Genomic DNA, 72,089 nt, shown 5'->3' on the forward strand with positions numbered 1-72,089 from the left:
AAACATCGTAATAGTACCTGCTTCTTTACCTTCCTTTGGCAATTCATTCCAGAATCTGACTCACCTCTAAATGTACTGTAAATGTTGCCCATGAGATCCTTCTTAAATATCTCCCTTAAACCTATGCCCTCTAGTTTTAGAATCCTCTACGCTGGGAAAATGACTTTGAGTATTAACTTTATCCATGTCCCTCATGATCTTGTGCATCTCAATAAGGTCACCCCTCAGCTTCCTATGCTTCAAAGAAAATATCCCTGCCTATCCAGCCTCTCCCTATTCAAGCCTGTAACCCCAGGTATCATCCTGGTGAATCTCTCCTGCACTCTTTCCAATTTAATGACATCCATACTGTTGCTGGGTGACCAGAACACCACAAAATATTCCAAGTGTGGTCTCACCAACAACCGTACAGTACATCACAATATCCCAACATTGTTGCCCTCAATAACTTTTCTAATCAAGTCAAGCTTGCCAAATGCCTTCTTCACCACCCTGTCCACCTAACTTGCCACTTTAGAGAATCATTCATCTGGCTGTCAGCACTGGTAATGGTTAGAAACTATATCCTGCTGCTCCTTCTGATGGTGAATCACTGGATGGATTTGATTTGATTGATTTGATTTGATTTGATTCAACTTTATTGTCATTGCACAAATACGAGTACAGGTACAACGAAATGCAGTTTAGCATTTAATCAGAGTGCAAGGTAGTAAAAATACTGGTTAAAACAATATGTGCAATGTGGATGAATGAAACTAGTAAATAGGCAATAAATATATACAGATAAAAGAGTATAAAGATAGCTAGCGTCGGGCCTGTGAGTTCAGCAGGGTGATGGTATTTTGGAAAAAGCTGTTCCTCAGCCTGCTTGTGCGAGACCTGAGGCTCCTGTACCGCCTCCCTGATGGGAGGATGGCAAATAGTCCATGGTTAGGGTGAGAGGGGTCCTTAATGATTTTCCCGGCCCGTCTCAGACACCGTTTGCGGTGGAGGGCATCCATGGCAGGGAGCGGGGCACCGATGATGTGCTGAGCGGTTTTCACCACACGTTGTAGTGCCTTCCTGTCAGCTGTTGTGCAGCTGCTGTACCATACCATGAAGCAGGTGGTCAGGATGCTTTCAATGGTACAGCGGTAGAAGTTGGACAGGATCTGGGGGGACAGGTGGGCTTTCTTAAGCCTCCTCAGAAAGTAGAGGCGCTGCTGTGCCTTTTTGATCAGTTTGGTGGTATTAAGGGACCAGGACAGATCCTCTGAGATGTGTACCCCGAGGAATTTGTAGTTGGAGACGCGCTCCACCTCAGTCCCGTTTATGTGGATGGGGGTATGTCTGCCACCTCTGGTCTTCCTGAAGTCTACGATGATTTCCTTCGTCTTCTTTGAGTTGAGGACGAGGTTATTATTGGTACACCAGGCTGCCAGGTTCTGGATCTCCTCCCTGTAGGCTGATTCGTTAATGTCCCTGATCAGTCCTACCACCGTGGTGTCATCGGCGAATTTTATGATGGCGTTGGAGCCATACATAGGGACGCAGTCATGGGTGAAGAGGGAGTGGAGGAGAGGGCTGAGCACACAGCCCTGTGGCACTTCAGTGTCAGAGTGGAGGTGAGGTTGTTGATCCTAACAGACTGGGGTCTGTTGGTGAGGAAATCCAGTGTCCAATTGCAGAGGGAGGCGGTGATGCCAAGTCCGCTGAGTTTGGTGATCAAACTGGTGGGGATGACAGTATTAAATGCGGAGCTGAAGTCGATGAACAACAACCTGATGTAGGAGTTGTTATTGTCCAGGTGGGTCAGGGCAGAGTGTAGGGCCGCAGATATTGCGTCCTCTGTAGACCTGTTGGGCCGGTAGGCAAACTGATGGGGGTCCAGTGTGGGAGGGAGGCTGGATTTGAGGTGAGCCAAGATCAGTCGCTCAAAGCACTTCGCGATGACGGGGGTGAGTGCCAATGGAGAAGTTCAGACCATTCAAATTTAAAATTATGAGAGGCATAGAGAGGGTAGACAGTCAGAATATTTTTCTGGAAAATACAAATACTAGAATGCATGTAAGATGATATGCGGCAGCGTTTAAAGGAGATATGCGGGGCGTTTTATTATCGCTCGGAGAGTGGTGAGTCCCTGGATTATGCTGCCATGGGTATTGGTTGATGCAGATACCTTAGTGGCATTTAAAATACTTTTGGACAAGCATATGGATATGTAGGGAATGGGGAATATGGGTTATGTGTAGTGATGGTCTTGGCATTATGTTTGGAACAGATATTGTGGGCCAAAAGACCTGTTCTTGTGCTGTACTGTTCTATGTTATATGTTAAAAAATCCCCAAATTGAAATCTCCAGCTTTCTGTGTTGATAAACTGCAACCATGGGACAATGTGAATGGGCTTTGTATGCGTGTATTACTGAAGAAAAAAAACATTTTTCAGACATCAGAAACAAAATACCATGAACCTGTAATAAAGACTGAAGTTGAAGGCAGATCTGTCAACATTTGAAAGAGAAAATTGCTCAGCATTTGTGAGGGTTATTTTGCTGGTGGTCAAAAACCCTTTGTGGGACTGAACAGAGCATGAAGTGGTGAACAAGAAGGGAGGATAAAGCTCCAGGAATACCCCTTCACAGGGCAGCAGCTGAGGGTTTAATAAACTGTAAACAGATGTCAAAATGCTGAAAAGAACTGCCATTGGGCTTTTGCCACATGTACTGGAGGAGGAATACACATCGCTTTACTTCAAAGCATTCCACTTGAAAGTGCACATCGCCCTTGGGTTGTGTTTTCTGAAAAGCTTTAGAAATTTGGCCTGAACAGCAAATGCAAACATGTAATTCTATTGTACGGCTGCTGAGCCTTTTCTTTCACACACTAAAGGGTTGCCCTTCAGTTCAGTAGCAAACTTTTCAGTCACTTGAACACACTTATATAATGAAAGAGCCTTTTTGGATCAAGTATCTGACAACCATTTTGTGTAATTAATCTGGCCACTAGAAGTAGACACACAATGTATCGATGTGAAAGATATCTCTATTTAGTGAGATCTGGAATTCATATCATAATCTAATGGAGTATCTACAGTTTCAGCTTCGTAATAACCCGTAATAACAGGGATCACACAGATGCTGGAATCTTGAGTAACAAACGTACTACTGGATGAACTCAATGAGTAAGGCAGCATCTGTGGAGGGAAATGGACATAAGATGTTTCAAATCATCTTCAGAAAGGTCCCAACCCGAATCATTATCTATCGCATGCCCTCCAAAGATGCTGCCTGATCCGTTGCGTTTTTCTAACAGTTTATTTTTTTGCTCATACCTGAATAACACAAAGGTTTACTTTGTACTGGAAGATACATTAATGGCAACTCACATTAATGCTCATAAAAGTCTCCACTCTATGTTCTGTTAAAGTTGGAAATTGTTTACATAACAAAGGAAACATTGGATGTGTAGTAGCTAGAAATTAATAGACATGCATTTTTTTAACACCTTCACATTCCTATCAAAATATCCCAAAGTATTTTACAGCCAATAAATTACCTTTACGTTTGTGTCAGCTCGAACATTGGAAGCTCCCAGAAACATCAATGCGCAAATAGAAGATGGCAGCTGAGGAATATTGTCCAGGACATCAGACATACATTCCTGGTCCTTATTTACATTATTGCCAGGGAACATTTTATGTCAAAAGACAATAGACAATAGGTGCAGGAGTAGGCCATTCGGCCCTTCGAGCCAGCACCGCCATTCAATGTGATCATGGCTGCTCATCCCCAATCAGTACCCCGTTCCTGCCCTCTTCCCATATCCCCTAACTCCACTATTTTTAAGAGCCCTATCTAGCTCTCTCTTGAAAGCATCCAGAGAACCGGCCTCCACCGCCCTCTGAGGCAGAGAATTCCACAGACTTACCACCCTCTGTGAGAAAAAGTGTTTCCTCATCTCCATTCTAAATGGCTTACTCCTTATTCTTATACTGTGGCCCCTGCTTCTGGACTCCCCCAACATCGGGAACATGTTTCCTGCCTCTAGCATGTCCAAACCCTTAACAATCTTATATGTTTCAGTGAGATCCTCTCTCATCCTTCTAAACTCCAGAGTGTACAAGCCCAGCTGCTCCATTCTCTCAGCATATGACAGTCCCGCTATCCCGGGAATTAACCTTGTAAACCTACGCTGCACTCCCTCAATAGCAAGAATGTCCTTCCGCAAATTAGGGGACCAAAACTGCACACAATACTCCAGGTGTGGTCTCACTAGGACTCTGTACAACTGCAGAAGGGCCTCTTTGCTCCTATATTCGATTCCTCTTGTTATAAATCCCCTTTGGAGATTTGACAGATCCTTGGTTTAATACAGCTACTGAAAGACAAACCTACAATATTACCGAACCCAGCTTACCCAGTTACTTAACCTTTCCCAAGCAGTACTGCATGGTTGTCAGCCAAAATGAGATGCAACAGTATCTATTTGTGAGGGTTGTGTGTGGAGATGATGTAGTGGAGTGACAAAAGTTGTGGATGCAAAATATTGAAACAGTTCTGTGCTTTCAGGGAAGAAAAGGCATTCAAAGTTTTCACAAAATTGCACCCTTTTTTTCCAGAAAATATTGCTTCAAGGGTTTATGCAAAAATCTAAAGCATCCAATTCCATGTTTTAACCAAAAGATGTCCCAGCATTACATCTTAACTGCTCAGCAAATTATCTGGAAGGAGATTTTTTTTCAGTTGTTAAATGTGCACAGTGGCTTTAACTAGAACTGAGCAGATTGTGGGCATTAGTAGGTTTAAAAAGTCAAGAGTGTTTTATTGTCATGTCCCAGATAGAACAATTAAATTCTGACTTGCAGCAGCACAACAGAGTATGTAAAACATAGTACACTGTAAACATTATCATAAATGGAAAAAAGTCACGTCAAGTCAAGTCGTCAAGTTTATTCGTCACATACACATACGAGATGTGCAGTGAAATGAAAAATGGCAATGCTTGCGGATTGGGGAAAAAAAACCCAAAACAGAATGGAACAGAATCACATATTCACATATTACATATTTGTGGGAGGAAAAAAAAGAAAAAACAGCAATTTTAAAAAGACACCACACAACAGTAAATTGGTACAGTAAAGTTAGTCCCTGATGAGATAATAGTTTACAGTCCTAATGGCCTCTGGGAAGAAACTCCTTCTCATCCTCTCCGTTTTCACAGCATGGCAATGGAGGCATTTGCCTGACCGTAGCAGCTGGAACAGTGTTGCTAGGGTGGAAGGGGTCCCCCATGATCTTGTTGGCACTGGAGTTGCACCTTCTGATGTATAGTTCCTGCTGGGGGGGCGAGTGTAGTTCCCATAGTGCGTTCGGCTGAACGTACTACTCTCTGCAGAGCCTTCTTGTCCTGGGCAGAGCAGTTCTCAAACCAAATTGTGATGTTTCCAGACATGATGCTTTCCACAGCCACTGAGTAGAAGCACTCGAGGATCCTCAGAGACACTCTGAATTTCCTCTATTGCCTGAGGTGGTAAAGGCGCTGCCTTGCCTTACTCACCAGTGCGGCAGCGTGTGATGTCCATGTCAGATTATCTGAGATGTGGACTCCCAGGTATTTAAAGCAGCTCACCCTATCCACAGTATCCCCATTTATCTTCAATGGTGTGTACATCCTCGGATGTTGTGCCCTACTAAAGTCCACGATCAGCTCCTTAGATTTTTTGACATTCAAGAGGAGGCTGTTGTCCTGACACCAGAGTGCCAGATCAGGCCAGATCAGAGTGCCAGATCAGTAGACCTTCTAATCGTTAACGGAGATCAGGCCCACCACCACAGTGTCATCAGCAAACTTGATTATTGAGTTGTAGCTGAATCTAGCCGCACAGTCATGTGTGTACAGGGAGTACAGTAGGGGCTGAGAACGCAACCCTGGGGGGATCCTGTTCTCATGGTGAGGGACTTCAATGTATTTCCTCCCATCTTGACTACCTGGGACCTGGTGGTGAGAAAGTCTAGGAACCAGGCACACAGGGGGGGTGTTGAGCCCCAATTCCAGCAGCTTCTCAGCAAGTCTGGTTGGGACTATCGTGTTGAAGGCTGAACTGAAGCCTATGAGCAGCATCCTCACATAGCCCCCCTTCTGGCTGTCAAGGTGAGAGAGAGCGATGTGCACAACCTGGGAGACCGCATCATCCATGGATCTGTTCGGACGGTATGCAAATTGTAGCGGGTCCATGTTGCGAGGGAGGAAGGCGCAGATGTGTTTCTTGACTAGCCACTCAAAGCATTTCATGACTACTGAAGTTCAGTGTGTGTATATATATACACACACATATATATACATACATATACACATTGTTCCACAAACAGAATTAATTTGTAAATTATAATATATTCTCACTGAGCTCCTTCTTCCCAACCTCCTCCCAGCCACATCACCACAATCACGTCCTCACTGTGATAAAACAATAATTCTCGTGCACAGTGCTGAGTTTATGCTGAACATAAACCTTGTCAGATAAATCGTATCATTGTTTAATATGAGAAAAATATGTATTTTACAAATCATGCTTGAAAAAGTTTAAGACTGTGACAAAAATGAACATGTATTTTTTAAATGATGCAAACCCAACTGTATGGTACTTCCACGTATAAATAGTTCAGGACCCTGCAATGTACAGGGCTCTTGCCAAACACATGTTTCCTGAAATAAAGTTATTTGGTATTTGAAAATAATAAATATAAAATAATATACACTTATACCTTTGCTCAGGACTCCCTAGTTTAGTGACTATAACTTCAGCAGAGGAGCAGGGGAAAACCTAAATGGGTTTTCTGTTGATATTATACCTATCATTTTGTCATTTATGTCATTGTTTATGTCATTTATGTCAATGCTGTCATTTAAATTAATTTTACAAAATTGCCATCTGCATCAGTGGGACTTGATGCAGTTACATGTTCATCAATTGAAAAATAGACTTGGGAAACAGTAAACAGCTCCATTGCATCATGATAACCTTCAGTTGACTCCTTGGGCAGAAGTTTAACGTGAAATTGGGTTTGGGTTTGAATTTCCAGTAGTTGGTGGTGGGGGATGAATGGTGTGCTAAAATTCATAAAAGCATATGGAATCTAGTTCAATGCCACAAATTTCAGCATGAATCTTGGTGTGTGCAACAATCTAGGTTGAGAAATGCGGTCATTTTCCTAATCTCTGAAATTAGAGCAATTCTGACAGAATATTTCAATTTAAACATCAAGCATATATGTTTTCCAGGCTTTACTGAAACTTGCCTGTAAGACAATGATGACGTGCGTGAAGGTTTTACTCCTAGATTGCCTGGTTCTAACTTTATGTTCTGCCTCCTTATTCATGAAACCTCCACCAGCAAGAATTAATTTACCCTCAGCTACCTTACTGAACCTTCATTACTTTAAGTATACTGATTAGATCACAATCAAGGATTATGTGAGTGAGGGCGACATGGTTGCACAGTGGTAAAGTGCCTTACAGCTCCAGAGACCTGGGTTCGGTCCTGACAATGGGTGATGTCTGTATGGAGTTTGTACGTTCTCCCCGTGACCTACGTGGGTTTTCTCCGAGATCTTCGGTTTCCTCTCCACACTCCAAAGATGTACAAATTTGTAGGTTAATTGACTTGGTATGAATGTAAAATTGTCCTACGTGTATGTAAGATAGTGTTAATGTGCGGGGATCACTGGTTGACGCGGACTCGGTGGGCTGAAGGGCCTGTTTCCGCGCTGCATCTCTAAACTAAAAGCTGATTTCAACACCACAATTATAGACTATTCTCACTGAGAAATTGGTCTGATTTTTTTAAATTTTGGATCAAACTTGGTTGAATCACAACGAATCACATGGGCTATATAGAAATCCACCTGTTATGGTTTTGCCCTGATATAAATAGTCCTTTGTCTATTCCTGTGTGCAGTTATTGAAATTACCGGCAAGTTCCCATGAATTTTGGGATGCACGACACTAACATTATTTTCTTGCTCCCTTACAGTTATAAAATCATGCAGCATGGAAATGGGCCATTTGGCCCATCAAATTTGTGACAACCATCTTGCACTCAATTTGTACTTTTACCAATTAATTTTCTTCACATTCCCATCAAATCCCCCAAATTGTACTAGACACCTTGGAGCAACTTACATGGGACAATTAACCTACCAATCCACAGGTCTTTGTGATGTGGGAGGTATCAGGAGCACCTAGTGGAAACCCATATGGTCACAGGGCAAATGTACAAACTCCACACAGTAAATATCATGGATCAGTTCAGACCTGCCTGGGTCATTTAAACTGAGAAGCAGCAGCACTACCTTCTGCACCATTGTGCCACCAACTGTCTACTCAGACTTTCTAGGAAGGAGATATATCCTCACCCACTCTCTACTCCTCTATCTCCCTGTCTATGAATAATTTGCTGCCACTACGTTATCTAATACCTTCTCCATTGGTGCATAGGAGTAAGAAAGTAAATGTCATGGAGGTTAACAGAGTTTAGTCAGGAGGAGGTGAAACAATTTTCTCCCCAGAGAATCACCAATTCTTCAATTGATGAGATTTTTGTGCACATGGCAGTCATTATCACAAGAAAAAAACTTCTTACCACTGACTCATCCTCACCTTCTTCTTCATCTTCTTCAGTTCACATTGCTGCAATCCAGCTGCAAGAAAAACAAGAGAGAGATGGATGAACACATCCCCTTGAAACTGAGATGGCAGTAAAAGGTGAGGAAGTTTTTGCCTTTAGCTACTTCATGCTCTTACAGTTCTTTATATCTGCTGTCATGATTCAGTTTCCCACAATGCAGGCAGTCCCCAGATTACAAAGGGGAACTGCTTGTAACCCAAACTGTTTGTAAATCGGAAATTAACAAAAACATGAGGATCACAGAAACAGCTGTAACAGAGATTTAGCAGGCGCAGGGAGAGCAGCTGCCAGCGAGGCTCACTGATTGAGTGAGTGAGTGAGTGAGTGAGTCTGCTCAGGGCTCCCTACTGTCCTCACCCAACTCTGTCCCCAATTAATGCAGCTGGGGGAAGGAAGAATGTAAGTGCAAAAGCACCACTGCCACCTGGCAGAAGATACTTGCGGCACTGCAGCAGTCTGCAAATACATCCCCATGTATCCTGCTGGAGTTCCAAGTACTCATTCATAAATTGGGCATTCGTAACCTAAGGAGGATCTGTAGGGATGCAAACTCCCAAAATAGAGTGAAGTCCAGTACCTGCTTCTCTGAGATGGCCAGCTCTGAGATATCTGGAAACCATCTTCTGACCTTCTGACTCTCATGGATGGTATGCATACGTTTTCCCCATTATGAGTTTGACTAAATGGAGTTAAGAAAATCTGGACAGAATGTACCTCAGGACCTTGTACAACCCTCCATTTAATCCATTCAGTTTATTTTTCTGCTTCACTCACTCTCATAATTTAATCTAATTTCTAAAAAGAATATGTTTGAGGCTTCTAATTTATGCTATGCGGAAGTAGAGTCATAGAGACACAGCATGGAAACAGGCCCTTCGGATCAACTCGTCTATGCCCTATCTGAACTCGTCCCATTTTTTGTGAAGGAAGGAACTGCAGATGCTGGTTTACACCAAAGATAAAACACAAAATGCTGGAGTAACTCAGCGGGACTGGCAGCATCCCGGGATAGAAGAAATGGGTGGCGTATGTCCCATATCCTCTCAACCTTTCCTATCCATGTACCTGTCCCTGTGTTTTTTAAATGCTGTTAAACTATCTGCCCTGATTACCTCCTCTGGCAGCTTGTTCAATATGCCTACCACTCTCTGAGTGAGCAAACAAGTACAAATTAATTTTAATGAATGATCATGTTCAGTGAGTATCTGAAAAATAGCTCACAGGCAATGAGCAACTGAGGTTGAAGTGGAAAAAGGAAATGTACAGTCTCTGTATCCAAATAAAATGATTCACACATATTAGTTTTAGTTCTACCAACCCTCTGAGCTGCAATGCATTGCGATGGTTGACTAGTACAACCCATAGAGGGTAATCAACATACTAATGTCCAAACAGGTAAGGGACAGTAACTGCATCATTGCAGTTGTAATGTGATTCACAGCTCCGTGAATGAGGCAGGTGCCACTGCTACTTCCCATCCTTTGGCCTGTGAGATATTTTTACGATATCCTCCCCATGAGCAATAAATAGTCTCTCTCTCCTATGTTACATTTAGAATAGTTAAACGTTAACCTTTTACTTAGTCTCTTCTTCCCTGTCTCTTGCCTTGGGTGTCTCTGTCTTGCAATCCACTTGGAAGTATTCATTAACATCTCAGGCTTCAAGGACAACTACTAATTACTCAACTGAATCTTAATGAATGCTTGCTACTTTCTTATCACTCTCCCAACCCGTTCTTAAATTTTGAGGCCATTTTTGGTCAATTAAACCAATCTGAAAATGACTACAATGCCTCCTCCACCCTATCCCTCATTGCCAAAGCAGCCACACCTACCAAACCCCACACCCCAAATCCACCCTCTCTCCCTTTACCTCCTGCCTGAGTGACTATGTTCTCATGTTTAGGCTCACATCTTGTGTAATTTTTTCTTTCTACTGAGGCCGTTAATATAAGTAAATATAGTAGGCTTATATAATTGTTCAATAGGCAACCTTTATGCCTAGTAACAAGACTTACCAGATTATATAATAAGGTAACATATAATGAAAGAATAGGTCAACTGGGCATGTATTCACTGGAATTTAGATGAATGAGAGGGGATCTTATAGAAACATATACATTTCTTAAAGGATTGGACTGGCGAGGTGCAGGAAAAATGTTCCAGATGTTGGGGGAGTCCAGAACCAAGGGTCACAGTGTAAGAGTGAGGGGTTGGCCATTTAGGACTGAGATGCGGAAAAACCTTTTCGCCCATAAAGTTGTGAATCTGTGGAATTCTCTGCCACAGAAGGCAGTGGAGGCCAATTCAATGGATGTTTTCAAGAGAGCGTTAGATTTAGCTCTTAGGGCTAAAGGAATCAAGGGATATGGGGAAAAAGCAGGAACATGCTACTGATTTTAGATGATCAGCCATGATCATATTGAATGGTGGTGCTGGGTCGAATGGCTGAATGGCCTACTCCAGCACCTAATTTTCTATGTTTCTATTTACTTGGCAGTGACAAATAAAATGGAGCCGGCATAAATGGGGATCCCAAACCGAAACGTCGTCTGTCAATTCCCTCGACAGATGCTGCCTGACCCACTGAGTACCTCCAGCACTTTGTTTATAACTAAAGATTCCAGCATATGCAATATCTTGCATCTGTTATTTAGACAGCAAATTGAACCATATTGCCAATTTACCTTTAAAGAGCAAAGCATTTAGAAGTTGGATCACAATGTGATTGTTATGCACAACTCAGAATTCAGCTTAAAGTAAATGGTTACATCTTCGAGTGACACTATTCATCATATAAATTCTTTGAAATTATAAAGTAAAAGTTGTTATACATTCAGATATTCTTTTTTTTATTGACCAACATTACTGGTTTTTGAGGAGGAAACTAAAACATTGATGCATGCAAAGCTGTAGATTGTAGATTTACATGGACTTTAGCTAGGCTTTTGACAAAGTCTCATGGTAGGCTGGTCCAGAACGGTGAGGCACAAATCATTGGAGGTGTGTTGGCAAAATGGATCCAAAATTGGCTTTGTGATAAGAAGTAGAGGATAGTGGTGGATGGCTGTTTTGCTGATGAGAAGTCTGTAACCAGTGATGTAGGGATCAGTGCTGGGACCTTTGTCATTCTATATATTAATGACTAGGATGATAATGTTGGGGATAAGATTAGTGAGTTTGCAGTCAAGATGAAAATTGATAGACGTAGACAGCGATGAAGCATGTCTAACGGTACAGCGGGATATAGATCAGATGAAAATTTGAATGGAGTGGTGGCAGATAGATTTTGATCCAGACAAGTCAGAGGTAATATATTTTGGAAAGTCCAATTCTGGTAAAACATATAAAGTAAATGGCAAGGACTTCAGAAATATTGATGTATGCTTGTCTTCATGGCCCAAGGCAATGAGTATAAAAGTTGGGACATCATGTTGCAGTTGTACAAAGCAAACAGTTGTACACTTCAGAATGTTGTGTGCCATTCTGGTCACTACACCTTTGGAAGGATGTATTAGCAATAGAGAAATTCTACAGGGAGTGCAGAAGAGATTCACCAGGGTTCACCATTGTTTGGAATGATGAGCTGTAATTAGATGTAGAGATTGGATAGGCTGCATTTATATTCACTGACAAATAGGAGACTGAGTGGTTATCTTATAAAGGTTTATGAAATTACGAGGGGCATAATCAGAATATTTTTCCCAAGACTGTGTAGAAGAACATGGCACCTTGTGTCCTGGAGACTCTGCAACAGAGAAGTGGGAAATTCTGCGGGACACCATGCACCGCACAGCCTTGTCTAGTTTTGGGAAGAAGACCTTGAAGAAGCATGACTGGTTTGAGGACAAGTCGACCGAGATGACTACCGTCATCGAAGCCAAGCGCGCCGCCCTAGCCGAGTACAAGCGGTTAGCTAATGAGAAGAACCTGCAGACCCTCAGGGCTGCCAGGAGCAATGTTCAGTAGACTGCCAGGCATTGCGCCAATGAATACTGGACGCAGCTTACAGAGGACATCCAGACGGCCGCCATAACAGGGAACACCAGGGGAATGTAAGATGGCATTAAGAAGGCATTAGGACCAGTCCAGAGCAAGACAGCCCCCCTCAAATCCTCCACTGGGGAGGTATTCACAGACGAATGCCAGCAGATGGAGAGATGGGTGGAACACTACTCCAACTTCTACTTGAGAGAGAACACTGTGTCCCCCTCAGCCCTTGATGTCATTGAGTGCCTGCCGACTATGGATGAGTTAGACGGGGAGCCGACGGTAGAAGAGCTCAGCAAGGCCATTGACAGCCTGGCTTCAGGCAAGGCCCCAGGCAGCGACGGGATTCCCCCTGACCTGATCAAGCATTGCAAGACTACTTACTGCTTCCTTTGTATGAAGTCCTCTGCCAGTGCTGGCAAGAAGGAGCTATACCGCAGGACATGAGGGATGCCACGATCATTACCCTCTACAAGAACAAGGGCGAGAGAAGCGACTGCAACAACTACAGAGGCATCTCCCTACTCAACATCGTCAGCAAGGTCTTTGCTTGGGTCATCTTGATCGCCTGCAGAAGCTGGCAGAACATGTCTACCCAGAGTCACAGTGCGGTTTCCGAGCTGGAAGGTCAACAGTGGACATGGTCTTCTCCATTCGCCAGCTCCAGGAGAAGTGCAGAGAACGGCGGATGCCCCTGTATGTTGCTTTCATTGACCTCACCAAGGCTTTCGACCTCATCAGCAGAGGTGGTCTATTTAAGGCTCTGCCAAAGATTGGCTGCCCACCAAAACTGCAGAGCATGATAGAATCCTTCCACATCAACACAAAGGGGACAGTGCGGTTCAATGGCAGCTTCTCGTAGCCCTTCGACATCCGCAGTGGCGTCAAACAAGGCTGCGTTCTCGCTCCCACACTCTTTGGGATTTTCTTCGCTCTGCTCCTGAAACATTCCTTCAGCACTGCAACAGAGGGGATCTACCTGCCTACTAGATCAGATGGCTCTTCAACCTCACCCGCCTCAGCGCAAAGTCAAAAGTACATGAAGCTCTCATCAGAGACATGTTGTTTGCCGACGATGCTGCAGTTGTGTCCCACACCCAGCAGGAACTACAGTCACTGATGGACCGCTTCTATCGGGCATGCAAGGACTTCGGGCCAACCATCAGCCTGAAGAAGACGAACGTCTTGGGGCATGATACAGAGGCGCCACCTGTCATCACCATTGACGATTACGAACTTGATGCCATCCATCAGTTCACGTACCTCGGCTCCACCATCACTGACAACTTCTCCTTGGACACAGAGATTGATAAGAGGATCGGGATGGCAGCTACAACTCTCGCTCGCCTCACAACTCGAGTGTGGACCAACCCAAAGCCAACAGTGAAGACAAAGATAGCAGTCTACAATGCCCGTGTCAACAGCATGCTGCTGTACGGCAGTGAGACTTGGACTACATATGCCAGGCAGGAGAGAAGACTCAACACCTTCCACCTGAGAAGCATCCACCGTATCCTGGGAATATCCTGGCAAGACAGAGTGTCCAACGCCAAGAACCTGTCTCACACTGGCTTTCCCAGTATGTACACTCTACTCAGGCAGCACAGACTGCGGTGGCTGGGCCATGCCCACTGCATGGAGGATGGCTGTATTCCAAAAAGACATCCTCTATGGAGAGCTGACATCTGGGAAGAGAACCATCGGCCGCCCCCAGCAACGTTACAAGGATGTCTGCAAGAGAGATATGAAGGCGCTCGACATTGATGTGGAGTCCTGGGAGAGCCTTGCAGCTGACCGCAAGAGGTGGAGAGGTACCTTGAATCAACATCTCAAAACGGGGGAAGAGAAACTGTTGAACGCAGCGGCAGACAAGCGGGTGCAACAGCAAGGAGAGCAGCAACTTCAACAAACCAGAGACCACACAAAAATGTGACCTTTGCCACAGAGACTGTCACTCCCGCATTAATCTCTTTAACCACAAGCGACGCTGCTCTAGCCAAGGTTTGGAGCAAGCAGCCAACAACTAGGATGCATCACTAGTCTATGCATCAGTAGTCTAGAATTAAGGGGCATAAAATTTAAAGGAAATCTGAAGAATGGATTTTTCATACAGAGAGTGGTGAATATCTGGAACAATCTGCCAGAGGAGATGGAGGAGGCAGAAACTATTATAAGTTTTAAAACATGATTGAATAGGTACTTGATTAGGAATAGCATAGTGAGATGGAACAGCGGTGCAGTGGTAGAGTTGCAGCCTTACAGCGCCAGAGACCCGGGTTTGATACTGACTGCGCGACTGCCTGTACGGAGTTTGTACATTTTCCCCACGACCGTGTGGGTTTTCTCAGGGAGCTCTAGTTTCCTACCGCACTCCAAAGACGTACAGGTTTGTAGGTTAATTGGCTTTGATAAAATTGAAAATTGTCCCTAGTGTGTAGGATAGTGCTAGTGTATGGGTTGATTGCTGGTCGGTCCAAACTCGATGGGCCGAAGGGCCTGTTTCCACGCTGCATCTCTAAAAACTAAAAACTAAAAAAAGGGACATAGGTCTATTCAGGCAGATGGTATTAGCATAGATAGACATTATGCTTTATGATGTCTATGATTATTTTATTTCTATGAAAATCCAAAGAACCATTGCAGTGCTAATTGGATCACTGAAATGCTCACATCGAATTAATGACACTGCTTGCAATATGCCTTTGTTTCAGTGCCATTAAACAGCCCTCTGGACATGTTCATGAACAAATGATAATTCTTATAGTGGCTCAGCTCATTTACATAGCTTATTGGTAGAATGAGTACATGATTCACATTGTGTAAGGACTGCATTTGAGAATCAATCAATCACATCCACTTCAAATGAAAGCACAATCAGATTACCAAAATAATGCTGGTAAAATATGACATTGGTATTGGTATTGGTTTATTAATGTACGTAGATACAGTATAGTGAAAAAACTTGTCTGCATGATATCCAGTCAAATCATATTATAGAGTCATAGAGCCATATTAACTTCCACATAGTCATAGAGTGATACAGCATGGAAACAGGCCCTTCGGCACAACTTGCACACATTGGCCAACAATGCCTCAGCTACTCTAGTCCCACCTGCCCCCATTTGGTCCATATCCCTCCAGACCTGTCCTATCCATGTACTTTTCTAACTGTTTCTTAAACGTTGGGATAGTCCCAACTTCAACTACCTCCTCTGGCAGCTTGTTCCATACACCCACCACCCTTTGTGTGAAAAGGTTACCTATAAGATTCCTATTAAATCTTTCCCCCTTCACCTTCAACCTCTGTCCTCTGGTCCTCGATTCACCTGCTCTGGGCAAGAGACTCTGGGCATCTACCCGATTTATTCCTCTCATGATTTTATACATGAATTTGTACATGTGTATAATCAAGCCACACACAGGTGCAAAAGGCAATGCAAAGAATAAACACAAGAATGCACAATATTGTGTTTTAGCATTACAGTGTTACAGTTACAGGAAAGTCCAAGGTCTGCAATGAGCTAGACTGGAGGATTGGGACTACACACTAGCTTATGGCAGGACTGTTCAGTGGTCTGATAACAGTAGAGAAGAACCTGTTCCTAAATCTGGTGGTATGTGCATTCAAGCTTTTGAATCATCTACCCATCGGGAAAGGAGAGAAGCGGGAATGACAGAGCAGAAAAGAGTTCTTGACAATATTGGCTGCTTTTCTGAGGCAGCATGAAATTTAGGTGAAGGCTGCTTTGTGCAAATATTTGCAAATGGACTTAGAGCAAAATGTCACTGTACAGCAGTGAGTGTGTAGGAAGTATGGTAAGTGACTGAGAACACATCCTTGTGCAGCAATGGTGTTGAGAATTATTGTGGAGGATGTTTTGTTGCCAATCCTCACCCATTGTGGTTTATGGGTCTGGTGGCAAAAGTGTATGCTGACTTCAAGTGTTTGGAAAGACATTGGGTTGGGATTATAGTATTGAAGACAAGTTCAAGTTCAAGTGAGTTTGTTGTCATGTGTCCCTGTATAGGACAATGAAATTCTTGCTTTGCTTAAGCACACAGAAAATAGTAGGCATTTACTACAAAACAGATAAATGTGTCCATATACCATGATATAAATATATACACACATGAATAAATAAACTGATAAAGTGCAAATAGCAGAAAGTGGTTATTAATAATCAGAGTTTTGTCTGAGCCAGGTTTAATAGCCTGATGGCTGTGGGGAAGTAGCTATTCCTGAACCTGGTTGTTGCAGTCTTCAGGCTCCTGTACCTTCTACCTCAAGGTAGCAGGGAGATGAGTGTGTGGCCAGGATGGTGTGGGTCTTTGATGATACTGCCAGCCTTTTTGAGGCAGCGACAGCGATAAATCCCCTCGATGGAAGGAAGGTCAGAGCCGATGATGGACTGGGCAGTGTTTACTACTTTTTGTAGTCTTTTCCTCTCCAGGGCGCTCAAATTGCCGAACCAAGCCACGATGCAACCGGTCAGTATGCTCTCGACTGTGCACCTGTAGAAGTTAGAGAGAGTCTTCCTTGACAATCCGACTCTCCGTAATCTTCTCAGGAAGTAGAGGCGCTGATCAGCTTTTTTGATAATTGCGTTAGTGTTCTCGGACCAGGAAAGGTCTTCAGAGATGTGCACGCCCAGGAATTTGAAGTTCTTGACCCTTTCAACCATCGACCCGTTGATATAAATGGGGCTGTGGGTCCCCCTCCTACTCCTTCCAAAGTCCATAATCAGTTCCTTGGTTTTGCTGGTGTTGAGGGCCAGGTTATTGCGCTGGCACCATATGGACAGTTGCTCGATCTCTCTTCTGTATTCTGACTCATCCCCATCAGTGATACGCCCCACAATAGTGGTGTCGTCAGCGAACTTGATGATGGAGTTCGCACTGAGGTTCGCTACGCAGTCATGGGTATAGCGTGGGTACAGCAGGGGGCTGAGCACGCAGCCTTGAGGTGCTCCCGTGCTGATTGTTATCGAGGCTGACACATTTCCACCAATACGAACAGACTGTGGTCTGTGGATGAGGAAGTCAAGGATCCAGTTGCAGAGGGATGCGCAGAGGCCCAGTTCTGCGAGTTTGGTAACCAGTTTGGAGGGGATGATTGTGTTAAATGCCGAGCTGTAATCAATGAATAACAGCCTGACATATGAGTTTTTGTTGTCCAAGTGGTCCAGTGCGGAGTGGAGGGCCAGCGAGATCGCATCCACCGTTGATCTGTTGTGGCGGTATGCGAACTGCAGTGGGTCCAGGTTTTTGTCGAGGTAGGAGTTGATTTGCTCCATGATCAACCTCTCAAAGCACTTCATCACCACCGGCGTTAGTGCCACTGGTCGATAGTCATTGAGGCACGTCACCTTACTCTTCTTGGGCACCGGTATAATTGATGCCCTTTTAAAGCAGGTGGGGACCTCAGACCTCAGAAGTGAGAGGTTGAAAATGTCCGTAAAAACTCACGCCAGTTGGTCCGCACAGGTTTTTAGAACAGATTCACATGTAATACAAAATGTTAATCGACTTCATTAATTTTCCAATTTTTATATCAATTTTTCTATTGCAAAGGGACATTTCATTTTGTGCTGATGACTGGTCCATTTACAAGGTCTTTGTGTCCAATATAAGTGAGCAAGCACTGCCGTCACATGCAGTACTTCATGAGAAAATGTCTAGAGCGGTGTGTGCCAACGAAGACTGTATGGGTGTTCTCCAACCGGAAACCGTGGATAAACTGTGAGGTCCTCTCCCAGGTGAATAGATAAATCATCTATTTATGACTTTTGCAAAGCAATCAGGGATACCAAGAGGGAATTCAGATCCAAACTGGAGTCCCAGATTAACCACACAGACACCCGGCAATTGTGGCAATGCTTGCATGTTATCACAGGCTTCAGAGTGACGTTTGGCAGTATCACTGGCAATAATGCATCCCTCTCTGACAAGCTCAATGCACTCTATGCTAGCTTTGAACAGTGGTCTATAGAATGCCATCGTCTGCCACATCAAACTCGGGTGTATCTGCACCCACTGTCATTGTCATAGATGTCAGATCGGCTTTCCTGAGGGTGAACCCATGGAAAGCAAGTCGCCTGGATGGAATCTCTAGCCACATCCTCAGGATCTGTGCTGATCAGCTGACAAGATTATTCACGGACATCTTTAATCTCTCTCTCCTCCATTCTGAGGTTCCCCCTGCTTTAAGTAGAAAACTATCATCACAGTTAGACACAAAATGCTGGATTAACTCAGCGGGACATACATCATCTCTGGAGAGAAGGTTCCTTCCTACGCTATCATCACAGTGTCAAAGAAAAGTAAGGTAGCATGTCTTATTGACTACTGTCTAATGTCTATGAGATCCATCATCATGAAATGCTTTGAAAGGCTGGTGATGAAGGATACTAACTCCAGCCTTCCAGATGGCCATGATCTACTGCAGATTGCCTACTGTTGCAGGAGGTCCACAGCAGATAGCATCTTCTTGGCCCTACACTCACCACTGGAACATCTAGATAACAAGGCTACCTACGTCAGGCTCCTATTTATTGACTAAAGCCAGCCCAAGAAGAGTAAGGTGACGTGCCTCAATGACTATCGACCAGTGGCACTAACGCCGGTGGTGATGAAGTGCTTTGAGAGGTTGATCATGGAGCAAATCAACTCCTACCTCGACAAAAACCTGGACCCACTGCAGTTCGCGTACCGCCACAACAGATCAACGGTGGATGCGATCTCGCTGGCCCTCCACTCCGCACTGGACCACTTGGACAACAAAAACTCATATGTCAGGCTGTTATTCATTGATTACAGCTCGGCATTTAACACAATCATCCCCTCCAAACTGGTTACCAAACTCGCAGAACTGGGTCTCTGCGCATCCCTCTGCAACTGGATCCTTGACTTCCTCATCCACAGACCACAGTCTGTTCGTATTGGAGGAAATGTGTCAGCCTCGATAACAATCAGCACGGGAGCACCTCAAGGTTGCGTGCTCAGCCCCCTGCTGTACTCACTCTATACCCATGACTGCGTAGCGAACCACAGTGCGAACTCCATCATCAAGTTCGCTGACGACACCACTATTGTGGGGCGTATCACTGATGGGGATGAGTCAGAATACAGAAGAGAGATCGAGCAACTGTCCATATGGTGCCAGCGCAATAACCTGGCCCTCAACACCAGCAAAACCAAGGAACTGATTGTGGACTTTGGAAGGAGTAGGAGGGGGACCCACAGCCCCATTTATATCAACGGGTCGATGGTTGAAAGGGTCAAGAACTTCAAATTCCTGGGCGTGCACATCTCTGAAGATCTTTCCTGGTCCGAGAACACTAACGCAATTATCAAAAAAGCTCATCAGCGCCTCTACTTCCTGAGAAGATTACGGAGAGTCGGATTGTCAAGGAAGACTCTCTCTACCTTCTACAGGTGCACAGTCGAGAGCATACTGACCGGTTGCATCGTGGCTTGGTTCGGCAATTTGAGCGCCCTGGAGAGGAAAAGACTACAAAAAGTAGTAAACACTGCCCAGTCCATCATCGGCTCTGACCTTCCTTCCATCGAGGGGATTTATCGCAGTCGCTGCCTCAAAAAGGCTGGCAGTATCATCAAAGACCCACACCATCCTGGCCACACACTCATCTCCCTGCTACCTTGAGGTAGAAGGTACAGGAGCCTGAAGACTGCAACAACCAGGTTCAGGAATAGCTACTTCCCCACAGCCATCAGGCTATTAAACCTGGCTCGGACAAAACTCTGATTATTAATAACCACTTTCTGTTATTTGCACTTTACCAGTTTATTTATTCATGTGTGTATATATTTATATCATGGTATATGGACACATTTATCTGTTTTGTAGTAAATGCCTACTATTTTCTGTGTGCTTAAGCAAAGCAAGAATTTCATTGTCCTATACAGGGACACATGACAATAAACTCACTTGGACTTGGACTTGGTTTTAATTTATTTGTTTTTATTCTTTCAATGCACCTTTGTGTTTTTAAGTTATGGCATATAATTTTGATCAAAGTCATTTTTATAAACGTTGACAATACTTTGGAGATTTAATCTTTGTGTCGAATGTTAACGTTGAAGTTTATAGGAAAGTTTGTGATCTGCAACTAGAAGTCCTAGGAAGAACATTATGGCCAGATGCCAGCATTTATTTCCCCATTCTCCTTAAGTAACAGAATTTCAGGATTGTAATTCAGACAAGCTATCTTGTCAACCAATAAACCCATAGCATCAGGTAGAAACAAGAAGCTGCAGATGCAAGTTTACAAAAAAAAACAAAGTGCTGGAATAATTCAGCAGGTCAGAGAGCATCGCTGAGGAACATCGATTGGTCATGTTTTGGGTCGGGATCCTTCTTCAGACTGATTGTGTGGAGGAGGGGGAGGAAAGCTGGGAGAGAGAAAAGACAGACAAAGCATGCAGGTGATAGATAGATACAGGCATAGGGGTGGGGGAGTTTGATGGTTGGAACAAAGGCCAGAAATTAAAGCCGAAGGTGTGAAACAAAAGGAGTACAGTTGCAAATTATGAAGCCAGAGGAAGGAATGTGGGTGGATAGGGGGAGGGAAGAAATAGGTGATAGCATCAGGTTGGTTGGTTTTCCAGCTCTTCCATATTCCTCTCTATGAACTGTTCACATAAATTTATCAAAAATGCCTCTAACATTTATATAACAATTTGCGATCAAAAATAAATTTTCAGCCTAAAGGCATGAAGATTAACTAAAAAGAAAATGAGGATATAAGTTCTGATATAAATAAGTCAAAATCGATAATAAATAGACTAAAAAATATTGATGTAATTTCTTAATTGCCAACTTTTCACTGAATTGAGGTAATTAACCATCACAATTTCAATAATTCAAATGTGCTTCAGTGGAGCATAAAATCAGAAAGGCATAAAACAAGGATTGCAAGCTATCCCATCATTTCTCCAATGGGCATTATGTTTAAAACTACCCCGAGGGGGCTCTGTAAAATATTATTATAGACGCTGAAGTCATCATATAATTCAAAAATTCCAAATTTTTGCAGTTTATATTACAGTCATGTTTGATTCAGTATTTGTCATCTTCGCTACATTTGATTCTGTCCGTTTACTTCACAGGTTGCGTACTTCCCCCATTAGATTATGATCTTTTGTGAATTCCAGCTGCAGTCGATGCAGTCACGGTTACATAGCTCAGACTTCCATTTTCCACACTGGCCATCTTTATTGCTATCTTAAGGGAAATCTTCAATTTGAGGCAAATTCTGGATAGTTTAGTGCTGTGGAACTGAACTAAATTTTTAACTCCGGTAGTCACAATTATATCGTCATTTTAATAGTCCAAGCTAAATTTAAACTATGGTTAAAGAGGTGATAGTATTGACCCGTGCTGTCAAGCTGTGGCTTGTCAATTTAATTAGTGATATAAAGGTCGCAGATAAGAATAAAATGTACTGTTGTATATATACCTGGAAATATTCCAATGTTCGCCTTTTTTCTTTCTCTCTCTCACACACACACAAGCACACACTAAATTAAACTCTCACTCTACACAATCTCACTCTACCCTGTAAATTAATGGCATGTCCCACAAATGTAGCTATATTAGAATGAATAGTATGCTGGTTTATTCATGAACACTACCTCATTCTGCAGTTCAGAAAAAAATGACATACAATGACCACAGTCCCAATTATCTCCAGGTAATACCACAAATTCAATTGCAGTCATTTGTATATGTGCTCATTTCTGACATTCCCCAGGATAATGTGGAGCAATAAATTAACATTCAAATGATTCATATGAAACACCAGTGTTTGATTGCCTTCATTGGGAAGCATTGTGAGGAATAATGTTATTTATACCCGTTTTTTGCATTTTCCCTTTTTTCCTGCCCCAATCTCTAGAAGATGCTGTTAACTGTGCAATTTCAAATCACACACTAATTATGAGTTTGCCAGTCAGGTAACTTTTGATTTCACATTGACTAATGTATTGAAGGCCTAAATTTACCTGGGGTCGGGAATCAGATTGGCAGAGGGCGAGACGAGTGTTCCATCCTTCCCTGACCCAAACATCATGAAGACTAGATGCCTCATCTCCAGACATCCAGCTTCCATACACAGGCCTCAGTCTGGGCTGTTGATGGCATCAGAATACTTATGGAATGACCAAGCTGAACTGTATAAATGCAGCTTAGTTTAGTTTAGAGATACAGCATGGAAACAGACCCTTTGGCCCACTGAGCCCACACCAATCACCCATTCACACTAGTTGTATGTTATCCTACTTTCTCATTCACTCCTTACATACTCGGGGCAATCCTCAGGGACCAATTAACCCACACACCTTTGGGATGAGGGAGGAAACCAGAGCACCCGGAGAAAACCAATGCAGTCCCAAGGAGAATGTGCAAACTGCACATAGGCAGCACCCAAGGTCAGGGTCTCTGGCGTGGTGAGGTAGTAGCTCTACTAACCATGTACTGTACTGCGCAAGTGCTGAAGGGATGGTCAAAAGTGAGATCCATATAAGGCTTTCGTGGACCTTCAAATTCATTTATTTAACCTGTACTGTATTTCCCCATACACCAAGGCAAATTCCTTGTATGTGAACAAACTTGGCCAATAAACGTATTCGTTCATTCATTTATTTCAATCGGAAGAGAAGATTAAAATAACCTTTAAGAACCTCATTAGGTTATTTCAATCTGGTGGGGGAAAATGCACAAAACTACCCAATATCAATATGAGAGGTGTTTTCAGCAACAACCTCTGGGGACATTGAATAGAAATCCTGCCTGATTCTTTCTTACGAAAATAGTATACATTCTGGGCCAATATGATAGAACCCAGTCTGAAGAAGGGTTCTGACCCGAACGTCACTCATCTTTTTTCTCCAGAGACGCTGAGTTACACTAACACTGTATGTCCAGCTTCGATATAAACCAGCATCTGCAGTTCATTCCAACACATAAATAAAACAAATATGACCGTTGGAAGCTGATTGGTCCAAATTATATGTGGTATTTATGGTGTGCTGGCAGATATCTTAAAAATCAAGTCATCTCAAATGAAGCATTTACCTTTTTTTGAGGAGATAACAGATATTGTAAACAGAGTGAACTTTAAGAAGGCATTTGACAAGGTGTCACTGAAGCGATTGCTGATATAATTGAAAATATATTGGTTTGACTAAGGAATTGATTAGGAACAAAGTGATAGAAGAGCAGAAATATGTCCTTGGTCATTTGCACTTGGTGCATAATTTAGTATCACTTACATTTTGGTCTCTGCAGCCACAATTTAGTTCCATTGAAGTCAATTTCAAGAATGTAATGCAAAGTGCAATTAACTGAAGATTAATTTCTGTACTGAAGAGTAATGGATCTGTTCTTAATTTGGTAGAATGTATTGATTACTGAAGATCCCAGAAATATATACTGGGAATCACAGTTTGTTATCATAGTAATAAATGACTTTCAATGAACATGTGCATATAATAGTAGAAACAAGGAACTGCAGATGCTAGTTTACACTAAAGGACACAAATTATTGGAGTCACTCAGTGCGTTGCAGAGTGGACAACACAAGATTTCATTCTGGCAACAATGATATGGAAGAAGAAACAAGATTTGCTTTAAGTATATTACTCAAACAAGCTACGGAAAGTTCACAAAAAAACATGGTCATGGTTGATAATTTTAGCTGTTTTTATGCTTTAATTTTATAAAATGTAACTTTATCTTAGTACTGTAACTGAAGCTACATTATCTTATTGTTTTGGGCAAATTATCTGATCATTCTCACACTGTAGGAAATTTGATCAGACATCCTGATCCACCCATGCTTCTGATATGACTTCCTCACCAATCAAGCATTGAGTCTGAAGAAGGGTTTCGGCCCGAAACGTTGCCTATTTCCTTCGCTCCATAGATGCTGTTGCACCCGCTGAGTTTCTCCAGCATTTTTGTGTACCTTTGATTTTCCAGCATCTGCAGTTCCTTCTTAAGCATGGGAAGGGATTAGGAACGAGAATGTTCCAAAACTAGAATGCATGGGGATTGGCATCTTCACATGCATGACAGGGATTAAAAATAAAAAATGTTTTGGTATGACCTCAACATGCGGCTATCATTAATGAGCCTGCTGGGAAATGATGGAAACAGCATGCCATGGCTCATCTTTATCAGCAGGTAAAAGTTGAGTGAAGAATCCCACCTAATTAAATGAATCATGCCAATGTGTACACAGGAGCCTGGCTGAGTGTTTAGTTTAGTTTAGCATGGAAACAGGCCCTTCGGCCCGCCGGGTTCGCGCCGACCAGCGATCCCTGCATATTAACACCACCCCACACACACTAGGGGCAATTTTTACATTTACCAAGACTATTAACCTACAAACCTGTACGTCTTTGGAGTGTGGGTGGAAACCGAAGATCTCGATGAAAATCCACGCGGTCACGGGGAGAACGTACAAACTCCATACAGACAGCACCCGTATTCGGGATTGAACCCGGGTCTCCGACACTGCAAGCACTGTAAGGCAGCAACTTCTACTGCTGCGTCATCATGCCACAAAGGAGAGAACATAACAAATATGAACGTACTTCATACGAGGATGAGAGTGCATTTACAATAGCTTATTTTTAAAATGACTTTCAAAAAATAATTTACTTGTTCCTGCCACAGCTCTTTGATAGGTCATGTACACGTCTCCAAAGCTAGCCCACCCAACTTGATTTTGACAGAAATCTAGCAAAAGAAAATGTTGACTTCTAAATCTGAATTTTCAATCCAGACTCCCATTACGTAAAGATCTTCACTGGGAACACTAATTCTTGAAGTCTTCTTTTTGTGACTATTTTTGTCACTATTTTTCCTATCTCCTCCGAATACATTCTCTAGAGAGATGGGGAAATGCTATTGTTGAATGGTTAGTCTGATCATTTACTTAATTTTCAGAAAAATCTTCTTCTTGAAATTCACTCATTATAGAGATAAATCCAGCAATTCATAAAGCAGTGACCTCTTGGAATAGTTTTCATTTTATTTGTTTCTGTTAGATTGCCGAAATGTAAACCAACCCGCCAAAACCACCCCCTTTCTACCTACACCCTTCACTTCCCACCTAAACCATCCCCTCACCAGGTACTGTCCCCTGCAACCCCAGGAAGATGTAACATCTATCCCTATAATTCCTCCCGCATACCTGCCTTCCACTCAGACCATCTCCTCCCCAGGTACATTTCCCTGCAATTGCAGGAGATATAATATCAAGGATAGAATAGCCCTGGTCCTCACCTTTCACTAAACCAGCCTTCGCATCCAACAGGGTTTCGGCCCGAAGAAGGGTTTCGGCCCGAAACGTCGCCTATTTCCTTCGCTCCATAGATGCTGCTGCACCCGCTGAGTTCCTCCAGCAATTTTGTGTACCTTCGCATCCAACACATCATTCTATGACATTTCCACCACCACATGATTCCACCACCATTTCTATCCTCCCATCCCCACCAATTTCCACCTGCATAGTCCACTTCATCTGCAACTCCTTGGTTCATTCATCCTTTCCCAGCTACTGCATTTACATCTATGCTCTTTCCAATTTATTTTTTTAAGTACTGGAGGAACTCAGCAAGTCAGGCAGCATCTGTGGAGGGAAAAAGACAAATGGCGTTTTGGATCTGGATCTTCTTCAGAATCTCGTCTGGCCATTTCCCTGCACCAAAGCTGCCTGGCCCACTGAGTTCATCCAGTGCTTTGTTTTTTACTCAAGATTCCAGCATCTGCATTCTCTTGTGTCTCCATTCCAATGTAAGTCTTTATTACTGCCAAACACCCTCTGTCACGGTGAGAATTTACTTCAGTACTCATGATACCTCATTTATTCCAATTGTAATCATTGTGGGTGTTGAAAATACATATTTCAAGGGTTGCTTCTGCCTCAAATATCTCTTCCAATGTCCAAATTAAAATTGAATTAAAGATGTTAACTTACAGTTGGGTGTGACACGTTTAAGAAACATTTGGACAAGTACATGGATAGGACAGGTTTAGAGGAATATGGGCCAAATGCAGGCATGTGGGACTAGTGCAGATGAGACATGTTGGTCGGTGAGGGCACGTTGGGCTGCAGGGACTGTATCCATATTGTATGACTCTTTGACACAAAAGGGTCAATGCCTGAAACTAACGCTGATACTTTTGCACTGAGACTATATGAAATGCTAATCATAAAATCCAGCTTATTATCTCAGTGCCATTGAGGGATTTAAACCAATATGGGGAAATTAAATACAAGTTGCCCCTTAAGTTTCTCAAATAAAACGATGATGTCATTAAAGTAGAGCTCAGATTTCAAAGAATCACAGATTGCGTGCAGCACAGAGGAAGCCATTTACCCCCATCAAGTCTGTACTGGCTCCAAGCTAGAGCAATTCAGCTCATCTCTTCCCTGTTCTCTCCACATGGTCCTGCAGATGCTTCCTTTTAAAATGCACACACATCACCTTTTTTTAACACCTTAAACGGTGCTATTTTAGTAAAGTACATATTTTCTACTGGCCACCATCTTTTTTGTTTAATAAGGAAAGACTGATCCAGATGAACAATTTTTTGTTGTTGTTTGATTGTTATTTCGGAGAACCGCCTGGTTGCATTCCTGCTGAGCTCAGTTTCGATTGTAGCCATGCTGTTTTCTAATATGGTTCCCTGCAGAGAAGGATTGGAAAACAGCATGGAGAACTCTCAGCAGGTCACTGTCACATCCTCTGGCTATCTTCAAAAGAGGGTTATTAGCAAAGCATCCACTTGATTTTTTTGGTGGCAGAATTGGAACTGTTTTCAGAAACAACAATATGAAAATAAAACTGATAACATCAAAACAAATGAATGATTTTATAATGGAAAAGGGTTCATTACTTCTGATTTATTGTTAACGATTTGCTGATAAATGGTTTGTATGGGGAAACAGTAAACATTCTCTTTTCGTTCATTATAATCCAAGGGTGGAAATGTCAGAGATTAGAGGGCATTACTTTAAAGTGAAAGGAGCAAAGTTCAAAAGATATGAGTGGGGCAAGTTTTTTTTTACACAGTGAGCATAAGACCATTAGACATAGGAGTCTGTGGCAATGAATTCCAGAGTGTGGTGGACGCCTGGAACATTCGCAGGAGTGGTGGTGGAGGCAGATACAATGGAGGCATTAAAGATGCTTTTAGAGAGGCACATGGATATGCAGGTAATGGAGGCATATGAACCATGTATAGGTAGATGAGATTAGGATTTGGTATCATGTTCTGCAAAGGGCATGTTCTTGTTCTTTACAGTTCCACGTCCTATAATCAGCCTAGAAACCAAAGAAAACGCATCAATATCTATTAATAAATTTAATTGTTCAGGTTTCACTGGTTAAGTATATTCTAAGCTTTTCCACCATTTATAATATCCTGAATTGTAAAGGAAAGCCCCGTGGCTAGAAACAACAGGCAGCATGAACAGAGAGGAAATATCCATGTAGGCCTAAGGCTCACCCAGTGTTGAATCCGGAAGTGGCGGCGCTGTTAACAGCTGCGGCTCGCCTGCAGTCCGTCTGTCTTTACTTTTTTCTGATGTTTTTTTTGTCTTGTTTTGGTTAAGTTTTAGTTTGTTGGGTTGTGTTAGAGGGGGTGAAACATGTTCTCTGTCTCTTACCTTCGGGGGAATGCGACTTTTTCGTGTCATATCCCCCTTCTCTGCCTTCGTCTGCGCTGAGGCCTAATGGCGGAGCTGGCGGTCTCCAACCTGCGACCAACCCCGAGCTTCCGGAGGCAGAGCCAGCCAGGACTTACCAACGAGAGGCTGGCTGTCTTCAGGGCTAAGGTGGCCCGACTTGCTGGTGCGGCGTTCTGGCTTTCGGCGGCGGCCTGGAGCTGATGCAGCGGGGCTCGGAGCTGAGACTGCGGGACCCGGAGCTGGGGCAGCGGCCTGGAGCTGGGGCGGCTGCCCGGAGCTGGGGCGGCGGCCCGGAGCGGTGACTGCGGGACCTGGAGCGGCGACTGCGGGACCCGGAGCTGGGGCGGCGGCCTGGGGCTGGGGCAGCGGCCCGTAGCAGAGACTGCAGGACCCGGAGCTGGGGCGGCGGCCCGGAGCGGAGACTGCGGGACCCGGAGATGGGGCGGCGGCCTGGAGCGGAGACTGCGGGACCTGGAGCTGGGGCGGCGGCCTGGAGCGGGGGCGGCGGGACCTGGAGCTGGGGCGGCGGCCTGGAGCGGGGGTGGCGGCCCGGAGCTGGGGCGGCTGCCCGGAGCTGATGCTGTGGCGGGCCGTCTCGGAGCGGAGACGGCGTTCCGGCTTTCGGTGGCGGCGACATCACCACGGAGGTCCGCTGGACTGGAGAGCGGCATCTTCGGCCTGGATCGATCGCCTCAGCGCAGAGGGAGAACAAGGAGGGAGGAGACGGAGACTAAGACTTTGCCTCCATCACAGTGAGGATGTGCTTGGTGAACTCACTGTGGTGGATGTTTAATTTGTGTTTATTGTATGTTTTGTTATTATTGATTCTGTGTATGACTGCAGGCAACATAATTTTGTTTAGACCGAAAGGTCTGAATGACAATAAAGGATCTATCTATCTATCTATCTATCTAATCTGCAGAGACCTATTGCTTGCCAGGATGGATCTTCCATATGTTGCATTTGAAGTGTTATTTTTTAAATATTCATTTACAAGGAATGAGTTAGGATTTACTGCCTTTCCCTAATTGTCCTTAAGAATTAAGTTGAGCCACTGGAAGTCTGGGAGAGACCAATTGAGAAAAGAACCATGTTTCAATAATGGTATCAATTGAATGACATAGACAGAGCTTGACAGAGATTACGGAGAGTTGGTTTGTCAAGGAGGACTCTCTCTAACTTCTACAGGTGAACAGTAGAGAGCATGCTGACCGGTTGCATCTTGGCTTGGTACGGCAACGTGAGCGCCCTGGAGAGGAAAAGACTACAAAAAGTAGTCAACATTGCCCAGTCCATCATCGGTTCTGACCTTCCTTCCATCGGGGGGATTTATCGCAGTCGCTGCCTCAAATAGGCTGGCAGTATCATCAAAGACCCACACCATCCTGGCCATATACTCATCTCCTTGCTACCTTCAGATAGAAGGTACAGGAGCCTGAAGACTGCAACAACTAGGTTCAGGAATAGCTACTTCCCCACAGCCATCAGGCTATTAAACCTGGCTCGGTCAAAACTCTGATTATTAATAACCACTTTCTGCTATTTGCACTTTATCAGTTTATTTATTCATGTGTGTATATATTTATATTATAGTATATGGACACATTGATCTGTTTTGTAGTAAATGCTTACTATGTTCTGTGTGCTGAAGCAAAGCAAGAATTTCATTGTCCTATCAGGGACACATGACAATAAACGAACTTGAACTTGAACTTGAACTTGCTGCATGTGGTGCTGTTATTTCTATGACCGTAGTCAGCACAGGATGGCAGTATAATTGTACATTGGGGCTTCAAAGCAGTCATCACTCATAAGTTCATTAGTGATAGGAACAAAATTAGGCTATTCAATTATGGCTGACCTATTTACTTAATACTCAAATACCTAATGCAGGGACGCTGGGACAGTTTTATTTTGCTTTTATTTTGACAGGTGGCAAACTAATTATTGTGTGCATAACTCCTCATTGGCAGGACTAAGATACTGGTCAAAAACACAGACACTGGAGAAACAATATTGGATTTCTAAGCCAGGTATCTGACAGTTTTAAAGTGCTGTTTCACCAGATATGAAAATGTCCTGCTGTGACAGTTCTGGCAAATATTGCTAAAAAGGGTTACACAATGTCATAAATAGTGATAATGTTGAGTTTGGGATCTCAGAAACCAAACAAGCGTTTTGAGTATCAGTCGGAAAACCTCGCTAAAGGAAAGGTAAACAGTTTGACTACTCATACAGTTCAACCAGGCTTGCATGAGTACACTTTTCTTCAGTGAGGGAGATTAATGCACAGTAAGTATTAACACTGCAGAAATTCTTACTCTTAGTGAGTTATGACTAAATTAATAAAGCCTGTCATCGAAACACACCTTGGTAATACAGGTGCACAACCTTTTATCCGAAAGCCTTGGGACCAGACACTTGTCGGATTTCGGAATTTTTCGGATTTCCGAATGGAAGATTTTTAGCGTAGATTAGGTAGGTAGCGCGGGCGGCTTGAAAAGCCTGGAGCGGCTGCCTCCTCCCCGGAGACCGGGGAATCATTGCATAAATGTTAGTCAGTTAGTTTGGAGGGATTTTATGTGGGGGGGGGGGGGGTGAAGGGGGAAACTTTAATTCTTAGTCCCCTACCTGGTCGGAGAGGCGGGGAGCGGGAAATGCCTTACCGGCTCGCCATGCAGTAAGCTCCGGAGCGCTGTGGCCGCCGACTCCCAACATCGCGGAGCTGGGGGCTGCGGGCGTCCGGCCGCGGGCGGCGCCGGTTGGAGCTCCGACCCCGGCAACTCTACCCCTGGCTGCGCGGCGCTCCAAATTCAGCGCGGCCCGCGGCCGGACGCCCGCAGCCCCAGCGCCGTGATGTTGGGAGTCGGCGGCGTCGCAGCGCTGGGATACCAGCGGGGAGCGGGCAATGCCTTACCGGGTCGCCGTGCGGTAAGCTCTGGAGCGCTGTGGCCGCCGACACACAACATGTCGGCGGCCACAGCGGTGCTGGGGCTGCGGGCGTCCGGCCGCGGGCCGTGCTGGATTTGGAGCGCCGCGCAGCCAGGGGTAGAGTTGCCGGGGTCGGAGCTACAACCGGCGCCGCCCGCGGCCAGACGCCCGCAGCCCCAGCTGGGAGTCGGCGGCCACAGCGCTCCGGAGCTTACTGCACGGCGACCCGGTAAGGCATTGACCGCTCCCCGCCTCTCCGACCAGGTAGGGGACTAAGAATTAAAGTTTCCCCCTTCACATAAAAGCCCTCCAAACTAACTGACTAACATTTAAGCAATGATTTACAGATGTTTAAGTGTCTCCCCGGTCTCCGGGTAGGAGGCAGCCGCTACAGTAGTACAGACCTGGGTTGACCGTGGGTCGTTTCGGGTCAAGTTTGGCGCCAAACGCGAGCTTTGGTGTGCAGACGACATCCTGGAAAAAATGGCCGGTTTTCAGAGTTTTTCGGTTTCTGGAACTCCGGATAAAAGGTTGTGCACCTGTATTAGGCAAACAATTTCAACAAGATATAAAGAATTCTGAATAGCAAGTTTATGAGATCTGTAAAAAGCCTCCAATGTAAATCAGTCTCCAATGTAATCACACTTTACAGGTCAGGCAAGATGATAGGCGTAGATTTGAGCTGAAGGCTCGATGACCAGTCAAATATGTAGACCAGCTGTGTGATCTTACAACTAGGATACCTATTCATTTTGAAAGTGGTGAATTAAGTGGTGACAGAGAGTGGTGAATTTCACACAGAGAGTGGTGAATCTGTGGAATTCTCTGCCACAGAAGGTAGTTGAGGCCAGTTCATTGGCTATATTTAAGAGGAAGTTAGATGTGGCCCTTGTGGCTAAAGGATCAGGAGGTATGGAGAGAAGGCAGGTACAGGATACTGAGTTGGATGATCAGCCATGATCATATTGAATGGCGGTGCAGGCTCGAAGGGCCGAATGGCCTACTCCTGCACCTATGTTCTGTGTTTCTATGTTTCTATGAAAGATAAGCATTTACAAAATTCAACCAACAAGCTGACACTCTCACAATAGCCATTTGCTATAGTAAACATGGGGGAATGGAGGCCAACCCATTGGGCAAGGAGGGTAGACCAGATTAAATAATTGTTTGAGGTGCAACTCAAGGAGAGAGCAGATAACAGCCCAATTTATTGCTCAGAGAGCAGCAGACAATATTTCTTCAGGTCCCACCAAAATACCTCCACACTCACCTTTGTGAATCTCCTTGTATTGATTGATTGAAAGATGCAACATGGAAACAGGCTCTACGGCCTACTGTTTCCACTCTGACCATCGATCACCCGTTGACATTGGTTCAATGTTATCCCACTTTCTCATCAACTCCCTACACGCTAGGGGTCAATTTACAGAGGCCCATTAACCTACAAATCCGCAAGCCTTTGGGATGTGGGAAGTAATCAGTTCACCCGGAGGAAACCCATGTGCCCCACGGGAAATGTCCAAACGCCACACAACAGCACACGAGGTCAGGATCGAACCCGGGTCTCTGGCACTGCGGGACAGCAGCTTTACCAGGTATGCCTGTGCCACTGTGTCTACCTTTGTTGTGTCGCTGAGTATTCAGGAAAGAGTGTGACCAGAATGGACTTTACTTGCTAAATTACATTCAGATCTTGTTAACAGGTTGCATCACCTGAAAAACTTAGCAATCTTGTCACCCAGGTCAAACCCTGTGGAATGAACAAAAATAGTAAGATTAAACAAGAACTTATGAGTTTGAAGTTTGATCTGTATTTTATGAGGAGTTACGATGAGGGATTACGTGAAGAGCCCGCTCAGCACGCATGCGCGGCATACTTCAAAGCAGCGGTGTGGAATCACAGATAGACACAGTTATTGAAATAAACATAGTAAAGAAAAGGAGACATCAGTTATCAGTTTGACCCATATTATTGAGGGTGGGAGCGGAGGGCACGTAATCCCTCATCGTAATTCCTCATAAAATACAGATCAAACTTCAAACTGGTAAGTTATCGTTTAATCTTACTATTTTACTTCGAAGTCACGTGAGTGACTACGTGAAGATTTTAAAGCTCTGTGATTTCAAACCGTGTAACAGTTATTACTTCACTCACTGCCGAAGTCCTTGAGGGAGGAAGTGTGTTATCGTAATCAACCAATGAATCTGTTTGTAGAAAAACACAACGGTATTTTTTAACAATAACAACAAAGAAATTAAATTGCACCCCTGGGCTTAAATTAAATATTTGCAGTCTGTAAAAAAAATTCTGCAAATAAAGCAGGTTTTGCCAACGGCTTTTTATAAAAAGTTCTGAACGTTCTTTCCCCCGACCATCCTGCTGTAGCCAGGATGTGGTCTATAGGCACGTCCATTCTTTTGGCCGTCGACGTGGATGCTGCCCTGGTGGGTGGAGTGAGATTTGTACATGTTAGTGTTTATCCCAGCAGCTTTTAGCCCCTGCTTGAGCCATCTCGAAATGGTTTGGCTCATCACCCGACCATAAGGTTTTTTATGACTGACCCATAAGGCTTTTTCACTCCCTCGAATATTTTTGGTTGTGTCTATGTAGGACAGTAGGTGGGTCATGGCACATAACCGTGGTTCTGGCGGGTAAGCCCGGAATTCCACGACTGGATTAGGTGTTCCTGGTCTGCTCTGTTTGATCAGTTTCTGGATAATGAAAGAGATCTGGTCTGGAGCTGTGATCATGTTGTCCAGTCGCAATAGGTGTAGTGACTGGACCCTCTGTGCAGATACAAGTGCCATCAACATGAGTGTTTTGAGCGTAAATTGTTCCAGGTTGAGGGATCTGGCTGGTGGCCATCCCCTGAGGTATGTCAGGACCACACTGACATCCCATATATGGGTGTACCTTGGTCTAGGGGGGTTAGAGTAGTAAATACCCTTCATTAGTTTGACCACCAATGGGTGGGGCCCCATGGCCTGTTGTCCTGGAGCTTGTTTTAAATAGACAGACAGGGCACTTCTAGCTATGTTGGTGGCACTGTAGCTGGACTAACCTAGATAAATAGACAGACAGGGCACTTCTAGCTATGTTGATGGCACTGTAGCTGAGTCCTTCATCGTGTTGAAGGTTCACCAGGAATTCCAGTACGTTGGTAACTGTAGCGGTTGAGTAGGTGATCCCTGTATCCAAGCAGTACTTCTCCCACCTTTTGATGCTGGACAAGTACTGTTTTCTTGTGGATGTTCGGAGGGATGTCGTGGAGTAATGGGAACCATGGCTGTGTTGGCCAGTCGGGTACTATGAAAATACCTGAAGCCATTTGTATTGTGCGTAGTACACGGCTGATGAGGCAGAAGGGAGCAAATGCATAGAAGAAGAAATTTCCCCAATCTAGCGCGAACGCATCTACCGCTGCTGCTTCAGGGTCTGGTTCCCAAGCGACATACATAGATACCTGGTGATTTAGCCTTGATGCAAATAAGTCGATATCTGGCGTGCCATATTGCTTAATAATCTTTGCAAACACTTTGGGGTTTAACATCCATTCGGTGTTGTCATTAAATTTGCGTGACCTGGTGTCTGCCACTGTATTTAGCTTACCTGGCAGGTAAGTTGCTGATAGCCAAATATGTCTTTCGACACACCATTGCCAAATTGTGTTGACCAATTTGTTGCATGATATCGATTTTATGCCGCCCATATGGTTAATGTAGGCCACCACCGTAGTATTGTCTATTTGTGACAGTACATGCAAGTGATGCATATTGGATGCATATGCTTTTAAACCATAAAAGGCACCCAACATCTCTAGATAGTTAATGCCCAGTGTAAGTAGTAATGATGACTCTAGGTTAGTCCATCTACCACCTGTGCTGGGTATGGAGTTAGTCACTCCCTAGCCTTGAGCACTGGCATCTGTTTGGATAACTAAAGTAGGGTTAATGATGATGATAGGGCTGAAACTATGCCAAACGTTTTCTGCCCACCACTGTAGTTCTGATATTGCTTCAGTGGGTAATTTCATGATACGATCATAATGACCTGCATGTCGTTTTAGTGCCTGTACCTTTGCTCTTTGTAAGTTTTGATAGTGCAAAGGTCCAAATTGTGTAGCCGGAAATGCTGCTACCATTTCCCCAATTACTCTTGCTACTTGTCGAATAGTTGGTCGCTCGTTGACCATTAAATTGTTGCATGGTTGTGCCAATTCAGTTGTTTTGTCTATGGCAAAGTTACAGACATGTGGGCTGAGTTAATCGTGAAGCCCAAGTAGTCCATGGTTGTGGATGGCTTCAACTAAGATTTATCTGGATGTAAGACAAATCCCAAGGTTTCGAACAACTGTTTGGTAGCTGACACAGCTGATATGCCAATTCCATGGTCTTGCCTACTATTAAGATATCATCAAGATATGCCATGACCATATGTTTTTGTCTTCTTATTGCGTAAGGGGCTGGTTTTAGTATCTTGGTGAATAATCTTGTGGCTGATGTTAAATCATTGGGTAATGCTTTAAACTGCCATTGCTGCCCCATCCAGGTAAATTCCAGGTATCTGCGATGATCCTTGTGAATGGGTACTGAATAGTAAGCATCTTTGAGGTCAATGCTTGCCATGAAGTATCCTTTGGAGATCAGTTGTTTGGCAGTAACAAACGTTTCCATTTTGAAATGTACATACTTAACAAACATATTTAGTGAAGTTAAGTCAATGAGGATGTGACATCCACCATCTTTTTTAGTTTTAGTGAATATTTTTCTAGTATAAATTGTATTTTGTATCCACTAGTGCTATTGAGTATATACTTGTCACTCGTGATAGACTCCCATGCTTCCTTAAACAGGTGTAATCTCCCCCCTGTTAGTATTGCGCCCCTACTTTCTATATGCTGGTAGGAACCAGACCCACCTACCTCCATGGTTATGGGTGTTTCTTCTGTCTCTTCCCAGACCAGCGAGTCTTGCGCGTTGTCTGACGTGGCGGTGATGTTTGGGGGTGGCGCATTTTCCATGGGGCCTGGGCTCTGGGCCTTGGTCTAAAAAAGACTTCAGGGGTGATATGCAGACCCCGAGCTTTCACCAGTACCATAGGGTAGACGTCGACTGGTGGACGCGATGGGGTGCTGCCGCTTGGGTATTGTTGTTTTGGGTTTGCTCGTCCCAGGGCCTGTTCTCATGAGACCGAAAGTTATTTAGAGGCCTCTTCCATATCCTTTACTTTTTTCGTGAGGTCTTTGCCAAAGAGCAGTGTGTCTGGCTCAGTGGCTGGGGTTTTGCACAACCCCGCGAATTTTGGATTTAGGGCAGGTCTTATAATTTCTTTACGGAGGTTATTTATCTCGAACTGCGTGTTGCACAACAGCGCGAGAGTTGGTTTGTGGTCATCTCCGTATTGTCCACAGAACGAGCAAATGATGTGATGGCTGACGTCAGGAGCCTGAGGATCCGCTGCAGTTTCAGCTCCTGGTTCCGAATATTTGTCCCGACTTGCCCCCAGATTTGGCTGTTGACAGCCGGCACTTTGAGAGAATCACAATTTTTTGGAGCTGTGTACAATTCTAAGGCCTCATTAACCACCTGCTCCTGTAGGGGCCTGTTGGAGAGGTGGTTAATGCTGGCCGCTAGTTTAGGCTCTAATGGCCTTCCTGCACATGGGGCTGCCACGTAGCGGTTCACCACACCCAGCAGTTCTTCCTGGTCCTGCACCCCTTGCATACACCCGACTTCTTCAGCCAGCATCCCCTCTTCCTGACCAGCCCAGTCCTGGTCGCCAAAGCTGCCCTCGGGTGAGGAGGAAGAGATGGCCAGTGCACAAGGCACTGTGGAGGGAGTGCCTGAACTCCCCCTGTGAGACTGCCCCTCACGCAGCAAGTCTCGCTGGAGCACCTGCTGCTCTATGCGGCTCAGGCGGCTGTCTCTCCCCCGAACGGGTGGTGAGACGTCCCTGTCCGACGAGTCGGAAACCACCGGCCGGATGCTCTTCCTGGTGGCTATACAACCAGTCCGCTGCTCAGGCGCTAGCGGGACTGGGCTCGGCCCGGTGTCGGGGATGGCGGAGCGCCGGGTATTTTCGATGGGCAGTGCACAAGGCACTGTGGAGGGAGTGCCTGAACTCCCCCTGCGAGAGCGCCCTTCACGCAGCGCGTCTCGCTGGAGCACCTGCTCCAGGAGCCGCTCTAAGCGGCTCACGCGGCTGTCTCTCTCCCGTGCGGGTGGAGAGACGTCCCCGTCCGACAAGTCGGAAGCCACTGGCCGGATGCTCTTCCTGGTGGCTATACAACCAGTCCGCTGCTCAGGCGCTAGCGGGATTGGGCTCGGCACGGTGTCGGGGATGGCGGAGCGCTCGGTAAGCGGTCCTACCGCCTGTTGCTGCCCCCCACCAGATGGAACGCTCCTCCGTTGGAGTCGAGCGGGGGACAGGTTTGTTCAAGAGCCTTTTTGTTCTCTGCCTGTGAAACAAAGCAGAAGGCTCTCCTGTGAAAGAAACCCGACCTCAGGGTACCTACCTGACGGTCCGTCTTTCAATCTGTAGCGGGAGCGCCTAACTCCCGATGCGGCCGCTGTTGCACTGCTGAACGCAATGCTGCGCATGCGTGCTGAGCGGGCTCTTCACCTAGTCACTCACGTGATTCCGAAGTAAAATGCCAACAGGTTATTTCTTGGTTAAACCAAAGTTTAATGCTGGCAACCCAAATTACATTCTAGCTTCATGGATGTAATTTAAAATATCTGATGATACAAATCTAGGGCTGCAAATGCATTTAATTTAAAACTAGCCCATTGCATAGGAAAGCTATGGTGGAATATGATGGTACACTCAAATGGCATGGAGGGCATGAGGCAGGAATGGTAGATATTGATGGATGGTAGGTTATGTGGACATGGGGATGATAAGAATTAGGGACTAACTGTTTATATGGGGAATGTGTGTGTGTGTGTGAGAGAGCGAGAGTGTGTGCATGTGCAAAGTCCTTGAGATATGAGCCAAAATAACCCAATTTATCGAAAAGACCAATATAACACGCAGGTGCCGTGGTTGACCCAGAGGTCATAAGGTTATAAGGTCATAAGTGATCGGAGCAGAACTATGCCATTTGGCCCATCAAGTCTACTCTGCCATTCAATCATGGCTGATCTATCTCTCACTCCTAACCCCATTCTCCCACCTTCTCCCCATAACCCTTGACACCCATACTAATCAAGGTGTGATGTGAAGATTAACTTTCACTCTTCAGGGGCTGCAAAGTGGTTGAACATTATTCTTGCCTCATTTGCTTCCAGTTACTTCATGTTGCTGTTTCATCATTCAAGCCGGCAGCCCTTGACCTGGACGTGAACCATCTCATGCTATAAACTGTGTTCGCTTGCCCTAAATAATGAAATGTCTTATTTCACAGGATATATGAAGGGCCTAAAGTGGAGTGGTATGTTCTATGATGCTGAATGTGTTGTTTAATCTTGGTTTACATGTTCTACCAAATCTAATTAATAATATTGAGTTACTAGACTTATTTTTCTGAAATCAATAACAGCTGGACATTTGATTTGAATTTATGATATTGATATATTAATGCAACCGCTTCCCATATTCAAATGAAAAAGAACAGTTCATGTTTCTGTGTTTCTCATAACTCATCGTCAATCTTGATGTGAATCCAATACATGCTCAGGAACAGAACTATAATCCTTTCTTAAGATACTGATGTACAATTCATTTCTGCTTGATTTGTTCTATATTCCTATTTAAAACTTTATCAAAGTGGAAACAAGCCTTATGTTAAGAATGCAATAAAATGTCAAAGATTATGTTTGCTTCTGCAATCTGAATGCAATGACAATGTTTCCAGCTGCACTGACAATATACATAAATCTAGAAGTTTTTAAGCATTGCTTGCTTCAGTTGCCATCGCTCTCAAGTGAAGAAGCTCTGGTTTCGGTTTCATTTCAGGACTGACAAACAATGCTGCACTGCAAGAATCAAGGGATACAGGGCACGTGTAAGAAAGTAGCATTGAGGTAAAATATTAACCATGACCTTATTGTATGGTGGAAAAGACACAAGGGGATTATTGTCCTGCTGCTGCCAACAGCAATACTGAGTGGGCTGTGTTTGACCCTCCTCCTCCCACCCCCATCCCTCTCTCCCCCACCCCCTTCTCCCTCCCCACTCTTCCCCCTCCTTCCACACTCTTCCCCCTCACTCCCCTACCCCATCTCCCTCCTCCCCTCCCTCCCCCCTCCCCTCTCTCATAGAGGGAGTACAGAGAAGGTTAACCAGACTGATTCCTGGGATGTCACGACTTTCATATGAAGAAAGACTGGATAGACTCGGCTTGTACTCGCTAGAATTTAGAAGATTGAGGGGGGATCTTATAGAAACTTACAAAATTCTTAAGGAGTTGGACAGGCTAGATGCAGGAAGATTGTTCCCGATGTTGGGGAAGTACAGAACAAGGGGTCACAGTTTAAGGATAAGGGGGAAATCTTCTAGGACCGAGATGAGAAAAACATTTTTCACACAGAGAGTGGTGAATCTGTGGAATTCTCTGCCACAGAAGGTAGTTGAGGCCAGTTCATTGGCTATATTTAAGAGGGAGTTAGATGTGGCCCTTGTGGCTAAAGGGATCAGGGGGTATGGAGAGAAGGCAGGTACAGGATACTGAGTTGGATGATCAGCCATGATCATATTGAATGGCGGTGCAGGCTCGAAGGGCCGAATGGCCGACTCCTGCACCTAATTTCTATGTTTCTATCTTTCCCTCTTTACACCCCTCTCCCTCTCCCATCCATCCCTCTCTCCCCCACCCCCCTTCACTCTCTACCCCACCCCCCTCCCTCTCTCCCCCCGCCACCTTCCCCCTACCCCTCTGTCCCTCTTCCACCACTCCCCCCACACCTCTCCCCCTCCCTCCCCACTCTTCCACTTCTCTCCCCCTCCCCCTCCCACTCTCCCTCCCCACTCTTTCCATTCTCTCCCCCCACCTCTCTACCCCCTCCCTCCACATTCTTCCCCCTCTCCCCCTCCCCCCCTACCCCACACCGCTCTCCCCTCCCCATCCCTCTCTCCTCCCCATCTCCCTCTCTTCACCCCTCTCCCTCCTCCCCTCCCTCCCCATCCCCCCCTCCCCCACACCGCTCTCCCCTCCCCATCCCTCTCTCCTCCCCATCTCCCTCTCTTCACCCCTCTCCCTCCTCCCCTCCCATCCCTCTCTCTCCCACTCACCTTCCCTCTCCCCCACCCCTCTACCCCATCTCCCTCCTCCCCTCCCTCTGCCCCTCCCCCACACCTCTCTCCCCCTCCCCCATCCCTCTCTCCTCCCCCTCCCCACCCCTCTCTCCTCTCCCTCTCCTCCCCCTCCTCCTCCCACCCCATCCCTTTCTTCCCCCACCCTCCTTCCCCTCTCTCTCCCACCCCTTCCCTCTCTCCCCACCCCCTTCCCCGTCCCCACTCTTCCCCCTCCCTCCACACTCTTCCTCCTCTCTCCCTACCCCCACACATCTCTCCCCCTCCCCTCTCTCTATCTCCCTCTCCTCACCCTTCTCCCCCTCCCCCCCCCTCCCACCCCATACCTCTCTCCCCCACCCCCCTTCCCTCTCTACCCCACCCCTTCCCTCTCTTCTCCCACCCCTTCCCCCTTCCTCCTACCCCTCTGTCCCTCTTCCACCACTCCCCCTTACCCCACTCCTCTCCCTCTCCCCCCCCCCCACACCACACTCCCCTCCCTCCCCTCTCTCCCCCTACCCGTCTGTCCCTCTTCCATCACTCCCCCTACCCCTCTCCCCCTCCCTCCCCACTTCCACTTCTCTCCCCCCTCCCCCTCCACTATCCCTCCCCACTCTTTCCCCTCTCTCCCCCACCACTCTCCCCCTCCTTCCCTCCTTCCCTCCTCCCCTCCCTCCCCATACCCCCCTCCCCCACGCCTCTCTCCCCACCCCCCTCTCTCATCCCATACCCCGCTCTCCTTTCCCTCACAAATCTCTCCCGTTTCCCCCTCCTCCTCTCCCCTCCCTCCCCTCTTCTCATACTCCCCCCCTACCCCCACCTGTGTGTTTGGGGGGTGGTTAGTGTGAGTGTGATGCCGCTGTCCCCCCCCCCCCCCCACCCCGCAAACGCCGTTGGGGAAACAGACCCAACGGGTCTACACTTGGTCTAGTATCATTTATAACATTAAAAACGAAATATATTCAAAATACATTCACTGGATGCAAGTTAATTAAAACCATCAATGTTAATTAAAATTAGCTTAACAGCTTAACAGCTTTTTGCAGTGACATTAAGGCAAATATCCGCTAAAAGGTGCATCTTGTCCTCAGTTCAGAATGATTAAGACCAACCCCAGAGTCAATTAAGTATCTGGGGATTGAGTAGGGAGAGTAGTGGGGGGTGGTGTTCAGTTGCATCAGGTTACTAATGTGTCCTGTGCTTCCACATTTCCCCACTGCAGTGTGAAAACATGGAAATACGGAATATACTTATATGTACACTTGAACTAGCTATCAACATGCTCCAGCTTGTAAGGACTGGTAGGTCTGCGTTTAAGTACCAGAGGTGCCATTTGAAGACCAAAATGTTGGCTGGGGTAAACAAACATAATTCTGCCATGACTTGTGTCTGATGTTATAATGTAGGCAGAGCATCACATCATCCAGCTGTGATCGGACCTGACACTGGGTTTGTTGGTCTGGAGTTCACTGCGCCAGTCAATGAATTTTGAGGGTATTTGAAGTTATTCGCAAATACTTTCAGTTCGGCACAGTATGATTTATTCTCATTGTTGATACAATTCATCAAGAAGATGATACTTACCACAGCTATTTAAAGGTGGAAAAACCAGCTGGGAGTGGTGTGGCCTTTCTGAATAAATGCTTGCGTAAGCTTTCTGCAAAGAAAACAAGTTGTTCCTCGCCCTGAGTACGTTAGTCAGCATTCCCATTGGATTGTAGCATGACTGGGGAAATAAGCAAAACAGCTCTAAATACTAGATGAAGATGGAGGGGTTGGAGGAGGACGGGGAGGCGGGAAAAGTCTATTTCATGGAGTAACTTCCCTGCTGGAATCTCAGTATCAGAGCTTCAGTGATGTCCTCCTGCACTGATATCTACCATCTGCCGCAGCTGTAACTACAATCACATGGCAGGACAAGGGATGCATTTCCACTGACCATGACAACCGATGTTTATTCACCTGGCTCCACCTACGATGACTCTGCAGCTTGCTGTCAACTGTTGCATTAAAAAGTTCATAATGTTGGCTATTCAAAGAGACAAATTTTATTTCAATCTCTTTTACCAGAGACCAAAATATGCCCCATACATAAACCAAAAGGATTTCACTCCCTTGATAAACAGTGAAAAATTAATGGCACAACAACATTCAGATTAACGCCCAATCGCAACAACGCTCTTAAGACAGTGGAATTGATTGTAGACTTTAGGAGAGCTCCCCCTTCCCTCCCCCCACTCACCATCAACAACACCACAGTCACATCTGTGGAGTCATCTCCAGGGACCTTAAATGGGTGGCAACCATCGACTCCACAGTCAAAAAGACCCAACAGAGGATGTACTTCCTGCAGCAGCTGAGAAAACACAATCTGCCACAGGCAATGATGGTCCAGTTTTATACTGCCATCATAGAGTCAGTCCTCACATTATCCTCAGCCACCAAGCATGACATCCGGAGGCTGCAGCGCTTCATTCAATCAGCCGAGAAGGTTGTTGGCTGCAACCTTCCCCCCATCGATGAACTGTACACTGCAAATGCCAGGAAGCGAGCGTGTAAGATGATCTCTGACCCCTCTTACCCTGGCCACAGACTCTTTGAAGCAATTCCCTCTGGAAGGCGACTCTGGACTGTCAAAGCCGCCACAGCTAGACATAAAAACAGCTTTTTTCCACGAGCAGTAGCTCGACTCAACAGCCAAAAGTCTGTAGCCTCCTTTTGCTCTGGTATTTTATTTAATTCTTCACATGTTTAAATTATAATGTTTTATTTTTAATTGTCTACTGTATATCGTGTTCTTACTGGCGAGCAAAGCACCAAGGCGAATTCCTTGTATGTATACATATTTGGCTAGTAAAATGTATTCAATTCAATTCAATTCAATTCAATACACTACTTGCTGTCAACATGACTAGTTCTACAGCAATCTGCTGTTCAATCTATATTCAGTCATTACTGCAATCTAAGGCAATAGGACTACATGGTGAAGATAGTTGATCTTCAGATAAACGGGGGGGAATATTCTTTCAAATCTTCAGAATATTTAATATGCAGCCCATATTGGTTGAGATGATAGATTTATCAAATATTCAGAAATATCATATTTTTTAAATATAAACAGCTTAAGTTGATGGTGAGAGTATGTAATGAAAAATCACAGTGGGGTCTTCCTTGTCCTCCTGTCATTTCCAGACCCATCAAGAACAGAAATGAAAGTGCCCTGTGAGATTTCAAAGATAAAAATGTGACAGAGAAGGAGTTATCAGTCGATGGATCAATGGTTTTAGGTTCATTTGCCCAGGTTCACGTACAGAAATGATCTCTTCTTCCATCACGTGTTACGTGGGTACAAATGGCAAGCTCATACATTGAGAATAGACACAAAATGCTGCAGTAACTCAGCGGGTCAAGTAGCATCTCTGGAAAGAAGGAATGGGTGGTGTTTCGGGTCGAGACCCTTCTTCAGACTCAATACATTGAGGTATATTATTCCTCCACAGGATGGTGACTGCATCTAAAATTCACTAGATTAGTTTTGGCTCCTCTAATCATGATGATATTTCATGTTCTCTTCAAATAAACCCATTTATGTGGGGCCCACCACCCACATAAAAGATAAGACAGGTAGAATGGATGATCCACCAGCCTCCTGCTGAGATCTATTCCTGCATGGGTGCCTCTCTTTATCCAATGATATCACAAAACTGCTGTGCACACTGAAAACATAAAGACCATGGGTCCTGCCAACATCAGTTCAGAAGCAGAACCAGCTTTGCCTTGATCTAAACTCTTCCACACAACGATCAGAATAGGAAAACGGCTCAGTGCAGTTTGTCCACAAAAAAGACAGGAGAAATCCACTCAGGCTAATCAGGTCCACAGAACGAGGAAGACTGACTGGACTTTTGTGCCTTCCATCACAGCGGGAAGTGCAGGTCCCACTGTGGTGGATGTTTTATGTTTTATGTTTATTTTCTGTAGTGTATTGTGTTCTTTCTTTCTTGCTGGGAGAGGACTGTTCATCCGCCCAGCTTACCCTTGAGCAAAACTGCAAAATGCAGATGGCACCACTCAACCTCCGTTGGAGTGAAAGCCACTTAATGTAAAAATAATGTAATAATTAACACCCACGCTTTACATTCAATCCTTTTCTTTGCAACAATCTGGTTCAATGGTTTCTTTATAGGTGTCTTAATGATTTCTTTATAGATCTAAATAAGTGTCACCATCAGCATGATCGGAGTGCATTTACTCTCCGATAACCCATTAATTAATCTTTAATTTCAAGTTCTGCCAGACCACCTGGCTGCAGATGTCATTACCCTCTTATTTGAAATGCGGCCAAAAGAGCCGAAAGACATAACCAAGATTAGATGGGCTGTCCTTGATGTTGACTCACTATTTAATCAAGTGTGTCATTAAGGAGCACATTTGAAATTGAACTCAGTGGGAATCAAGGAAACCTCTCCACAGGATGGAGTCATAAATAGTGCAAAGGAAATGGGTTGTGGGTGTTGGAGGTTGAATGTTTCAGTCCCAGAACGAAGCTACTTGACTTCCACAGGACCACATGTTAGACTATTTATTCTTTCATCAACAACCGCTGACAATGTTCAATTCATTCACAATTCCTCATTGAATGAAGCAGTGTACACTTGCATGCAGCAAGAACTGGACGGCCTACAAAGTAGCCTTTGAACTATTATGTGACAAGTTACAGCCTGGCACACGAATATCAAACTAGAATTCTGCTTCTGCCAGTGTTTAGCAAAGGAGACCATCTTGGTAAAGGAGTTGAAACAGTCTTAAGGGCCTGTCCCACTAACACAACTTTTCAGCGACTGTCTTCAACCTTCAAGCTCAAGGATACTCGCCTGAAAATCCTCGAGCTGGATCGACCGTCAGCGATGAAACCGCGAGCCAGATCGACTGTCTGTACACATACACAAACACATCGCAAAGGCGGGGGCCAGGGAAAGCAAGGGAGCGCTATCTGAAATTCACACCCGCGATGAACAGGAAGGTAAAAGACGGCTGGCACAGATAAGGTAAGTCCTTTAGAGAGTGTGGAGGGGGGGGAGAGAAGGGGAGATAGGGGGAGAGAAGGGGAGAGAAGTGGAGAGAAGGGGGGGAAGGGGGGAGAAGGAGTGGAGACACTTTTAAGAAGCCAGACAACTTTTAATAAAGTTTAGCGGGCACTTAACATTACCGGTCAGTTTACTTACCTTTTTTTTCCTCAACGAGCTTTACCTTCGACTACCTTTGATTAGTTTCGATTACCTTCGATTACCTACAATAGCATTACGGCCTACTACGACCTACCTTGACTAAACCTGCGAGTAAAAAAATATTGATTTTTTTCCATGGCGACCTTTTTTACTCGCGGGCATTTTTCAGCATGCTGAAAAAAACGCCGCGACCTAACTGAGGCCACAAGTACGCGTGGACTACTCTCGAGCATGAAGGAGAGTTACAAAGACCTCCTAGGACCTTGTGTCGACCATGCTGCGAGTATTAGTCAAGGGCAAACTCTTCTAAAGTCGCGAAACAGATAAACCATAAATGGTAGAAAACATGCGTTATTAATACCATGATGCTACTTACATACATGGCCATCACTCTTAATCGGACCACAGTCCCAATTGGTTTTGAGTTAGACAATAACTCATGCAACACTGTTCAGAATTCTATCTGCAAACATCCAGACATATTCAACCAAATTTTATAACTTCTGAAAATGCACTATGTAAGCCTCCTGCTGTATGATGAAAAAGAAATATCCATTCTATTGGCTGCTAATGAGCCATCAGCAATCTATTTAGAGAGACTATTAAATAACAATGAAGAAACTATCCTTCATCTCATAGGTACTAGCAAGCTCAGTGTACCTGTATACATAATAACACCTCCAATCTCTGATCTGGTGGGTACGCTGTCAACTCCAAATGTACGCAACCATGCCCATTTTGCTTTAATGAGATCATTCCCATAACAAGTTACCCTCATGTCAGTTATGACCCAGAGACCGAGCCAGAGATAGAGTAAAGACTGTGTTCTTTGTACTGAAATCAATTGCTAAAAGCATAATCAACTTAAAAGATACTGCTCCCATTAGGAATACAGTAGATGAATATCTGCATAATAATTTACTGATATACATTGCACACTACGATGAGTGTAGGCTTTAGAGCGGTCATATAAAAGACACCTTGCATAACGTTAGTGAACAGCGGGTGAATAACCAATCATTTATTGTCCCACTTATGGGACTATAGAGAATGACAAAGCAGCACAAGCAGTGTCAATTGTGCTATCACATAATCGCTTCTCTAAGCCCAAACTGAAAGCAACACAAACCTCTGTTACTTCCGTTTAAAAGTAACTCACATATCTTGTTCACAAACTTCCCATACAATCGTGCAGAGCTAGCTGCCCGAGAAAAAGGCTGCACCAGCCATCACTCGTGACTTTGAGTAAATAGGAGCTTCTTCAGCCGCCTTACCATGGCCTGAATGAATAGGCAAAGTTGGCACTATTAAATTCCATGTTGCCTCATCCTTAATATTGTAAGAGGCATCTACTGATAAACCCATAAGTCTTATCAGCTGCAAATTATGCATGTCATCTAAAAACTCGATGACACAATGCCTTTTGATCTGAGTAGGGCAGCATTAGCTTCCACCACTGGCTTTGTTATCAAAACACCAGATATCTGTCCCTCTTGTGTATAGATATGGCAAAGTATGCATCTTCAAGATCGATTCTCTGAATCTGCTAAATTGCTGAAAGCCAATCATTCATCTCAAACTGGGTAACCAAACACATGATCAGATTAGACTAATCCTAACCTGATTTCCACGTTTCTGCAATCTTGAGAAATATCAGAAATATACCCCTCTTGTTCTTGGGCAGACTACTCATCCTCTATGAGATGTCACTGATTCCACTTGGAACCACCGTTCCTCTATTGACCATACGGACGGAAATGTTTTGGCTTCTCTTGCCGCGGAGCATACATTATCTAGTTATTCATTCATTTTGCTGATAACATATAATCAGAACCTTATGACTAGAGCTGAAACACAGTATCCACTTGATGTGGGAATACAAGTTCCCTGTCAACTCTTGACTATTAGAGTCACCACGAATCCTCAGCGTTCTTCCTCAGAGTGGAATTTAGCCTAATGCAAGCCTGAACCAGGAATTGCTTCGCAGTCCTCTGACTGAAACCACCTGTCTGAGTCGCCAGTGTGCGCAACACAATCTCTTCGACCAGCCACTCAATCAGGAAAACAGGTATTGAGAGCCTACAGATTATTATATATACATTTTTGATTCACAACATGAACCTGCAGGTCAGATAAAAAGACAATATGCCAGACCGGCTTCCTGCTGGTAGCTACCTATCCCAGAGAGGAAGGCAATGATGTTTCCAACGAGCTTGCAACTCCACTAACTGAGCAGAAATTAAAACATGTGTTGAGGGAGACTTCAACTACTTCACTCTACTGAGCAGCCTGATAACCTCAATCACAGATGTTGAGGCAGTGCTTCCCTGGTCAATATGACCCATATGGCCAGCCAGTTCCAAGATTGTCTACCCTGAACCAGGGTAACCAGGCTGTTCCTACTTGGAACTTACAGAGGTTGCTATGCAAGGCACCCTGCCAATGTCTCTGCATCAACCTGATCAACCATAGGTGATGAAACAAACTACAGAGCGGAGGTGCAGAACCTGGCGGACTGGTGCGCCAATAACAACTTGGCACTAAACACCTCCAAGACCAAGGAGCTGATTATTGACTTCAGGAGGTCCCATTCTGGAGAATACGCCCCAATCTCCATTTACGGGGAAAGTGTGGAGAGAGTGTCCAGCTTTAAGTTTCTGGGCACTCACATTTCAGAAGACCTCACATGGTCCGCAAACACCGCCACGCTGGTCAAGAAGGCACAGCAACGACTGTTCTTCCTGAGGACATTAAAAAAGACTGGTCTGCCCCAACAGCTGCTGACAATGTTCTACTGCTGCACCACAGAGAGCATACTAACGTATGGCATCTCTGTGTGGTATCTAAGCTGCACGGAGGCGGAGAGGAGAGCTCTTCAGCGCGTCGTCAACAGAGCGCAGCGGATCATCGGGACAGAGCTACCAGCCTTGGAGGGCATCTACCACACGCGGTGCCTCAGGAAGGCCCTCAGCATCCATAAGGACTCATCACACCCCTGCCACGGTCTGTTTCAACTACTTCCCTCCGGCAGACGTTACAAGGCCTTCTACGCCCGAACCTCTAGACTCAGGAACAGTTTTATCCCAAGAGCTATAGCGGCTCTGAACCGGCCCTAATGAGTTCCCCCCCACCCACTCCCTTTGGACAGTCTCCCTCAGATGGTCACGTCAATCAATTCAGCTTGCTTATTTATGTATTGTATTTATTTACCTTTCTTGTACATCAGTGGAGCTACACACTAAATCTCGTTGCACTGACGTGCAATGACAATAAAAGATATATTATTATTATTATTATTATTATTATTATCTTCTCCAGAGACAGTGAAAAGATACTAGACAGCCCATGCTGCCAGTAAATCCAAACCTGGGCCAACAGACTGCTCCATTTCGGAGTTTTACGGAGGTTAATAAAGAGACCTTACCTGCCAGCGTCTGTGAAGCCGGGTCGACCTGCTTGTTGGAGCTTCAGCGAAATTCCATTTGCAGACACTGTCTGACCACATCTTCAGCCCCACGCTTGCCAACAGCTCGTTTCCGGAGCTCAAAAGCGATATTGCTGTGCAAGGCACGCCTGCCAGCATTCCTGAGCCGAATGGGACAGACTACTTCTTCGACCTACAGGCCTTGCTGGAGCTTCATTGTGCAGGCCACGCTACCAGTTTATTCCCAGCCTGGTTAAACAGGCTGCTCCTTTGGCCAGCTGCACCTACGGAGCCTCAGCAGGGTTCACTGGACAGGTCACGCCTGCCATACTGCAAGCCTGGTTCAACAAGCTGCTCTTGCGAGGCCAGCTAATGACTCCCGACTGCTCCTTTCCGGAGCTTCAACGGCGCTTCCTAGAATGGTACTCCACCCCCGCAGCCGACTTAAATTCCCCCTGCAAGTCTTCAACTAGCTACATAAGTTCTCTATGAAGAGATACTATGCAGACTGCACGTTACTGGCCCTGTAAAAATGAGCCATTTTGGGAATTATCTCATGCCTTATAGCATTTTGCGAAGGTATTACAGAGGTATTACTGGGTATTACAGAGAAGTGATAATGCAATTTCCTGCACTTCCGAGAGTTGAGCCCATCTACTGACTTGCAAAAGGTGAAATGACTCCAGAGCGGTTTTTGGACTTGCTGACATAATTTCGTTGCCTACATATTATCACTGGGATATCCCAACTGATGAAATTGATGTATGGAAACATCCAATGTCTGGCAGTTATCTGGACTGGCATATTTCCCGGATACTTTTAGCCAGATCTTTCTCCAGTGAATCTCCTATCCCCAAAGGGATGGCAAATATGTGACAAGAGCCGGTAGCTCCATCATATGATTAAAAATGAAATATCCCCCATTAGTTCAGGGATTCGATTTTCTTATCAATATCCACATAGTTGGAGTCACATATGTAAGAATCTCCAACACTCCCCTCTTCTGAGCGGGAAATATCATATCGCAACCCTGCGCCAGGTATTGCTTCCCTTCTTCTGAGTGGGAGATATTATAGCGCAACTCTAAATCAGGTGTTGCTGCCACAGGCATCTGACTGACACAGCCTGTAAATGTCTCCTGAGCTAGGAGCACTTTCCCTTGCCCTTTTATTTATACATCCATTTATTTTTTCTTTATATATATGTTTGTTTGTTTATTCATTTATTTATTGTACTTACCAGACAGGTTGCGCCTGCTAGTGACTCCGAGTCCTTTCTCCCTTCTGGAGCCTCAATGGAGTATTTTAGGGGAGGAAATAGAGCGCAACCCTGATCCAGGTGTTGCTTCCTCAGGCTTCTGGCCCCCATATGTCCCAGTCAAGCCGGCATCCCATAATCGGATTCACCTCTCTCCGATACTCCCCTCATCAGAGTGGGAGGAATACTGCAACCCTGAGCCAGGTGTTGCCACAGGCATTTGGCTGAAGCCACCTGTTAATGCCTCCGGTGCACGGAGCATTTTTCTCTGTACATAGCCTGTATAGCGATCGCTGACCGGTCCTTAGCCGACAGCTGCTAGATTTAAACGCCAGCTCCCCCAGCGTTCAGCTATTCCGGCTGCGCCGGGCGCTGCTATTTTCAGAATGTGCTCCCACGGAGCCCCCATAGTGTTTAGCTATCCCGGACGCGCCAGTTGCTACTATTTTTATGATGTGCTCCCGCGGAGCCTCCATAACGTTCAGTTATCCCGGTCACGCCGACCGTTGCTATTTTTATCCCGCCTCCACGGCGGCAGCTGCAAAAGCTGTGCCAGCTTCTCCGGGCCCATTGCCCCTATTTTCCGAGCAGTGGCCCGTTCCTGAAATAAAAAATTTCTCTCTTACCTGTCATTCTCTCTTACCTGTGATTCTCGCGCCATGCGTCGACATATTGACACGCATGCGGTCTGGCGGGCTCTTCACGTAGTCACTCACATTACTTCAATATAAGATTTATGGTCAAATGCGTTCAACCAACAATGACCAGTTAATTGGGACCAAATTAGCTGTTGCTGAGGTTTAACGTCCATCATTCATGTTATGGGAGAGGACTGTTGATTCACTGCTGTCTTCACCAGCCCTCTATCGAGATTTTATTGCAAAATTCTGAGAAACCCACCCTACAAACTGAGTGTGAACACAAAGTGCTGGAGTAAGTCTGCGGGTCAGGCAGCATCTCTGCAGAAAATGGATACATGATGTTTCGGGTTGGGACCCTTCTTCAGGCTAATTGTGGGAGGGGAAGCTGGAAGAGAGGAGGGGCAGGACAATGCCTAGCAGATAATAGGGTGATACAGGTGAGGGGGGAGGAGTTGATAGGAGATGATTGAACAAAGGGGTCTTCCTGGCACGGTGACGCAGCGGTAGAGTTGCTGCCTCACAGCGCTTACTGCGCCAGAGACCCAGGTTATATCCTGACTAGTGCTTGGTTGTACAGAGTTTGTATGTTCTCCCCGTGACCTGTGTGGGTTTTCTCCGAGACTTTCGGTTTCTCTCCACACTCCAAAGATGTGCAGGTTTGTAGGTTAATTTGCTTGGTATAAATGTAAAAATTGCCCCTTGTGTTAATGTGCAGGAATCGCTGGTCGGTGCGGACTCGATGGGCCGAAGGGCCTGTTTCCGCACTGTATCTCTAAACTGAACTAAATGGAAGGACAGTAGACTCAGTAAAAACAGTAAAAACTTAGCTGTACCACTCTAAGCAACCTTAGATAGCTATCCAGCCAGAAGATAGAAGCTATCTTCAATAATTCATAAGAGTAACGTGGAGAAAGGGTTGCACCTTTTTCTGGGGACCCTCCTGCTCTGGATGAGACACTCTGGAAGAAGATGTGGGACCAGGCGAAGCAGTCCCAGGTACTGGAGGAAGAAAGAACATGAGCCAAGGACTCCTTCCACTCTGTGCACCCAACGGCCTTTTCACTTGTCATCATCTTTAAGAACTCTCAGTGCTGTTATTCAGCCACTGTTCCATGACAAACATTGTCTCAGTACATTATCCAACACACTCCACAAGTTCAGAGAAGGAGACAGCAACATTGCTGCATAAAAACTAATCCGATGGACATCTGCTCTTGTACCTCCAGGCAAGATATAATTATAGCCATCTGTAATGGGAAGAATTTTATGTGAATACCTATATTTCAAACAGGCATTTCTGATTAATGATTAACATATCTTTGACCATAATAAATCCCATTGTGTTTGCCACTGCTCAATTAATGTTGGTTCAGTTCCCTGCTTTCAAACTGTTTTGTTAAGATTCCCCAATAAACTTTTCTTCCATTGGGAGTATCTGTTTGTGTAAATTCTGCTACTCAGACTGCCAATCACATTTTCTCATTAAATGAATTGTTCCACAAAACAAGACAGTTGTAATGTGTGAATTCCTATGGTTGCAACAGTCACTCCCTGCTGCTGAGAACCAGTAAACAGCTGGTGGCTCATAGGAACACATATCTGTTGGGTTTTCCGTTTTGTGCATGAAAGGAATGTAATAGGTTACACGGCTTAAAATCACGTGACAGGTAAGTGGTCCTAGCTACAGTATCACCAGTGGCAGATCCATTCCATCAAGTCCTATTAGAATGTAGGGTCCAACTAACAAACTAAGTTGTGTACAGGTACACAAAAATGCTGGAGAAACTCAGCTGGAGTTTCGCCAGCATTTTTGTGTACCTTCGATTTTCCAGCATCTGCAGTTCCTTGTTGTGTACAGTCCTAGCCAAGCTTCTCAAGCCAATCCCCCAATAGGTGCCTGTTGTATACCAATGCTGATAATGTTCGAGTTCTCAGATGGAACTGGGTTAGAGCAAATCTTAATAAAGAGAAACCCAGCCTTCCCTGGTCCTACAGTGTAGGAAAGAACTGCAGATGCTGGTTTAAACTGAAGATAGACACAAAATGCTGGAGTAACTCAGCGGGACAGGCAGCATCTCTGTAGATAAGGGAGGTCGTGAAGAAGGGTCTCGACCTGAAACATCACCCTTCCTCCTCTCCAGAGATGCTGCCTGTCCAGCATTTTGTGTCTACCTAAAATGTTGGAACTGTCTGGACCTGTTGAAGGCTTCGTTGCCATGCGGAGACAGTATATGCCCAAGATTCATCAGAATTCTTGGCTTTGCTCTGCCAACAATAACAACCCATACGTATCTACCTTTCATAAAAGTGTTTCGGGGCACTTTTAAATCCTCTACATTTTTCTTGTAGCATTTATTAGCACAACTTGTCCATTACACAAACTTCACAAAGAAGTGGAAACCATTTAAGAGACATATTGAAGGAGATTTGATATAAACGGTAAAAAGTGAAGGAGGTTATGGGCCCGTCCCACTTAGGAGATTTTTCAGCGGACTGCTGGTGACTGTCAAGTTGCCAGCAGTCGCCTGAAAAACCGGGAACTGGAACGGCGACTGTCAGAGTGGAACACATACATACACAAACACACACACACACACACACACACACACACACACACACACACACACACACACACACACACACACACACACACACACACACACACACACACACACACACACACACACACACACAAACATATCGCAAAGGCAGGGGCCAAAGCAAGCGGGGGGAGCACATGGTGCAAAGCCAAGGTGATACAGACATACACCACGATGAACAGGAAGGTTGGCGCTGTAATTAACATAGAAAATAGGTGCAGGAGTAGGCCATTCAGCCCTTCGAGCCTGCACCGCCATTCAATATGATCATGGCTGATCATCCAACTCAGTATCCTGTACCTGCCTTCTCTCCATACCCCCTGATCCCTTTAGCCACAAGGGCCACATCTAACGCCCTCTTAAATATAGCCAATGAACTGGCCTTAACTACCTTCTGTGGCAGAGAGTAATTAAGACGGCTAGCACAGTGTACGGTAAGTCCTTTAAAAGAGGGGGGAGAGAGGGGGGAGAAGGGGGGAGAAGGAGTGGAGACAACTTTTAAGACGCCAGACAACTTTTAATAAGCCAGAGATACACCGCTGTTAAGTTCGGCAGATATTTAACATTACCGATCGGCTATCCTTGGTTCTGAAAACTCCTGCTTACGTTTTTTCCCCCCCAATGAGCCAATGAAAATGACCAGTCAGCAAAGGCGATGAATTAAAAAAATACCTACAACTACATGGCGACCCCACCACAACTGCACCTACAACTACAGGATTATCGATTATCTCCATGGTGACCAATTTTTGGTCACAGAAAATGTTTCAATGTTGAAAAATTTGCAGCGACCATACTGAGGCCGCAACTAGTTCCCAGAATGTGGGAACTCCTCGTGACCATGAAGGAGACTCACCAGAGACCACCAGTGAACATGTGGCGACCATGTGGCGAGCGCAGAGTCTCCTGCACTCGCCTAAAAAGTCGCCGAAGTGGGACAGACCCATCACTATTTCCACTGTCAAAGTGAAATCAATGAATCATAACTAATAGCTTTATTTGGCCATTGTAACCCACCTCTAATAAGCAGATGAGTGACAGAAAGTGGGTAAATTAATGGGAATAAGGGGAGAATCAAAGGGGATTGGTGTTGGATTAGTATAACTGGGTGAATGAAAGTCAGCATGGACTTAATGAGCTGAATGGCTTGTTGCTGATCTGAATGACTGACATGGTTCAAAATGTAAAGAGACTTGTCAATAAAGGTTTTATCGTTTTGCTAAATGAATCACAATTATGAAAATAAAATCACACTACCATTTGTAATCCCATAAATGTCATTAATTACTGCACGTATTTAAAAAAGCAGCATGCTTGCAATATGACCAATTATTTTTTAGTCCCAGTTCAATAGACATAGGCATTCACTTATTGTTAACATGGGTGTTTTTTATATTCAAAAATAAACTTCATGCATGAAAATATATACAAGAAACACCAAATTAATTATGTGCTTTGTTTCTATTCATAGTATCATTCAGTCTATACATTCATAATGTTATCATTTTTAGCCATTTGTGGTGTCAGCACATTCTTATGTACAAGATACCATTGCTACTCCTGTAGCCTCCTTGGAAATTATAAACATCAGGTATTGGGGCGGAGGCTTTTACTCAACGCTTAGCCTCTCAATATCTTGTAGCAGCAGGATCTTAGACTGTGGTCTTTCCCTGTGAAGCCTTTGCACTGGTTGCACTAAGCTTCAGTGTGTCCCTTAGCACAACCTCCTGAAATTTGGAATAAATCAGGAGGCACCATGCTCTTACAGACCCCTCATTGTACTAGAAGGCCCTCAAATTGTGAGCAAATGTTCATCTTTTGCTGCATCTTTTAATGAGTTGATGATTTTCCAGTAAAACTTCATGTTTGCCTTGTAAAGACACGAAGGAACTACAGTTGCTGGTTTACAAACATACTGGAGTAACTCAATGGGACAGACAGCATCTCTGGGAGAACATGAATAGACAACATTTTGGGTCAGGACCCTTCTTCAGACTGATTGTAGTAGTGGGGGGAGGGGGGGGGGAGAAAGCCAAAAGAGAGATGGGGATGGGACAAAGACTGACAAGTGATGGGTGGATACAGGTGAGGGGTGTTTTGATCAGATGATGGTTGGACAAAGACCAGAAATAAAAAGACAAAAAAAGTGTGAGATAAGGAGAAGACACGTGCAATGTGAAGCTAGAGGAAGGAATAAAGGTGGAAGGGGAAAAGGGGGTGGAAGGGAAAAGGGCGAAATGGGTATCCACCTAGGTGAGATATAAGGAAGAGAGGGGGAGAAAATGGGGGGGGAAAGGTTTCTGTGGGGGGGCGGGGGGGTGTTTTAACCTACAATTGGAGAATTCAATACATACAATTGGGCTGTAAACTATCGACTGATATCTACTACAAACACACCAACCACTGTGATCTAGACTATATCTCCTTCCTCACATACTGTCTCTTGCAAAGTCGCCATCTACTACTCTCAATTTCCCTGTCTCCGCCACACCTGTTCCCAAGGTGAGACTTTCCCTTCCAGGACATCCAAGATATTATATTTCTTTACAAAACTTAGTTTCCTCTTTGCTGTTCTGGATGGATCCCTCACCCATGTCTCCTTTGTATCCCACAGTTCTACATGCACTCCCCCTCCCCCGAGACTGTACAAGGATAGAGCTCCTTTTGTCCTTTCCTTTCACCCCACCTGTCTCTGCATCCAACATATTATTCTCCAACATTTCCGCCACCTTCAATGTGATCCCACCACAAGTCACATTTTCCTATCCCCACCACTTTCCACTTTCATCAGAAACCATTTTCGCTGAAACTTCTTGGTTCACTCATCCCTTCCCATCCAAACCACCTACTTTCCACTACAACTACAGGCGATGTAACACTTGTCCATATACCTCCTCCCTCACATCCATCCCTGGATCCCAGCAGCCCTTCCAGTGGTTCATGTGCACCTTCTCTAACCTCATCAACTTCATTTGGTGTTCCTGATATGGTCTCCCATACAATAGCAAGATTGACCATAAACTAGGCGACCATTTCACTGAACACTTGTGTTCGGTCACCTAAGGCTTGCTGATCAACTAAGGATCTTCCAATTGCTAAGACATTGCTAAGTGATTGCTGATTTTAACTCCCCTTCCCATTCCCAAACTGACCTTTCCTGGGCCTCCACCTTTGCCAGAGTAAAGGCACACCAAACTGGAGGAACAGCATCCGATGTTCTGCTTAGATAGCTTACAATCCAACAGCATGAACACTGAATTCTCCCTCTTTGACCATCCCCAATTCTTTTTCCCCTCTCTCTTCCTTGTGCCCCAAATGATTACATACACATTTCTCTCTTTCACCTTCCTCTGCATTTTTCCACCTATATACCTTTCTCTGGCTTCACATTTCATGCATTTTCTATTCTTATTTTCTTATCTCACATTTTTTGACTTTTCATCTCTGGCTTTGGTCCGATTATCAGCCAATCAAAAGCCCCCCTGACCTGTATCCGCCTATCACTTGCCAAACTTTGTCACGCCCCACCAATCTTATAGAATTCTCCATCACCACCCTCCCCCACCCCCTATGAGAATTTGTCTGAAGAAGGGAAGCTGTGATGCTGTACATGTCCAGGAAGGTGGTGACCTGACTGCCCCCACTCCCTGGCCTCCATAGGGTTCTATGCCAACAAGGCAAGGAAAGTGGACAACCCTGTGTTATTGCAGACTTGATGGGGAAGAGAATTGTTTCTCCCTATTGACTTTGCATTGTAGATGTCTGTGTAGAGAACTAGGATCTAAATTCCTGATTGCCTTCCCAAAGTCCATTTTGGAGATGAACATGCGTAATATCATGTCAAGGGCCTATCCCTTGTCTAAACTGAGCACACAAGTGTCCACCCCCTTGTCCAGCACATTGGTGATGGTATCGCTGAGCAGCGCAAGGCTATGAGAGATTTTGCTGCCAGGTACACCACTGGTATGGTCCTGCTGGATCACATGTTCCAGAACAGAGGAATAGATCGGGTAGATGCACAGAATCTCTTGCCCAGAGTAGGGGAATCGAGGACCAGAGGACATAGGTTCAAGGTGAAGGGGAAAAGATTTAATAGGAATCTGAGGGGTAACATTTTCACACAAAGGGTGGTGGGTGTATGGAACAAGCTGCCAGAGTTATGGCTGGGACTATCCCATTTAAGAAACAATTAGACAGGTACATAGATAGGACAAGTTTGGACAGATATGCACCAAGCGCAGGCAGGTGGGAATAGTGTAGCTGGGACATGTTGGTCAATGTGGGCAAGTTGGGCTGAAGGACCTGTTTCCACACTGTATCACTCTATGACTCTATAACAGACTAAATCTGATCGATGTTGACCTTGCACTGGATCATGTAATCCACATTCAACAGTGAGATGGGTCTCCAAATTCTTATGTTTGTCCTCCTTGACCATATTGACAATCAGTGGGACCAACAGTGTGACCACCTCTAAAAACCTGTGCACAGTCCAGCAAACAGTCCAAACTTAGGCAAGATATTACAACATGGCAACACATCACACTGTGTCCTTCCCACTGCACACGATGAGTGATATGCAGTTAACTTCCATTGTTTTGTTTTACAATTCAAGGTTAATTTTCACTGTCAACTATCCTGAGCCCGGACTCCCACAATCTTTGCAAAATGCTGCTCTGTCAACCAAAAAAGAAAATCCGAAGAGGGATCCTGGCCCAAAAAGTTGCCCATCCATGTTCTCCAGAGATGCTGTCTGACCTGCATCAAGTCTGAAGAGGGATCCCAACCTGAAACATTGCCTATCGATGTTCTCCAAAGATGCTGCATGATCCATTGATTTATCTTAGGACTTTGCATCTTTTTTGGTAAACTAGAGCTGCAACTCCTAAATATAAATTTATTTTTGTATTTGTACACTGAATACAATGTTCAACAATCCTCAGATAGAAATCATCTTACACTGATGGTAAACTTACATAAATCAATAGGTTAGTGAAAGAAGAGGCAATATTTTAATTTTGAATATACCTGTTCGATTGACTCTATCGGTTATGCTTGGAACAACAACAATTGCTCTCTCTTCGAGAATGCACAACAAAACCAGTATGTAGCAGAGCCCCTCTCTGCTACATACTGGTTTTGTTGTGCATTCTCGAAGGGGTTGGTTGAGGGAGGTGGGCAGTATAGTGAGGGAGTCAGCCTAAACCGACATAATTGCAACAAAAGTAAAATTGTACATTGGGAACAAAGGAACATTTGTTGGTTCAAACAGCATGAGCTATTGCAGGGAATTACTGAAAAGAATGTACTCGTCACATTAGAGTCAAAAACTAGGGGAAGAATAATATGAAAATCAATACCCTTAGTCAAGATCTGGGAGGTTATTCCTAGAGACAGGAATTCTCTCATCTCCTCAGGAGTAAAGGGTGGGCAATAAATCTTTGCAAAAATTAGTTAAGACATGCACAGTATGCTAACGAATCTTGCAACACCACGAAAAGCAAAAGATGCTTCCTGTGCTGAAGTTCTGCAAAAGCTACAGGAGCAACCCTAAGCCCTCAGATGTTGATATCTACAAATAGGGAACTAGTAATCAAAAGTTTGACAAGCCTGTCAGTGAGTACATCAGCTCATTGAAGGACCTGTCTTGTCACTAAAACGTTTACAATTTTTTTCAACTGTGTGTTTTTGGACAAGATTGTTTTGTGGCTTAATCAATTAGTACATTCAATCTAAATTGGTAAACACATAGTTATTAATCATGACAAAATATTAGGAAACCTCAACAGGTTACGTAGCATCTGTGAAGATAGAATCTGTAAGTTGACGTTTTGGGTTAAGACTATGCATCAGAACTGTGTGGGAAGAGGAAAGATTGCCAGTATATAGCAATATGAGGTGATGAGATAGAGGCTGGTAGGCGATGGGTGGAACTAGATGGGATGGGGAAGATGGGCAGATAGGACTTGGTGGGTCTACCATCCACTCCCCCACGAGCATCCATGTGCCCAATCTCCCCTCGTTATCTGGTTCTACCCAACGCAGCCCCACCCTCACACTTCTCATACCACTATACATCAGCAACCGTTCCTCCTGCCGCCCAGTCCTAATGTAGGGTCTCAACTCGAATTGTCACTTCTTTGTCTCCACAGATGCTGCTTAACTCATTGAGTTTGTCCAGTATTTTGTTTTTTTGGTGTTGCAGATTCCAGCATCTGCATCTCTTTTATTCGACATTGAATCTTACATTTGATCTTGCCAACAAAATTGCAACATCTGTGGAAATGAAGGCACTGAGGAATGCTGAAGAATTCTTCCCAATCCAAATTATAAATATGGCAACGGTTCACAGTAGTGGACCAGTGATGGAGACTGGAGCTCCAAAGCAGAATCGGAAGCACGAAGGTGAGATTGGCATAAACTGCTGTTGCAGATTTAATGGATGGCATCCAAAACATGGGTGTTAACATCAAACAACAAAATAATTTTACTGCCAGGAAAAAAAAGGACCCATATGCTCACCATGCAAATCATAAGCAATGTTAGTTCACCAAAAACAGTTCCAGCAACGCGATTTCTTCACAGAAAGGAAGTTTTCACAGCAAAAAGCCACAGACTGGAAGTTTACTCAGAACTGAAGCCAGTGAGACTAATAAATAAAATACAGTGCTGGAGTAACTCAGTGGGTCAGGCAGTATCTCTGGAGACATTTCAGGTCCAAGCTTTTCTTCAGACTGTTTATAGTAGGGGAGAGAAAGCTGGAAGAGGCAGGGGCAGAACAAGGTCTGGCAAGTCCTTGGTAGATATAGTTGAGGGGGGAGGTTTGATCAGCGGTGTTTGAACAAAGACCAGATATGAAAAGACAAGAAGTGGGAGATAAGGAGATATTGGAGAGAAGTGACATGACATATGAAGCCAGAGAGTATAGGTGGAAGGGGAAGGGTGAATAATGTGAATATATCAGAGGAAATAGTGAGAATGATGGTGAAATAGATTTTCATACTGTTTACGCTACAAAGTTGAAAAGCACAACCACATCAAGAGGAAATGATGGTTGAAAGGTGAGTGCATTGACCTGAGCATCAATAAAGCAACAGGTAGCCGATTCACTGAGAAACTCAAGCTGATGAAGAATACAGCCAACTTAAAACACACATATTGAAGACTTTACATCAGACTAAATATTCAATATGATTAGCAAATAAAACTACCAATAGTAATGCCTTATTACTCTGATGATCACATTTGATGGACAAAGATTAGTTCAGAGAATTGGACTGGACTGGAATAGATATTTGTCATTTTGTTTCAAAATTATACGGGCATGCTTTTAAGAAAACATGCAGATATGTTTGAAGATATCTGCAAGTGTAGATTATCAAAGTCAAAGTCAAAGTCAAAGTCAAAGTCAATTTTATTCGTCACATGCACCCGAAGTGAAATGAATTTGCCAGCAGCGATGCACTTTAAAAGAACACACAATACACAATAAGATTTAACACAAACATCCACCACAGCATTCTTCACGGCAGTGGAAGGCAACAAAGTTCAGCCAGTCCTCCTCCTGTGTTCACCCGTCGTCAGGGCCATAAACCCTCCGTAGTCGCCGCTACGGATAGAAACATAGAAAATAGGTGCAGGAGTAGGCCATTCGGCCCTTCGAGCCTGCACCGCCATTCAATATGATCATGGCTGATCATCCAACTCAGTATCCCATCCCTGCCTTCTCTCCATACCCCCTGATCCCTTTAGCCACAAGGGCCACATCTAACTCCCTCTTAAATATAGCCAATGAGCTGGCCTCAACTACCTTCTGCGGCAGAGAATTCCACAGATTCACCACTCTCTGTGTAAAAAATGATTTTCTCATCTCGGTCCTAACTGACTTCCCTCTGATCCTTAAACTGTGACCCCTAGTTCTGGACTTCCCCAACATCGGTAATAATCTCCCTGCATCCAGCCTGTCCAACCCCTTAAGAATGTTGTAAGTTTCTATAAGATCCCCCCTCAATCTTCTAAATTCTAGCGTGTACAAGCCAAGTCTATCCAGTCTTTCTTCATATGAAAGTCCTGCCATCCCAGGAATCAGTCTGGTGAACCTTCTCTGTACTCCCTCTATGGCAAGAATGCCTTTCCTCAGATTAGGAGACCAAAACTGTACGCAATACTCCAGGTATGGTCTCACCAAGACCCTGTACAACTGCAGTAGAACCTCCCTGCTGACCGGATGTAGAGGCCCTCTCGTCGGGATGATCCAAACTCTGACTTCGGGATGGTTGAACACTTGGTTCAATTCGTGGCTTGGAGTGCACGAATTGGCACTTTCTTACCGGAGACCGCGGCTTCAGGATGTTATAGGCCGCAGGCCGGTAGTCGGAGCTCTTCTCCGGCGATCCCCAGCAAGGGGTCCCAGCCTTCGGAAGGTAAGTCCACGCCAGGCCTGCAGCTAGAAACTCCGCAGACCACAGCCCCATGATGTCAAAGTGACCAGGACAGTGATCGGAGCACTTCTCTCTGGCGAACCCCGGCAAGGGTTCGCCCCGCTCTGCGATGGAAAAGTCCACACTGTGCCGGCTGTTGTAGCTCTGGTCCAGACTCCGGGAAAGACCGCTCCAATCCAAGTTGTTACGCCGCGAGGGAGGCGACATGGAAAAAGTCACCTCTCCATCGAGGAGGCGAACAAAACCTGTTTCCCCCCCACCACCTCCTACACAAGACATACCGAGAGACACTAAAACATTTGGAAACACCAAAAAAACAACAAAAGTCTAAATAACGGACACGCTGCTGGCAAGGCAGACGACTTGCAGTGCCCCCACCGACCAAATATCCATACTCTTAGAAATCCAGATGCAAAGCCAATCTACTGTAAGACTGAAACTGAACCATTATTCCACTATTGACACAAAATGCTGGAGTAACTCAGCAGGACAGCAGTATCTCTGGAGAGAAGGAATGGGTGACATTTCGGGTCAATAGACAATAGAAGGATCGAGACCCTTCTTCAGACGGAGAGTTAGGGGAGAGGGAAACCAGTCTCCACTAGCCCCTAGAGCTCTATCTAACTCTCTCTTAAATCCATCCAGTGACTTGGCCTCCACTGCCCTCTGTGGCAGGGAATTCCATAAATTCACAACTCTCTGGGTGAAAAACGTTTTTCTCACCTCAGTCTTAGATGACCTCCCCTTTATTCTAAGACTGTGGCCCCTGGTTCTGGACTCTCCCAACATTGGGAACATTTTTCCTGCATCTAGCTTGTCCAGTCGTTTTATAATTTTATATGTTTCTATAAGATACCCCCTCATCCTTCTAAACTCCAGTGAATACAAGCCTAGTCTTTTCAATCTTTCCTCATATGACAGTCGCACCATTCCAGGGATCAATCTCGTGAACCTACGCTGCACTGCTTCAATCACTAGGATGTCCTTCCTCAAAGGTACACAAAAATGCTGGAGAAACTCAGCGGGTGCAGCAGCATCTATGGAGCGAAGGAAATAGGCAACGTTTCGGCCGAAACCCTTCTTCAGTCCTTCCTCAAATTAGGAGACCAAAACTGTATACAATACTCCAGATGTGGTCTCACCAGAGCTCTATACAACTGCAGAAGAACTTCTTTACTCCTATACTGAAATCCACTTGTTATGAAGGCCAACATTCCATTAGCTTTCTTCACTGCCTGCTGTACCTGTAAGCCAACTTTCAGTGACCGGTATACAAGGACGCCCAGATCTCGCTGCACCTCCCCCTTAGCCTCCAAAATAGTTCCAGAGTCTCTGTTCATTATTGTGAGAAGAGAACTAATCATCTGTTGAAGACAAATGATGCTGGAATCAAGAAAAAAACAGAATGCTGGAAGAACTCAAAAGTCAGTCAGCATCTAAGGAAGCAGAAACAAACCCAAAACATTAACTTGTACCTTTTGTCAACACAGATGCTGCTTGACTCATTGAGTTCTTCCAATATTCTGCGTGGTGTCAAAACATTGAATTGTATTATTTCGTGTAGTTTACTGGAAACGTTAGCGCCAGATAATGGCCCTCAGTTTCATTGCTTTAAGAAACAAAAGGACATTATTTAAGTCCTTATTTCTCCATACCCAATCTCAACTAGTGCAGATGAAAGATCAGTGAAAATTGTCATGAGGATGCTCAAATTTAACAAGGCATCAATGTGCACATTTTCTGCTAAATTACAGAACAGTGCCATATTCCATCAAAGGTGTACCTCTGTTGAAGTGCTAATATGTAGAATAATCAGAACATTAGTTTGGCCAAAACTCAAGAGGGAAATGAAATGACTTAAGTTGTCAAAACAATTCATGGATATCGTGCTGCCTGGCAAAGGTGATAGACGGAAACGGAATGTTGGATCAAATGTGGATGCCTGAAATATAAAGGGATATCTTGTGAAAATAGGAGACATAATTACAAACATAAGCATAACTTGTTTAATGCCTGCAAGGAATATACAAGACAATATCAAAGAGTTATATCCTCATTATGTGGTCCACAAGCTGATCTCATTGGGACTACAGAAGAAATTACACAGAGTTCTATTGAAATGAATCAAGAAACAAAAACATTCTCAACTCAAGAAGTTGACACACCGGCAACTCAAGTTCCTTTGAGAAGATCAAAGACTCAGAAAACCTGCAGAAATGTAAATGTTGTCAATAGTGTGAATATATAAAATACACATGTTTTTCCAAAGAGAAAAACCAATGTAGATGTAAATCTATGAATATATAATTCACACAAGCACATACATTGGGTAAGATGTGAGGGTGGAAATAATAAGAAACAAGTGTATTAGCAGCTCACTATACATCTCAGTGATTCATTATATTTACAGTATCTGCTATACACATCATTAAAGTAAGAACCCATACATTCTTTTCAAGTATGATTCTGTAACTCTGACTATGTCAGACTGCTGCTTAATTAGGCCTCTCCAACTTTTGGTAGAAATCCTTCAATGTTATTGAGCAAGGTTGCTGCAGATCCATCAGACTTTTTGATCTCTGGTTCCTAGGTCAATACTGAATGTTTCATCTTTTATTATTTATTGATTTTGTTGTACTTTGAGGTAAATGTATGGTTGGCTGGGCCATTCCATTGTAGACAGAAAATCCTGAAAGGGGAAATGGCCCAGGAAGGCTCAGTCTTACTTCTTGTGACTGGATTCACAGGTAAGAGAGGCAAATACACTAAAAGATGCAACTGAAGGATGTCATCGAACTTTACAACCTGGTCACTTTTACTGGCTTTCTTAAATTCCAAATTTAATTAACTGGTTATTTTCTCCCAAGTTAGCCTGCTTCTGTTTTGTTTGCTTATCCCAGAAGAAGGTACGTTTTAAGATAGAAAATGTATTTATCTATCCGTCATTGTTCATAAGCCCCTATATATATATTGTCTGTGAAATTCTAAGAATATGAACTCCATTTCTGTGGTTGTTATGATTATAGAAATATGAACAGATTGGGAACTTCATTAAAACCTATTATAAGGTCTGCATTTCTGTCAAATAGAAGAAACTAAACACATTGAAATTAATTGTTACATATGCCTTTCGGCAATTGAGAACTTCCTGCCTCTGCTTTTGTTGTTGGGGATTGCATCAATACCATTTCAATTGAATACAGAGGAACAAACCAGACTGAATTTAACACAAACATTCTATAACCACTAAACCACATCATGCTAATTAACTATTGGATTTATCATGGCTTGCAGGCAACTGGCTCTGCTTTGAGCAATTAATATATTTCTTGCACAAAGCTTTGAGCTTCAATATCCTAAAGATTCCATAAAGTCTGTCATAGAGTCATAGAGTCATAAAGTGATACAATGTGCAAACAGGCCCTTCGGCCCAACTTGCCCTCACTGGCCAACAATGTCCCAGCTATGCTAGTCCCACTTGCCTGTGCTTGGTCCATATCCCTCCAAACCTGACCTATCCATGTACCTGTCTAACTGTTTCTTGAACAATGGGATAGTCCCAGCCTCAACTACATCCACTGGCAGCTTGTTCCATACACCCACCACCCTTTGTATAAAATGTTACCCCTCGGATTCCTATTAAATCTTTTCCCCTTCACCTTGAACCTATGTCCTCTGGTCCCCGATTCCCCTAGTCTGGGCAAAAGACTCTGTTCGTCTACCCTATCAATTCCTCTCATGATTTTTTATACCTCTATAAGATCTCCCCTCATCCTCCTGTGTTCCATGAAAAAGATACCCAGCCTACTCAACCTCTCCCTGTAGCTCACACCCTCTAGTCCTGGCAACATCCTCGTAAATCTCTAATAGATTTGTGGGAACAGTGCTCTAACTGGTAGGAGATAGGCCAGTCATGGTTGGCTCTGTACTGTTGCGGCACAATGATTCTCGGCCTCATAGACCTCCTATGCATTTTTTTTGCAGTCATCAGAAAAGCAGCTCCTCAGGGTTCCAGTTTACTAAAGAAACTGTAATTCACTTTCAGTTTTATAGCCTGTATAATAAATGCTTTATTGTACAAAATAGTCATTTTGTAGATTACCATCTAGCTCCAAAGCAATAAACTTCATATATAAAGAGGAATGTCTGGAATGAACTTGCCAAAAGCTTTGAACTGAATATATATAATCTACTAAGGATGGATAATAACATATCTTGAAAGATCGTTCATTAATGGGAGAATGTTGATGAATAAATTCTGCTGATAATTGGCTTAGAAGAACTTGATTCGATGTGCTGAGGATTATTAAGAACCATATCAATTGAAGTCAGTGTTTGGAGACTTGCAACGTTTTGTTTAGGTTAACTTCCATAGCCAGGGTATCCGCCTTAACTTTATAGAAAGTACATGGTTAATCTGGAAAACTGCCATGTAGATAACCAAAGGGCAAATGATAGAGCCATCAAAAAGACTTCAAAATGAAGGGTTCTGAAAAAAAATGTCTTCTAGCAATATTTGCCTAAATCTGTTTTTCAAATTATGTTTAAATCATGGGGGGAAAGTTCCTAATGGTTTACTGGAGTAAAATTAATTATAGATTTTTTTTAAAGCACGCCATTCTGGCTATATAACTGTATGACTGAGTGAATATGCGCCAAAATTAAGATGATATAAGTGAGGTAACTTTCACCTATGTTCAAAAATGTCCCATTTATTTCAAACGAGACTAGCTATGAACAAGAAGGAGAAGGGAAGAGGGAAAGAAAACCAAGAGCCAAGGAGTGAGGGCACGTAACCATAGTATATCTGAACCTAAACCTAAATTAATTGGACATAACATTGAATGACTCTCAAAATACATTTTTTTAACTTTGAGAGAAACATACTGGGTCAAATTGTTCGTCTTTATAGGTGGTCATTCAGTCAACAAAATGTTAGCTCCACGATTTAAATGGTTACATATTTTGGACTTCCAAACCACATCTGTACATAGCAGCTTAGAGATACAGAATGAGCTGAAGGACAGATTCCAATATATCTGACCTCCCATTCCATTCCATTGGACTCAGAGCCCAGCAGCATTCCCAGAACATTCTAAACTGAGGTACTGGGTGTACTTTGCATGTGGCCCCTGTTCTTTCCACTAGAAGGTTGTAGGCCTTCACTGAAGAAGGGAATTTAGTTTAGCGTTATTGTTTCTTTATTCTTCTGTATATTTACACTTAATTAATTGACAGTGGAATAATACATTTCTAATTCATTATTTTCTCATTTTTAAATTACTTTCAAGATCGTTGTTTATTATTTTAATCCATCTGAACAGTTTTGAACAATTCCTTTGACAACAGTGACCTGTCAAAGGCAATATTGGTGTTCTAGAAAGGAGGACTCAGATTCCATCACCTCAGACTTGGCCACCACTTAGGAATGGGAATGTTTTATTTTCATTGGACTAGGCACAGTGAGATTATTTGCTTGCATATGCAATGTATACAATTAGCGGCCACCTATGGCGCTGACAAAGTCACAAAGCACACCGGCTCCTCCTTTTAAAGGGCCTGTCCCACTTACGCGACCTTTACAGGCGACTGTCGGCACCCGTATGTATGGTGACCTCTCACGACAGGCTGATTGGTCGTGAGAGGTCTTCTATGGTTGTGAGAGGTCACCCACGACATGTCACCAGGGGTCGCCTGTATGGTCGTGAGAGGTCTCCTATGGTCGTGAGAGGTCTCCAAAGAATCGTGGCATCTTTCTGGTCGCCGCTGAATTTTCAACATGTTGAAAATTTCGGCGACCTATCACGGGTGCCAGCAGTCACCTGTAAAGGTCGCGTAAGTGGGACAGGCCCTTAAGGCAGCAACTCTACCACTGTGCCGCCCTGGTGTTATTGATACATGTGATCCTGTAATATGTTTGTACCAGATGTCATTATCCTGCTACTCCGGTAAAGCAAAGACACCAGATTCAGTTCTGTTTAGTTAATGGCTCCTGGACTCAACATGCATGGTCCCACTCCCTCTCTTTGTGTAAATTGTGGGGAATGTCCTCCCTTTTTGTTTAATTGAGGATTATGCAGTTTAAGGATCACAAACAATACAGTACTCCATGAATTCAGCTGACAAAAAGGACTGTGAGACAATAAAAAATTAACATCTTGACCTTCAATGGAAATCACATTTTTTCAGGCAAGCTTAGAAAATAACATGAGGTAGTACAGCCCTCAGGCACTGCACATACAGTCCACAGTTTGAAAAGCCTGCATGACAAATACAAACAACAATCTACTTTGTAGGTACACAATGTGTGACCTTTACCAATGAAATGGCAAAACATTTCTCACAATGCTTTGTACCTGTGACTCATAAATTGTTTGGGCTTCTAATCAGATATAATACAACCTTCTTATTTGATATACCTTAGTAAATGTTTAATATTTGTGTGTGTGTAATATAAAAGCTAATAAAACCATAACTTTCCCTTGGATAGTTGATGTTTCAGGGCAGCATAGTGAAGCAGTGGTAGTGTTGCAGCCTTAACGGCAGAGACCCAGATTAGACTGTACGGAATTTGTACGTTCTTTCTGTGACTAGGTTGGTTTTCTCTGGGTGCACACTCCAAAGATGTACTGGTTTGTAGGTTAATTGACTATTTTAAATTGTCCCTAGTATGTGGGATAGTGCTAGAGTATGGACTGATCGCTGGTTGGCCGAAGGGCCTGTTTCCACGCTGTATCTCTAAAATCTAAATTCTAAAGTTTTGAGTCAGATCTCTTCTTCAGACATTGTAGTAGGGAAGAGAAAGCTGGAAGAGACGTGGGGGTATTTGATAGGTATATATATGTGAGGGCATATTTGATAGGCAAAAGGTTGGACAAAGGCCAGGGATGAAAAGATAAAAAGTGTGTGATTAGGGGATAAGGTTAGGCAATGGTAATGATCCAAGATGATGGCCAACTCAGGCGACTCTCTGTGTACTGGTCACAGAAATGGATCTGCAATCAGGCATTACTATCACTCCACTCTTTTAAATCTCTACTCCAACAGCAACATTTCTTCTAGACACTGTGGATGACTCAATTGTAATCAGTCTTTCCGCTGACTGGTTAGCAAGTAACAAAATATTTTCACTGTACCTCAGATAATAAACCAAACTCAACTCAAGGATAAAAGAGGCACAAATGTGAAGTTGCGGGAAGGAATGCAGGTGGAAGGGGATGAAGAAAGGAATAAGGAAAATGTGTGTGCATCCAGGTGAGGCACATGAAACCGAGTGTGATAAAGGGGGACGTGGCTCTTTGTGGGTAGGTTGCATAAAATTGGAACATTTAATTTCATACGCTACCCAAGTGGAATATGAGGTGCTGTTCCGCTACTTTGCATGTGGCCTCACTATAGCAATTAAAGAGGCCCACATAGAAAGATCAATATGGGAATAGGAAGGGGAGTTAAAATGCTTAGCAACTGGGAGATTCAGCAAGCCTTGGTGGACTAAGCGAAAATGTTCAGCAAAACAATCGACATGCTTGGTCCCACCGATGTAACGAAGGTCACATTGGGAGCACAGAGTGCAGTAGATGAGGTTAGAGGAGATGCGCATGAACCTCGGTCTTTCCTGGAGTGTCTGCTGGTGTCCCTGGTTGGAGATGAGGTAGGATGTCAAGGAACATATGTTTATAACTCATGCAGTTGCAGGGGAAAGTATCTGGGGATGGGGTGGGAAGGGATATGTGAGCCAAAGAGTAGTAGAGGGTGGAGTCTCTCTGGAATGTGGTAAGGTGTGGGGCGGGAATATGTTGAAGGTGGAGTAAATGTCGGTGGACGATTTGAGACCAAGCATAGACCCCGTTTCACTGAACACTTGTCCAACGGCCAGCCAAGGCCGGAAAAGTCTCCACTTTCTGAAGGAAAATAACTCTAACATCGACATTTTACTGAGGACCAACTTTTCGGACACATTATTTCTGAATTGCAGCATGTAAGCAGAAGCACAGCTCAAGCTATATCTCCTTATCTCCTTCAATATCCAAAGGATTTGTAAAATTCCTCAGATGTTTTACGAGCAGAATGATTTGAGTGAACCAAAGTTAATGCCAGATGAATGTAGACAAATTCAAAGCCATCTCTTTGGCTCTGACAGCAGCCTGTGCATGAATCTCAGTAGACTTTAGACTTTAATTTAGACTTTTGAGATACAATGCAGAAACAAGCCCTTCCGACCACTGAATCCGCGTTGGCCAGTGATCGTCCTGTCTATCAGCACTATCCTACATATTAGGGACAATTTACAATTTTTTACCAAAGCCAATTAACCTACAAACCCGTACGTCTTTGGAGTGTGGGAGGAAATGGGAACACTCGGAGACAATCCACACGGTCACAGGGACAACATGCAAACTCCATACAGACAACACCCGTAGTCAGGATCGAACCCAGAACTCTGGATCTGTAAGGCAGCAACTCTACTGTTGCACCACTGTGCCGCCCAAAGAGAAGTCACAATCAGAGGGCGCACAAATGATGTTTGCACTCAATCCCAAGCTGTGTCTTCCCAATGGAATAACTGCCTTTTCATTCACCTCCATAATGTTGCTGGCTGTGTCCATAGAGGTCTTTTGATTGGCTATGAAAACTTCACCTTCCAGGTTTGAAGTCTCCAATTCTCCACTTGTCAATGTTAAACCTCCACAGTTCAAAGCTCCACCAAAATGTTACATTATTGCCGTCTCATTTGTCCATGTTAAAATTATTTTGCAGTACTACTCCCTCACAACATCAGTTTTGATTTTAAAATTCTTCTTTTCAGCCTTCCCACAGCAAACACCAACCTCTCCGAGATCCTTCACATTCATGTCCACTTTATATTGGCTTTCTTGCTACAGTTCAGCTGATTACATATAGGCAATTTCTTCTGGTGACACAGAGGTGCTTGATTGCATTTACTAAATACACTTCATTCCACTTCATCTACTTTTCACACAATCTGGATCTTCCATTTTCATGTCATTGGAAACTTTGTTGCTCCATGACTCTGCATCATGCACATAGCAAGTAACTATTCAGTCAATGTGGGCTTATTCACAAAACATTTTGGAAGGCTACCACCAATGAGCTCCTTCTTTCTTGCAAATATGCTGTGTCTGAGTGAAGCTGCCTCAAACCCTCACAACTTGTCTTTAGCAAAAAAGAAATCATGTGGGGCATTTTTGACAGGAATAAGAATACCACCATGGACACAGCTGGTGTAGTACTATACTGGGCCTACTGTAAGGACTCATTTTTACTTCCAGCTCATTCTATACACTCTGCAGTAAAACACAAACTCTTTCTTTGGGGAGTCCTTTCTCCTTGCTTCTTCTTCATACTTAAAACTCCCCTTCAATAGGCCAACATCTGCTTCTGACGTACATCAATTTTCTTGGATGCTCATGGGTGTAGAACCTGCTGTACAGGTCCACCTGATGTTGCATTTTCCCTTTTACATTTCTTCTAATACCCAGATCATTTTCTTTTCGTAAAACACTTTCTGTGTCTGTCTGTGTAGCTATCCTGGTTCTACCATTGTTATGATGCTCAACTGATCTTGGACTCTCGTGGTCACCTTTAATATGCAAGACACTTTCACTATTTGATGTGCCTTACAAATGAAAGTTGGTGTTGATTATTTATCCTCACTATCCACAACCAGACAGTTACTCTGGGTGAGATCAGTTAGCTGGATTTCACTTCCACTACACCAGATTTACCTTTCCTTGGGTTTAAGGGGAAGGTTTCCCAGCAGAAGTTTGCAGTTGGTACCCAAAGTGAAAATTGCTGCTGAGAAATCAAACCTGACTCATACGCCTGGCTCATTTCTATGTTATTTTTACAAATTATGTCATTGGGAATATAATACAATACAAACTCAAAAGATCATATTCTGCAACAAGCTTGTGAAAGCATCCATACATTGCATCAGTG

This window comes from Amblyraja radiata, chromosome 5 (genome assembly GCF_010909765.2).
Source record: "Amblyraja radiata isolate CabotCenter1 chromosome 5, sAmbRad1.1.pri, whole genome shotgun sequence".
NCBI classification, from domain to species: domain Eukaryota; kingdom Metazoa; phylum Chordata; class Chondrichthyes; order Rajiformes; family Rajidae; genus Amblyraja; species Amblyraja radiata.